This window comes from Meleagris gallopavo, chromosome 8, assembly GCF_905368555.1.
Source record: "Meleagris gallopavo chromosome 8, MGAL_WU_HG_1.1, whole genome shotgun sequence".
In the NCBI taxonomy this organism is placed as follows: domain Eukaryota; kingdom Metazoa; phylum Chordata; class Aves; order Galliformes; family Phasianidae; genus Meleagris; species Meleagris gallopavo.
The window spans coordinates 30,608,250-30,678,935 of NC_139411.1; the positions used below are offsets into that span (position 1 = coordinate 30,608,250).

The window sequence follows — 70,686 nt, forward strand, 5'->3', positions numbered from 1 at the left end:
TTACTACTTTCTCCTCACCTTCTGCATGTATCTATGAAATGGTTTTGACTGCTCAGGTTTTGGTTATAGAAATAGCATTTCATATTGGCAAAGGGCTCTTCCATGCCCAGTGTAATGTCAGGCCACAACCTGGAGTCCTGTGGGGATCTGCCACACTTGCGATCATTCTGTCAGCACTAGAAATGACAAATCAGGACCAAAGCAGGGAAAGGACTGCACTACTGTCAATTATCTTAAAAATACTGGTATGTGAAAATCATCAAAAAATGTTTGAATGATTGTGAATGGAGTACAGATTTAAAAGCTTTTGGCTTGTGCAGCTGCAGACTATGTGACCTATCAAGGATTTGATAGGAAGAAGTTGCCAAGGGAATTGTAAAGCATTGTTTGTCGCTGACTTCAGCTTTTATTGTTGTACTCTGATTACAGCTTTTCTTTGACTCTAAAAAGTACAGTTGTTAAATGCCAGCTTGAAACAAAGATGCATTTACATGCAAGAACTGAGTTCAAATGAATTCTGTTTTTGGAGATAGCACTGCTTTGAACTAGGAACAAAAAAAAAAAAAAAATTCTCTTATTACTATTTTGGAAAGCAACCAAAAATTTTAGAACAAGTTTAGTATGCGCTTAAAACAGAAGCATTCCCATTCTAATTGGTTAAATATCGCTACTGGAAATTGTTATGTGCCACTCAGACCATTGTGCCTCACGGCTTCAAAAGGTTTTGAGGCAGCACCTGAACCAAGAGGAGAAGTGCAGCAGAGGAATCTTCACGCGCCCAAACAATGAATTCTTTCCAAGGCAGACTGCAGCCAGTAGCACAGCTCTCTGTGAGACAGGTTGTGCCATCACCACTGCATTCCATACCACAGTGACTTATACACTGCCTGCCTCAGTTCCCCAGGGACAAAATGGCTGCAGCATCACTGCTCACGTTTCATAACCACTGCTGAAAACTCTGTCACGTGGCAGCAATCATAGAATCGTTGGAGTTGGAAGGGACTTTTAAAGGTCACCGGGTCCAACTCCCCTGCAATGAAAGTGGGCAGTGTGGGGCTCTGCTCAAATGGTGCTGCTGGCACGAGGCACAAGCAGCATGTCACATTCTATGTTGTCATAATTATTGTGCATATTTATTGTGCATAATTATTGTGCATATCCTTCCTCTTTCTGACTGTACTGTTGTTTTTTTTTTCTGAGTAGGAGACCACCGTGTTTATCTAATCACACGCCCGGCACCCCGCCTGCCTGCGGCCCACCTCCCCCTTAGGCGGGGACTACAACTCCCGCCGAGCGCTGCCGCGCACTACATATCCCAGGATGCTCCGCGGCGCCGCCGCGCCTATGGAGGCTGATCTGCGGTGCATGCGCACAGCAGGGCGGGGACCTCGGCGGTATCGCCGCGCAGTGCGGCGGGGGGGCGGGCGGCTGAGTTTCCTGAGCGGGGCGGGAAACGGAGGGGAAGGGAAGAAGCGAGTTCGAGCTGCCGCCGTCGTGACGGGCCGGGAGCGCGGCAGGAGGAGGCGAACGGGACCCGCGCGCGGCCCGGCTCCTCACGGAGCTCCCGGACTGCGCCGGCCTCCAGTAAGTGCTTGGAGCCGGGCGGAGGGCCGAGGTGGGGCCGCCCGAGGCCCGAGGGCGCGGCGGCAGCGGCGGCGGCGTTCTTCCTGCCGTGCGGGGCAGCCGCTGCCCTCCGTCTTTGCGCAGCGCTTCGTCTGCTCGCCTCGGGCTTCTCCCTTCTCCTTCTTTTATGATTATTATTTTTTTCGAATGTCATTTTTGTTTTTAACTTCCTGACGAAATCTTGGCTTTGGTGTGGGGGTCTGCGGGCGCTTCACCTCGAGGGGCTGTACAAAAGATACAAAAGGCGATGGCACCATCGCTGCGCTGAGCGTTTAGTGCTCAGTCACATCCCAAGCGCTAAGAAGATGATCTCATGACCCGCGTTTTATTTGATTTTTTGATTATTATTATTTTTTTTTTTTACCTCTCCCCTCTGCCTTCTCAAGTGTTACCAGGGCACAGCCTGCAGTGCTGGGCGTGGGCCGCTGTGAGGTGCGGAGCTGTGGTGGCTGTGGCAGCCCTCAGCCTGAGCGCTGCTGTGGCTGCACACGGGCTGTTGGAGGGAGCTGCAGGTTAGCAGCGTGCTGCTCAGCCACTTGGGCTGCTTGTTCCTCAAAGCAAAGGGTCTCTGAGTGGATAACTTGCCTATAAATTTGTGTTAAACTCTGTCACGTTCGCACTCTGTAGCACAGATGCCACTTTAAATGTGCGTTTGGCGTCTTATGAACTTAAGACTTAAATTCTGCAGATGCCTTGGGAGTAATTAACGCATAACCTGCACAAAAGGTGTTGTATTACTGCATAAAATATTTGCCAAGTGACTTCAAGAGAGCAGCGTTTTGTCTCTGGGGAGCAGGCTGTTATTTTGAGGCCTGTTTTTGAAAAGTCTTCTGTCTTAACTCTAGTGGTTTGTTGAGGGAGATTAAAAACGCTCTGACAGAATACTTTATATTCAAGTGGGGAAAAGTTCAGTTATACAACTTATTAGGCTGATCGTTAGGTAGAAAATGCTCTCATTTGACTGAGTAAAGCTGAGAATGAGACTGACATTTTTTTCTTCAGGTTGTTAAGACCTAGATTGCTTCGTGCTTCATCTTGCAAAGGCATTGTGCTTTTACAGAGGTTACCAGCCATTTATGTATATATGCAGAGATACATGTGGAATCCAGACTGCTGGATGCCATAAGCTTTTTGTTGCCTTCTGACACATTGCTTTACTTCACCAAGAAGGGGCCATTGTATCTGCAAAGGTGCATGTCCTGTTCTCTTCCCCTTCACCCAATCCTATATGTGATACTGGAAAACAGAACCGTATTTGATCACAGTTTGCCTCTATGAGGTGTTAGAATAGCTTTGCATTGTTGAATCCAGAAGGGTTTTTTGTCTTTTTTATTTTTTTCTCTTTATCCACTTCCTTTTTCTACACTTGACTGTGTTCATTATGATACAGCACAAACCCATCTTTACCATGATAGAGCTGTGGGGGATGTCTCTGGCTGGATGCTGTGCAACAAGGTACTCCTTCTGTTTGTCGTAACAGAAGACTGAATTTTTAAGGATTTTTTTTATTCTTTTGGTGTAAAAATAGTTATGAAATATAATAAAGGCTTGTGTCAGTTTATTTCACAACTGAGTTACGGTGAATCTTTCAGGTACACGCAGGAGTATGATCACCTATGGAAAGAATTCTTCCTCTGAGCTTAGTCATTGCTTCTTAGGATGTACCATGCTGGATACATTGAGAGGAAATCACTTCATTCCAGAAAGCGTTAACAGTGGGTTTGGAGCAGTGGATTTGCCTTTTAGGTTCCTGCAGTTTTGTCTCTACTTCTGGTTATTATTTTTACATGTTGATCAATTCACACAAGTAACAATGTGCATGACACTGTCAGGTTCCTAAAGCAGAGAAGCGTGGAAGTTCTGCTTTCCTGTTTGTCACATCCTTAAGCATTAGGGAGTGGGCTGGAGTCTCACTCAGCCTTGTCAGTGTTTGAAGGAGAGCCTTGTAATTCAGGGGTAAATAAGCCATGATGCTGCGGAAAGTATTAATTCAAGAGATTATACTGGGTTTTGTGCATTCTAACAGTTAATACTTGGCATGATATCACTGAGTACTGGGCTGCCAGAGACAGGTTTGCATAAAAAAAAGTAAGACTTGTTATGAATCTGGTGTCTGCAGTCACTCAGCGCTGCTATTTTGTTACTGTAGGAAAAATCAGTTCTGAGTTAGTAAAATATACAGATGAAATCTGTTTTCTTAAGCTGTTTCTGTGTTACATAACTGCAGCTGGCATAAGCTTCCATTGTGTGCATTTCAAAGATGGAAATCAAGAGGAAGATGTGTGGTAGGTGACTAACAGGGTATATTGCAGCGTTTAAGTGTTTTGGAAGAAGAGATGCTTACATACAAACTTGAGAGAAGACAAAAGAAGTGGTGTGTACGGGAAATAGAAGCACCTTAATGTGTTTTTTTTTTTTTCCTTTCTGTCACTTCTCCCCTGTAGTTGTCCTTTCTTAGGAGCAGTGACTGATAGAATGATAGAGAGATGTGCACAGTGGGGTGCAGAGATGTGTACATGCAGGGGAAAAAACCTGAATATGAGAAAAGGCCTTGATTTTTCCAAAGAGCTGTGACTTATTTCAAAAGACAAGTAAGTCCTATCAGCAGGAATAATAAAGGCTGACTGTATGTCAGAGGGTTAATGCAGAAGAGAGGAAGTGCAAAAGTCCGTTTTTATTGACTGTAACAGATTAGAAAAAAGCTTTAGGACGTTACTAAAATGTGACCTGATCTGTGCCTGCAATACAGCCTTCAGTGCAGGATTGGACAGAGTCCAAAATGCCAGGCCTGCAAAATTCTTAATCTATTTTAGTAGATTTAGAATTCCATCAGTGTCTTTATTACTAAATGGCCCTGGTTATTTGAGCTGACACCTATCACAGTAAATGGAGTCACTTCAAAATGCAGCAAGCCTGAAGCACTGGAAAGTGAGAGCATGTTAGAAGTGTGAAGTTCCCTAGCCTGTGGTGGTATGTGCTCCATTGTAGCCAGCTGTATGTCACTGCTAGTCTGAACAATGGCTTGTGATAGAAGAGAAAGCATCCTTCTTTGTGACAGTTGTTTTCTCCTGATAGTCAGGAGCAATGGAAAGGCTTCTTTGAAAATGCTTGTGGGGTTTGGAGCCAAGTAAGCCTTTGTGCGGCTGTACGGCTGTGTGAAAGGGCAGTCATTTGTTTCAGTGCCAGAGTAGGTGAATTTAGGTAACTGGATTTAGCATAGAACATTTTTACCAAGTGGAGTAAGTATTTCAGAACAAGAGATAAAACTATCTGTTCTTCGGTTTCGTTGAGTCTAAATGCAGCAAGACGTGGCAAGACGTACTGCTCACAGTGCTTTATAGAACTGCATAAGAAACAGAAACATCAAAATCCCTATGAGTTTATTTGACATAAAAATAATGTACATTCTCTTTAAAAAAAAAAAAAAGCATACTGAAGAGGTTAGAGAAACAAGTACTGTTTCAGTTTGGGTTTTGAAGTTATATGTGTTAATGTACAAAACGACTGATATTAGAGATAAGGCTGAACTATGTAGAAAAAAGAGTTCTACTCTTATACTGCTCTCTGAGGCTAGGACTTTGTACATCTGTAAGTCATAGGTCATTGTCTGATATGCAGTAGTCTAATTTTGAAACACTTAGATATGTATTTGTGTATGGCTCAATTTTATAAATAACACCTTCCTGTTAGTGCTAGGTAAAGCAGCAGGGTTTTGTTGCTGCTAAGGAAGGAAGCTTGGTTCATTGTCTCAGCACTGAGCAGCGTTTTCTCCCTCCAGGGACTTGCAGAAGCATCTAGAATGTGTAGGTGTTTCTTTAATCTTGGAGAAGGAACTTATTAAGCTTTCTGGGGCAGAACTGTATGAGCCACTTACTTTTAACAGATGTTATCTGAGTGAGTAGGGAGTTGCAGGTCTGGTAGACGTTTGTGGCATTTAACAGTTTAAACAGTTTTCAGGTTTGAACATATGCCTTTGCCTTGAAAATCTGAATAGTTTCAGGTATTTTATGTAGAAGAAAGGTGGTTCAATGGTGAGTCTGCTGTGCTGGGACTTGGGAAACAGGTTGAGCTCTATGTGTTGCCAAAAGCTCTCTGTGTGGCCTGGGACAAACTGCTGCTCTGTCCCTCCACGTTCAGCTGGAGCTGCAGAGCTGAGTGATGAGCACCAGGTGTTACAAGGTACAGCAATCAAGCTTTGAGTTGCATGGTGCTTTGGGCTTCCTTATGTTGGAAGTTAGAGGGTAGGTGAGTTCCCTGCTGGCTGTGAAGTCGAGGAAAAAAAATCTGGCAGAAAACCTTTTGGGTCAGTTAAAGGTAGAAAGCAGGTTGTTAAAGGCTGGAGGAGCACCGCGTTGTTTTGTGTATTAAAAGCGAAAGTGTAAAAGCAGTGCTTAAAAACCTGAATGAGCCAAATCTTTCTATTGTGATCCAAGGAACGATAGCAAAACTGTATTCTGCTCTCAACTCTCCTTTTATGTGGAAAATGCCATTAATTCTAGGTAAGCATTACATCTGAGTGGTTTAGCTATCAGTTTTGTTTATTAGTTATTGCTGGCACGGTAAGATGTCCTAAATTCCTTTTGATTTTATTGGCTTTTCAGGTGAAAGAAGATGAGAACAGATCAGCTTTTCCACCACACCACTGAGCTAAAAGTATTTTGGTTGAAAATCCTTCTGCTCAAAGTTAAAGATGGAATTGTCCTTGCTGTAAACTAAAAGTGCAGACTAGACAGCAATTATCAAGCTGTGCAAACACGAGTTTTTATTGCTGAGAGCCTACGCCCCCAGGAGCAGTCTCTGCACTGACAGAGATGTGATAAATTCATCAGTTTAATATGCAGTTATTTTGATGTGTACGAGTGCTTTGGTCCCCATCACATTTACATCCCTTGTCCAATAAAATGTTTGAACTTGTTCAGACTAGAGATTTAATTAAGCGTTCTTCTGTTAAGTGCTAGAACAGTTACACGCCAGGTTTGGTGTAAGGGAGCAGTCCTCCCAGCACTGCACTTCAAAGGACGTTGTTCAATTATTGGTTAGTTCTTTAGGAAAGCTTATGATACCAGATGGGAACTTCGGCTCTACTAATAATTCATCTGGCGAATTAATTTCTTTAGCTTGAAGACTTTGTGTTGCAGAGTTAGGTAGCAATGCTTAAAGGATGTTTCTGCTTCAGTAATGTTCCTGCTTAGTCACAACTTCAGGCTTCTGTTGTATTTTTCCTCGTTAACCTTTTTATTTCCTCACTCTTTAAACGAATTTCACTGTGAGTACACTGGCTTCTTCATTTCTACTGTCTAGTTTGTGTTGTTGCTCTGATTTTTTTTTTCTTTTTTGGGGGTGCAGGGGAACAGTGGAGGAGCAGCACTGCTTTGTGAGAGGTCCATTTATTCCCTCCTTGGGGGAAGGCAGTAAGTTGAAAACCAGCCTGTTGTCTGTTCGTGGTAAGTTCAGGATTTCCAGGCATGTTGTTGCACATAGACAGGATTTATGATTCTACTGGAGTATTTCCGTCTTGCTGTGCGTAGGTCATGGGGCAATGCTGCAAAATGCCAGGAGCCCAATGGCTTCCTGGTGCTGTTAGGATTACTCTGTAGGTGGAGTGTGGTTATTCTTTGCACGCTTTGTAATTCATGCTGCGAGAAACACCAGTGCCAACGCAGGCCAGCAGCCACACCATGAGCTGGTATTTATGACATGGCACGTACACTGGGTGAGGGAGAGAGTCAGCAACCAGCTGTGGGCTATGCCTGGTGCAAGGCATATTCTGTAAGCTGGCAGCTTGCTTCTTTCTTATTGAGAGTGGGATTTTCTTTAATTTGGTAGGGGGAAAAAAATAGACGAAAAGGAAGACAGTGACCTGAAAACCTTGCCATTCGATGGTTAGAGATCTGGCATGTGTTCTCTAAAGGAGCATTGGCTCACTTATATGAGGCAGACAAAGCCTTGTTTCTCACTGAAGAGCTCTCACTGAATTTGTTCTTACTGTAGAGCTCCAAGATGACTCCTCACCACTGTGAATCCTCATGTGACACTAATGGAATGCAATAAGTAAGGTTGGTTCTGGAGGAGACCTTCAAAGTGCTGGGCATTCTGACCTACGCAAAGCCTTGCACAATGAATGAATATTTAGTTGTCAGTATAATAAATAATAGCTGACTGACTAAAGGAAACATCAGAGCATTTTCCTTAGGACTCTGTTGTATGTGAGTATTAAAGCACATTATTGCTGTAGCATTTAAGTTGTAGATAATGTGGAGTACAACTACGGGCATTTGTCTTACTAAGGTAAGGAAAGGAGGGGGGGGAATAGTTGGTTTATTGTGATTTAACAAGGCTTGAAAAACAATAGATCAGATGTGTTTTAAAGATGGTGATGACTGAGTAAGGCTTAAGTGCATGATAATATTGCTCTTTTTCAGAGGTGATTCATCAGTGCAAGTAAGGCTGCTTCTGTATTGTGGCTTGGCTGGAAGTTGGGTTAGATGCTTGCTAGCAGAGGGCTCTATTGTTAGACATGCCTGATAGTTTGATCAGGGATAGGAGAGGCTTCTGATGGTTTTATTTGTTTGATTATTTTTATTTGTTTTTGTGTTTCTTCATGTATTTAAGAATTCTCTTGCAGATAAGTACCAGCCTTGTGCAGCTGCTTTTTTCCTTATTTTTGACCATTTTGGAGAAGGAATCCAAATGTAGTGATCAACATTTCCTGGAGACTTCCAGTTCTCATCTGCAGATCGCTGCTAATGGCTTCTTCAGCTTCTAGCAAATCAGTCATGTCATCAGTTTAACAGAAGGACTCAGTTTGCTGCCCTGTCTGGGACAGAAATGGAACAGAAACAGTGATGGATCTTTGGGAAATAAGGAAGCTTAGCATGTCATTTCAGAACAGTCAGTCCTAAATTATCATCAAAATAGTGCCCCAGTCATCTCTCTCTCTAGCTGCCAGGGTTTTGGTTTTATTTTACTTCATTTTTCTTGCACGTCTTGGGTACTTTTAAGAAAACTGTAAGGGGTCTGTGAGAGATGGGAGAGAAGTTGTCGCTGGGCTTAAGTTATCAACCCAGCGTTCTGCTTCCCTGCTGGAAAACATTTCAAGGGATGGACAATCAAAAGTTTAAACAACTGTACTGGAAGATTACATGGTTTTCCGAAGCTCTTGAGAGCTGGTTGTCTCAAGGTTTTCTCCCTCTTCCTCTTTATTGTCCTGTATGCATGTAAGAAGGAAAGCTCTCATTGCTGTGGTTTGCAGGGTATAAGTGGGACAATCTGAACTCATCCTTTACCCACGGGAGTCAATAAATGGAGTAAATGGTCAGTAAAAATGATGACCAGCTCGTGAGCTGCTGATTTACAGCAGGAAGCTGGTAGTAATTGCTGAGGCAGAAGCAAAGAGCTGGCAATGATTGAGCTGCCACTGGAACTGGAGGAAAGACAGGCAATTGCTGGAACTTTTCCCCTTCCCCTTCTGTTTATGCCTGCTTTGTGTAAATTAAGCACCGACTGTCAAAGGAAAGTTGAAATAATCGAAATACTACCTTGCATGCTGCTTTCTTCGTCTTATAAAGGCTTTGGACTTGAAAAGGTGGAGGAAGCCTTCAAACTGTAAAGGAGTTGAGCTCAGCAGGTGCTGGTGTGAAACTAAAAATAGCAAATAGTGTAGGAGAGTTTGAAAAGGCTGTTCCCAGCTGGTGGGGCAAGATGCTGGTGTGCCTTTCGGGGTTCTGGTCATATAACCCAGCTGCAGGCTGGGACAGAGTGCTCAGTAACTTTTAGTTGGAGGTGCCCAGGAGGCTTGAAAGCCTTCACCTGTGATATAAATATTAAGGAATGTTGGTACACAGAGGAAAAGAGTGGTGAGAGAGGAAATCCGAGAGAAGTTGGGCTGAGGTATGTACCTTCTTAAATTAGTACTCTGCTGCTGAAAAAAGGGATGTAAGGCTACAAAAATAAGCGAGACGTCCTGTTTGGATTATAGCACAGCCCTCGCTGTGAGGCTGAAAGAGCTGCTCCACTGAAATAACGTCACTAACAGTAAATGGTATCTGTTACATAATGTTGTATTATGTAGAGCAGTTTTAAGCTGGAGTTCTAAAGAACTATTAGGTTGGTTCTTCCAACCTGAGGCATTGGTATTAGTGATATTAGGAATGCAGTATTCTCCCTTCGTTGCTTTGCTGTCTGTCTGGAGCTGCCAGGCAGGGTGCTGCACTGAGGTTTTGTCATGTGTTGAGCTGCTTTATAACTGGAAGAAAGGCCTAAATTGATTGTTACGCGCATTATCAAATTATGGTTTGTTAATGAAAGCTGAATGGAATTGGTATTAATTGAGGGTGGATTCTTGCCAAGATATAACAGGATGGAAGCAGAGTTCTGCAGCTGGAGGATGACTGTGTGATTTTATGTTGGATTTCAATCTTATAACGAAGCTTAAGGCTTTCTAGCATCTGGTAGGTTTCAGAAATCCTATGAAGTGTAGCTTCAGCCTACTGCAGCAGGAAACCAGCCACTGACACATGCTTCTTATCAGCTTCTCTGAGAGCTTCAGCACTTGGTATTAAGCTGGACTTGGACAAAAACTACGTGTTTGTTGGGACAGCCTGGCACAATTTGGGAGAGCAGTGGTAAATAACAAGTTTTACATTTATTTAAATTAAAACTGTGATGCCAAGTTCTGCCAGTTTAGAAAACAGCAGCCCTAAAGCTTGCCCCTAGCTACTGCTGTTTGTATAGGGTTCATAGTGAGAAGGTGTGCCTCCAGTGTAAAGTGATCCCAAGAGCTGGTGGGGTTACGGTTAGGACAGAGTCTTGAGAGTGCCCAAGTGTCTGCTTTCACACTTGGTTACAAGCAGAGCTGTGTTACAGAGCTTGTCTGAGTTCTGTGGTGCTTGCGTTGCAAGGGCACCGTAAGAAAATTTAATCACCTTAGGAAATCTTGATCCTTTACTAGAGATCAAACCTGTGTCTCCGAAGTTTAAAACCACCATTGCACACCTTGTAGGTGGGCACCCCTTTGCCTCTTAAAGGGGAAAAGAACCAATCGGTCAGGTACTCAGAGCAGGCTTATACCCAAGTAACAGCCTTGCCACAGTGTAAAGAACACCTTGCATCTCCAGCAAGTGTGCAGACTTCATTGTATGCAAAAATGTATATGTCTTTAGAATTAAACAATTTAAAAAGAAATAAAAACAACTGGATTTTTTAAGTAGCCTCTCACTCTGATACTACAGTCTCTTCAGCTTTTTTTTTTTTTTTTTTGCAACCACTACTGAATGGAATTGGGAAGCTCTGGTCCCCAGTGGCAGCATTTCAGACTTGAATTGGCACCAGGAGGTGAATGTGGTGCTGGTGCAAAAAAGGTTTGTTACCTCACAGATGGAATAAATTGCCTTAAAACTGGTTAATTGAACAACTTTTTGTACGGTGTCAGGGTCGTGACAGCAAGAAGTTCTTTCTCAGTGGTTGGTGCAAAATTTGAATGGTACTCAAATATAAAAGGACAGTTGTAAATGCAAGCTTATGTCTGTGTATTTGTGTATCTGATACCCAGAAATAAGTACATGTTATGTCTACATCTGATTGCCAAACATGAGCACTTCAAAATGTACTTCCCAGTGTCTTGTGTTGTACTGTGGTGTATGAGGCAGACAGTTATCAGGTGTCTGCCTCCTTTTGTGCATATATATTTATTTAAATCAAGAAACTAAGCATGGAAATGGAGTGCAATTTTAATAAATATTAAACTTTGAAATTACACAGTGGAAGCTGAAAGTTCTTAGGAAAAGTCTCAAGTGCCTTTTATGCAGCAACTTAATATTTTTGAGGTGTGTTGTGTTGGTTTGGTTTGTTTGTTTTTAGCAAAATGCAAAGAAGAATTTGCATTTTTGTTTTGGTCCTGACCTAGCAAAGGTTGGCATCAGCCTGATTTTATTCTTTAAGTCAGATTTTGGTGTTTTTGGGGGTTTTTGTTTGTTTTTTAATGTAGAAGTTTGCTTCTAGTCTTGCAGGGCTGGCTTGCAAGGTAAAACAACTGTCCTTTAAGAGAAGGTAAAACCAAGAAAAGTGGAGCCTTAAAAGCTGAAGCAGGCAGAATGGGAATGGGTGGTCAGTAGTGCAGATTCTTTGGCAGCAAACAAAACCCCCCGAAAATGACAACCTGTGATGACCTTCCTGGTACCATGTGTATATTGAGACTTTTGCTTAGAGCTGGGAAATGTGTTCACGTTTTTGCTGCACACGTCGCTTTTACTGCTTGATGTACGAGGATGAGGAGCTGTCTGTTTGTACCATGAAATCCTTTTTTTAGGAATAAAGAGAAAATGTGATCAGTATTTCCAAAATCCACCTTGTTGGCCTTGCTTGAGCAAAATATATATTTAAAAAAAAAAAAAAAAGCATGTTGGATGGTGGTGCTGCTGACAAAGATCCTTGGTCACAGAGGGCAATGTCTATGACAAAAATATAAACCTAACATTACAGAATCACAAAATGGCCAACACAGTGGGTTGGAAGGGACCTCAAGGCTCATGAAGCTCCAACCCCCTGCCACATGCAGGGCCACCAACCTCCACATTTAATACCAGCCCAGGCTGCCCAGGGCCTCATCCAACCTGGCCTTGAACACCTCCAGGGATGGAGCATCCACAGCCCCTCTGGGCAGCTGTTCCAGCACCTCACCACTCTCTCTGTAAAGAACTTAACATTATCTCAATTTTTGCCCAACTGGTGATTATTCTTTATTGATGTAAAAACAAGCACTTCTACTTACTGCTTAGACATCCTGAGTATGTGCTTCAAGGAGGTAAGGACGAGCCATCTGGGAATTCAGTGGTAGTGGGAGGAAACAGCTACGCTTCACTTATTCTTCCGTAGAAATCTCTTTTGGGTGCCAGTTGAAACTGCTCGAAAAGTTGGAGTGGTCTTAAAGGCAGTTATGAGGAGCTTTGCTTTACTTCTCTACTTCTTGTTTTGCAGTGTGATGTTCTGGGTCAGAAATGCCTTATGTGGATCGTCAGAATCGCATTTGTGGTTTCTTAGACATTGAAGAAAATGAGAATAGCGGGAAGTTTCTGCGGCGGTACTTCATTCTGGACACGAGAGAAGACAGTCTGGTCTGGTACATGGATAACCCCCAGGTGAGGTGCTATAGTGATTAGGCCAAATGGGTCATTTTGATTTGTTTCCTTATGTAAATGTGTTAAAAAAGTTGAAAAAGTGCTTTATTGTTAGTTCTTTGTATGTGGAAACTTTAAGAAAGGAAAAAAAAAAAAAGATAAAACTACAGTTTTTCCATCTCTTTTAGAAAACACTTGAGGCAGCCTTTGAAGTATCTGGCATAATAGCTAAATGTCACTTCTTGTCCCTTCTGCCTGCCCTGATCAAAATACATAAGATGCCAGCATCTGTTGAGGAAGAAGTATTCTTTCCGGATTTCCTGGTTGGAGACCTGCAAGAATCCTTTTTTCCTCTAGTCAAATACATACACCTCTGAAACAATTAGAGCTTGTATTGTTTCTAGCAGTCTTTCTGTTTTTAGTTTATTACCAGATGTGTGTGTGTAACAAACCAGTGGTTTAGATCCTGTTGGAAGTGTGCATTGTGTATTGTCTGTAAAAACGTGTAGGATTTTCTTTGTTTGTGGCATTGAATGATTCGCTTTTTATCCGTAAACGCTGCACGTGAAGTGCGAATGGTTTAGTTTCACTTTGTAACATTGATTTGTTTCAGAATCTTCCCTCCGGGTCTCCGCCTGTTGGAGTCATTAAACTTACCTATATTTCAAAGGTAAGGTGATACGTAGGACACTTGTTGGTAGGTATTGGCGGGGTTTGAAGTAGAAGATAAATCACTGGGTGCGATAGTTTTCAAATAATAATGATCTTGAATCACAGAACAGTGAAACTTGTAGTAAACACTTAATTCTTATTCATTTACTTGCACAGGAAAACTAAACAGTCTCTATGCTTAAACTTACAGCAAATATTGCATTAACAAATAAGTGGAAAAAATCAACCTTTCTTTGCATGTAACTTTTTCCTTTTGTTCTTCTACTTCATCTTATCACCTACTTTTTTCTATCCTTGTAAGAGATATAACTACCCACATCGATCTCATGGGCACATCTTTGCAGACATTTCTGTACTCATCTCCTTCCTAATTTTTCCTTCCTACTGCTTTGACTGAAAGCTCACAATTATTGACTGAAGCCCTGAGCAGTAGGAAACACTTTTAAATTTTTAGTTCCGTTGAGATACAGAAGTTCAAAATGCAAATATAAGCATTGCATTTGGCAACTTCAGCATTTTGTCTGTGAGATTTTTCCCTTCTTCAGAAAGGTAAGGAATCCTAAAATTTAAGGAATAGGAGCATATGGCTTAAGCTGCTTTTTTGCCATAGGATGTACATCTTAAACTGAATATTACGTAATGTTTGTCTTTTTATCTGTATATCATCATAGCTATAATGAGATCTATAGCACATACTATGTTGCTCATCTTCAAATTCAGCCATTTACAAGAGAGTGTGGTGATGTTTGATGTATATTTTGTGTACTATTGTGATATTTAAAATGTTAATTTTTCTACTAGGTTAGCGATGCAACTAAGCTAAGGCCAAAGGCAGAGTTCTGTTTTGGTAAGTTCTTGTATGCAGCATGCATGCCAAGTAGGTTCTTCAGAAACTCGAAACAAAGATATGTTCTGCAATTCTATTACTAGATGCAGCTGGTAGTGTTGTTTTTAGAAATAGCTTGTGCTCACCATTTCCTCTTTAATGCGGGTGTGATGCTGGTTTCTTCATGATGTGTTTTTATGGCTTTTTCTTATTTCAGCTTAATGAGGACTAGGTAAGAGTTGTTTCTTCAGATGTGTGAAGTTTTTGAGACATTAATAAGCTAATTAAAAATGATGGCTGTTTTCAGAGATACAGCATGCCTGTCAGCTATGGAGGCAAGTCATCTAACTATTTTAATCTGTATTGCTCATAAAAGAGTACATTTAATGGATATTAAAACACCATAATGCTTGCCAACGCTCTTGGGTTAAATCTCAGCCTATGGTGCTTCAGTGAAGGAAATAATTTGCTTGGGGTACCTTCTAGGTTTCTTGATGCTTGAGCTTGTTTAAACTTGGATAAAGCTTTGGCAGCTCATAAAATCCCTTAGATTTTTTTTGTTATAATTTTTCTTATAACTAAGTCACTTGTCCAGAGCTTCACACGATTCCAGAATTTCATAGCAAGCTATTAGCACTCACAGAATGATACATAAAGATGGTCATTGGCCACTACTCTGTTCACAAGTAACCTTTCTTTATGACTGCATTCTCATAAGAGCTTTATCTCAGTTGAAGGTGCTGGAAATGCCTGCAGGGTTTTTGGCAGTTAGGTGCACCTTTGCCATAGGTATGTTACACAGGCCCAGAGGAGGCAGCTTTGCCACACTTTGTGCAGATTCACACAAGGCTAACACGTGGTGTGAACCATGCAGTGTATCGTTTCCTCCCTGGAGGGAGTTGCCTCCTTTGCACTGGGTTTCTCTAAGGTGCCTGTAATCGCCCTGCATGTAGAGCTGCAGGGATTCTGTATCTCATGTGTCAGTTCAGTGCCATCTACAGATTCCTCTCCATATTGACATGCAGAGATGTTTATCCTCATCAGCAGTGAAGTTACATTTAATGGTGGGCCAGCTCTAAGGAGCCTTAATTGTCCAGGTTGCTGACTTACAGCTTCTAATATTCTTGGCTTATTAAAGCGTCTTTGAAACTTCTAGGAGAGGGGAAAAAGAAGTCCTATTTATTGTCATTCTTTTAAATATTGAGAGAGTTTTCAACTCATTTTACATTCTGCATTTTGAATTGATATTTGCATGTAAGAATATTTGCTTTAAACCATCTACTTGTGGGGAAGTGGTGGAGGCAGTGTAGAAGTCTCTGTTTCTAGCATGTATGTTAGTGATGACTTGAACTGTGATGTTACAGGTAAAGCAGCAAATACCTTGCAGTTCTGGGAAAGCTCTCTTTGGAGGTTATCTTAATGCTCTTTCTATGTAAATTCTTAGTTTGTGAGGTCCCTACACTTTGACTCAGAAAGAAAGACTTTGTCCTTTTTGATAAAAGTCTGCTAAGTGGAAATATAGAATTGCTAGAGTTCTGCCTTCTTTGTCAAATCACTAAAATAAAATAAGTTTTGTGTTCTGATTCATTTAAGGGGGTGTGGTCCAGGCTATAATGTATTTAATAATCAATATTGATTTTTCCAGAAGTAATTAATAATCTGAGATTGTATTAATGAATTTATTGCAAAGGATGGCAGATGGTGGGCAGAGGATTGAAAGTCAAAACTGCAGAAGTTTCTGGGTATAAAACCTTGATGCTTGGGGAAATTGAGACTGGGAGAAGGAAGCAGAGCTATAAAAAAAATTCTTTCTAAAATCCAATACTTTCTTTTTAATAAAAAGTATTTAACAGATTATGTGTGCTGCAGTTTGTGTTGCAGCTGTTTTTTTTTGTTTGTTTGTTTGTTTTTAAAAAGGCAAGAAAGTAAGTCAATAGGTGTGTGTATATCTTACCATGATTTCCTAAGAAGAAATGCAACATTGAGCTTAATCACTTGAACTGGTTTATCTGTTTGAAATAGCTCTTACTGTGGTGTGAAGCTTGCTCTTAAATTTCAGTTTTGTTAACTTTTCGTATTGCTTTTTAACAGTTATGAATGCAGGGATGAGAAAATATTTTCTACAAGCCAATGATCAGCAAGACCTAGTAGAATGGGTAAATGTTCTGAACAAAGCTACCAAAATCACAGTAAGTGATTTCATTCCTATGTAGCCCTGTTTTCAAATGTCAGCTTTGTCAATGTGTCTCTGGCTTTTACGCTGGAGTGGCCATTTTATCTCTATAAACAAATGTTGGCTAATTTCCAAGACTTGAAGGAACCAAACAGAACTCCCTCCTAAACTTGAGTTCATTTTTGTTTGCCTTTTGCTTTGGGAATTGGACAAAAATATTACTTTAATAAAAACACATGATAGTCTCTAGTAAAGGTTTTAAATTACCATATGCCATCGTATTAATTGAAATATCTGGAAGATGCTTGCAGGCAAAGAAATGTAATCATGCATTTACCTGATGTCACAAGTTTTATAATTCGTAAAGTATTATTAAAATAATGAACAGACACATGATGCTGTGTTACAAAGGCTCTTACTTGATTTCAAGTAATATCTTTTCAAAGAAGTATTAAGCTATTAACTATGTTCTTAAAACTGATAAATTACTCTCCTGGTTTGTAGCAGGGCAGCTGGTTATCACATCATGGAAAACATCTGTGGATTACCTCAGTCTGTTAAGAGACAGAAGTTATGGTTTTGTTTCTGTCCATATTTGGGGAAGTGATGATATGAGCTGTTTTAAGAGCATGCCCTTACAAGAAAGGGTTCTGAGCAGAGCATGTATTTATTTTTTGCTGTTGGTAGCTTTCTCATATTTGGGGATTATCTAAGGATGTGATGTTTCTATGAGTTGTTTGAACACTTTTGATGTAGGCATTTGGACTTACGAAAACTTCACTATTACTAATAAATAAAATCAGAGTGAGAAGGCTTTGTGGTTTTCTGTTTTTCATGAAGAGGAGCAGGGGAAAGCTGTCCCAGGCTGACACTTGTGCTCTCAGGACTGCTCATATTTCTCTGCAGATTGAAACTAGGTGATCCTTCAAGTCCTCTCCAATCTAAGCCATTCTATGATTCTTTTTGTTTGTAAAACATGCAGGCCTGGGTGTACAGACTAGAATCACAGCAAACTATAAAGAGCTGTTGTTCTTGTCTAGATCCATTCAATTTCAAGTTTTGAATGTACCAAAGACTTGCATGAAAATTCACTGTGTAAAAAGAGAATCTGGGTATCACTTCTTCCTGAAGGAACTTGGCTGACCTGTATATTTATCTAGTTGCTAGTTCCACAGTCAGTGGGAAGTCTCCATTCAGCACTTATTACTGATTTGAGGAAATGTGAAAGGAAGTGGTAAGTAAAGAACAAGTTCTACAAATTAGACATCCTTCTTGAAGATCAAGTCTGGCAATTATGGCAAAGCTTGGAACTGATTTTTAGATTTCATTTCAACATGGTGGCATCATAATTGGCATTAGTCTTCTTCTGAGGACTGAAGAATAGCATTGCAACATATTTTCACTTAAACTATTTCTAGCCTTGTACAATTAGAAAACATTACTTAAATCCTGCTGAGTGCAAACTGACAGTATTTCTTAGGATTGGGTTTTTTTTTCTGTTTTCATACGAATTTTGTATTTAAAAAAACAAAAACAAACAAAGAAACAAAAACACTTAGCTATTGTGTTTGTATTTGAGGTACCAAAGCAGTCTGATCCTCTGTGTCAAATGGATAATGCAAACCGTCAAGCTGAAAGCCCAGGTGGAAAGAAGCAAGTGTCTTACAGGACAGAAATTGTCGGTGGTGTTCCTATCATTACACCTACCCAGGTAATACCTTTAGAAGAAGTTGGGTATTAATTTTTTTGAGTGTATCTGAAATGAGTTATGAGGGTTAATAGTGCTAAAGTTCTGTCATCTTAATGGGCAGGAAGAGTGGATTGAAAGGAGGTGATGTCAGTTGATTGTGCTATGCTACTAGAGGTAGTAAGGATGGCAGCAGTTTAAACTGTCATGAAGAATCTTAGGAAATGAGCTTGTGAAGCCAGAAAGTGAATTTCACTGAAAATATGTGAGGTAAAGGATTCCTTGAGAAGTAACCCTAGTTCTGCCTAGAAAATATTAGGTTCTAAGGTAACCATTTCCTCTTGAGTGGGAAGTAAGAGTTAATCTTGCACAAAAACATCACCTTGATGTACAGTAACATTTGGGATGGGGAGGGGGTGGAAGTTCTCACAGAAACATCAGGAGTTATTAGGACAACAATAAAAAAATAGAAAACATCCTTGCTGTTTAAATCCTGTCTTTGCCCAGACCCTGCTAATAGCATGGCAGTGTAGGTTCACCATTAGAAAAAAGAATGAGAATATGCTGAACTTCCCTCCTTTTTTTTTTTCTTTTCTAGAAAGAAGAAGTCAACGAGTGCAGCGAAGGAGGTGACAGGAGTTACCTGAAACGATCGCAAAGCCACCTTCCTTATTTTACTGCTAAACATCCCCCAGATAATGCTATTATCAAAGCTGGCTACTGTGTAAAACAAGGAGCAGTGGTAAGCATTTCAGATCAGCATGTTTCCTTAGTCGAGAACAAAGGTGAACAAAGGTAGTTCTACTTACCAAGTAGATAGATGTGAAGGAACAAAAAAATAGTTACCAGCAATTATAGCATTGCTGCCAGTATTAAGGATGATTAAAGGTAAACGGTGTCCTACTGTGGAGTATAATTTGTCTTAATTGTGTTCATGGTCTTCAGTGTTGTTGATGTTTTGGAGAGGAAAATTTGTTCACGCATAGGTTTTCGCATGATGGCTGGTGCATTCAACTAAAAATTCTGCTCTGCTGCAGTTATATTGAGATCCTTATTTTGTTTCCTAGAAGCATCTGAATTAGAAATCTGCTTTTTAAATCACTGAGGTGTTTAGAAAACACTATTTTAGTGTACTACAATTTTACTGTAGTTCAGAGGAGGAGTTGTACCACTTGTTAGACTGATTAATACAAGTGGAACTGTTCATGTGATGCTTTGCTAAATTGACTAAAAGCAAATAAATTCTTCAGATTAGGCAAGATATACATATTGTGAGTCCTCAGACTCATTTTATCTTGAATTATGAACCTTCTTGTAGCATTTCAGTTTTTCACTAAAAATTAACTAGAAGCATTTAACTTAATTAGTGTCTTCTTACATTTCTGCTACAATTTTAAGTGGAGGTTTTTGCACAAAAAAAACCCCAAAACTTCTAGAAGCTAGTATTTTCTATTATAAAATTTTTTCAGTGCTCTCCCCTGCCAAAAGGCAGTCTTGGAGAATGTATGTATATATTACTGTGTGTGTATTATTATATATGAAGTTATTTTTCTTTTGCAGATGAAGAACTGGAAAAGAAGATACTTTCAGTTGGATGAAAACACAATAGGATATTTTAAGTCTGAACTGGTAAGATTCTGATTGTTGCTTATCAACGATACTTCCAAGAAAATCCAAAATGCACTTGCATTTGAAAAATGTGTCATTCTACTCTTGAAACTTGTATCAGTGCCTTACAATAACTTTTCATGATTGGGAAGAAAAAAATGACTAGAGTGACTGTTAAATCAGACTTCAGCCTTCTTTTTAGGGTTCTGCCAGTACTGCACTGAAGAACAATGATAGGGTATATTCTGTAATCACCTTGATTTTGTTTTAATATCTTATGTCACTTCATTCTCACATATAGCTCATTCTTGAAACAGAAGATCATTATGTGGAGGGACATAACTAATCTTGTAGTTCTTGATCTGAACTTAAGATTATGGGGTGCTTATCATACAAATGGTGGGATCTTTCCCCATGGCACCCAAGACAGGGAAAGAATTCTGCTGTTCACAAGCAGTGCTGTTTGTTTCCTAAAAATAGTATTTTTACCTTTTTTCAGGAGAAGGAACCTCTCAGAGTTATACCACTTAAAGAGGTCCATAAAGTTCAGGAATGCAAACAAAGGTGAGGAGAGAAGAGCTGGTGCTTGGGACGTAGTATGCTGCATGTTGTGACTAGACTGCTTGTTGGAAACATGGAGGAACTTAAGTAGCTTCAGTTTACTATGCATTATGATGCTCTTCTTTGTAACAGGTAGTTTGTGTATGAAATTGATATTGGGAGTGCTGCATTATGCTGTGTTCCACACATACAGTATTTGACTACTGTTGTAGAATGCAAATACACTGGATGAGGGCAGAATAAAGGAATATCATACAGTCATGAGTCAGCAAAGCATAAGTACTGTCTGATTTGGGGCAACAATTCTAGTTGTCCCTTTTCTGCTTTTACAGTCTTCAGACCTTTGTCTTACTCAAGCACTCAAGCCAAACGACCAAAGTTTAGATGAGAACTCACTGTCTCCTTCAGTTTGCTTTCTACTGAGTGGCAATATAAGGAATGAATGGGCTCTGTAGCTGTGGAGATAGACTGTTTTTTTTTCTTTTAAGCAGGCTGCTGTTTAGGAATAATGTTTTGCCAAATCAAAACCAAAATATAAATATGAAGTCTAGGAGAGAAATCTGATGAAAACAGTATTTGAACTTAATATAATAGGAATTTGAATGTTCAGATTAAAAATACTGAGCAAGTATGCGTGTCACTAGTGAATAAAGAGTCTTAAGGCTAAGTTCAATATGAGTTGCTCTTTTTCTACTTGTTTTTTTTTTTTTTTTTAAGAAAAAAAATATAGGGTGATGAAGAATGCAGAGGTCTTTAGACAGCACATGCTTTGATTCTCTGCACATTTTAGAGTATTAAAGTGAGTTGGGAAAGTTGAACTTCCTGTTGAACTCTTTTCTTTCCTTTACAGTGATATAATGATGAGAGACAATCTCTTTGAAATTGTAACTACTTCTCGAACCTTTTATGTGCAGGTAATTTCTTTTAAACTTTGGGTGAAACAGATTGATGTTGTCAAAGCAAAGAAGCAGTGCCATTTGTCTTAGAAAGTTGGATTTAAATGTACTGTGATTTTCAGAGGGAACACAATTTTCATTATATTTCAGAAGGTGCATGTGAGAGATACTCAGAATAACAGCAAGTGTTGTTGGTATCTAAAGCAATACAGTAAAAGAACAGTAAATCCTAGTGTGATTTGGTTGGAATTTGGGTTTTCAAATTCCATAGTATCTAGTCAATATACTAAAACTTTTACTTTGAGGTACTGAGTTTTTATTCATAGTAATCAAGTTCTCAGATTGAAATTAGTTGCCACATGAAAATAGCACAGGAACACCCAGTTTTTGTATCTGAAAGTATTTTTGGCAGTATGTATCTGTATGCACGTTATTCACTGCATCTTTACCATGTTATTTTTTTAATGTTTGGTTTAGTGTAAATCTCGAAGGCTTGCATTGTCTAGCTGTGTGGGAGTGTGATGCTTGTAGTGCTATTTCTCCTGTTTCTGGAGGAGGAAATCATTTCCAGCTTTCTCTTGTAGGATCAGAATGGCCTGTATCATCTGATGCAGGTTTTGGAGCCAAATGCTGAGTTCTGAGCTGTCTCACAGCTGAACAGAATTGACATGTTACACATGCTTCTTGATGCTGTATGTGCTAGTTTTAGTCAAATGCAACCTAACAGAGGGAGCTTTAGCTGCTTCTTTGTCTCAAATATGTACGCCTTTGACACTCACTGTTAATCTGTCTCACCTTTATAAGATTCTTGTTCTGTGTAAATGTATAGCAGACTCTGAATATAGACTGCTTCTTATTTTGCTGTAGCTCTCCAGTAATTACCTCATAGAAGTAAAGTGACTGAAATGCAGAAGTTGTCATTGTGCAGAGTCCCCTGAGGGAGGTCAGCAGATCTCCTGTAAGAATTAATGTGGGTGGTTTAATTGTTTGTTTAAACTAAGGAAAAAAATGAATCTAGAATACGTAAATAATGTGTGTATTTATTTATACACTTGCTGCTTATTATTTTATAGAAACATATGTATATAATGGTAAATTCAAGGCAAAATTTTAAGAAGTGTCAGCTTTAAGAAATACAAGTCCACGTGGCTTTAAATAAGAGACTGTTAAAGTAGGATAAGGCTCTGATTTTTATGCAGATGGTCAGCACACTGGAAAAAGAGCTGATAGTTAAACCTAACTCGTGTTGTTTGATCCAGGCGGACAGCCCAGAAGACATGCACAGCTGGATAAAAGCAATTTCTGGGGCCATTGTAGCACAGCGAGGACCTGGAAGATCAGCAGCTTCCGTATGTTACTCTGAAACTTAAAGAAATGCAATTAGTTGGTGTTCACTTCTGCACATGAGGTTCTAGATTTTTTACTTTTGTCTGTCTTCCATTCTGTCCTGTAGTAATGTGGCATCTTTGCATGAAATTCCCTACAGATGGGCATAAGTTATTTTGTGTTTTTAATGAACACTTAGCTTAGTCTTATCTCTGTGTTGCTTTACGTGCATTGTACTGTCCTGAAGATGTAGGTAATGCAAGTGCTAACATAGAAGAATTCTTTGGAGTTCAGTTGGATCTTTTGTTGCTATGCTGCTATGAGTAAAATTGAACCTTCCTAATTCCTGCGAGGCATTTTTGATAGCTGAATTTTGCATTCCAGTGACCAAATCCTAATGTGCTTCTAACAACTCTAGCTGCTAGACTGTCACTGTCTGTTACTCGTAGTTGATTGTATATGCAGATACAGATTCACATTTAAAACACTTTCTGAAGAAATGTCTGCTCGCATGAATTAGATTTTGCTGTTGGAAACGTAGTGTGAACACCATCTAGCATTACTGAACTGAGGCACTGTGACAAATCTTCATGTTTGTGAAGCTGTGTGGATGCCAGCATTTCATCCATACTTGCATTTAAACTACGTCACAGCCAGATAGAACAAATGGAATACTTTACAGTTCAGATGCTGCAAGGTATGCTTCTTCACTTTCTGGCTATGGGATGTTTTGTAATAAGCTGAATATGTCATCACCCCCATAATCTGAAATCCAGTAACTTAAATCTGGCACCTGACTACATGTTTGCATCGATGTTTCTGTCAACTGAACCTAAGCTAAGTTATTTTTGCAGCTGAGAGCCGGGTTTAAATAATAACTTCCTATCGTAAATCTTACTTCTTTTGGGGGGCATGAAAATATGCAGATAACTTTTCTTTGTGTATGCTGGTTTGTTTCCTTCGTGGGGCTAACTGAGCAACCTCGCTGGTACTGTCTGCATCACTTTTCTTTTTCCCTCTCTTCTTTCCCCAAGTATAGGTTACTCTAATCTTAGCTTTGCACTGTGTTCCAGATGCGGCAGGCCAGAAGGCTGTCGAATCCTTGTATACAGAGGTATACATCAAGAACTGGTGAATGCAGCACGTATGTGGGCTCTCATGGAAACTTGCCTTCTTAACAGAGGGCTTAGAACTAGAGACTAATTTGCGCTATTAAGAAGCTAAAAATAATGCTACCTGTTACCATTACTGAAAACTAACTCATAAATTACATCATTCACTTACAGGTTTGCACTGTATTTTCTTGCCTTTAAAATAATTGGAATTGAAAAGTGACAAAAGCATTGACTTCAAACTAGACTATGTATTAAAACACAGCAAATTATGTAATACAATTTAGAAACGAAAGTACAAAAAACCAATTTGCATGAGAGTTCATGTTTCCATTTTACTTGAAATTTTTTTGAAACTGCGCAAAAGCAAAATTAAACTTCAGCTACCCACAAACTAATACAGATGCGTGCACACAAAAAATGCACGTCTTAACTCTAGCAATTGGAAGGATAATACTGCAGCCTGATCTGCATGGCTTGTAAGTGTCTGCATGAAATTTAGTTCAAACGTAGAAGCGTTATAATGTACGGTCGTTGTTCAAAGCAGTACAGCTTGAGAGTAACGTAGCAGCAAAGTCTTCTAAATGTGAAATTAGTCAGTGTGGGTAGTAAATCCAAGAATCCTTTGGCTGATATAATCAGAAAGTTTTGTGTAGAGATCTCGTCCTCAGTTCCCTCATTGCTGTCCTACGTGTTCACCTGTGAGTATTGTTAAAAAGAGGAGTAGTAACATACTGAATCATATGATCTCCTAAAGCAAATGTTTTTCTTAAAGTGAACTGTCAAGTCAGGTATGAAGAACAGCAGTGTAATTAATATGTAAAACTTTATTGAATTTGAGCACAAAATTGAAGTCCAAAGAAAGATGAACAGCTCCTTCATCCTGTAGTATTACATCCTATAGAAAAGAAATATGATGTTATTTGGCAGCATCCTTATGATTACCTTTATGAGTTGCTGTCATAGCATTCTGAAAGAAACTTTGGAAACTGCTATGAAAAAAATGATTTCGTTTAGGATATATATTTGCATCTTGGACACATCTGTGATAGTTTTTTTGCTAATAAAGTGCTTGAGAAGTGCCTTGATTTGTGTACACACGTGGGTTTGCCAATTTCTTTAGTTCCTGCACTAACACAGAAAATTTTCTGTGCATTTGCACAGAAAATTACATTGCAGAAGTGGCAGCAGCGGCAGCTCCTAATACATGTAGTGAAGTGTTTAGTGTATCACTGCACATAGTTCTGATCATATTATTTAACTTAACATCCTGTGCTGTTCCAGCCATTCCCAGGTCTTTAAGACATCCTTGCAGAACTGACAGATAGGATGCAGAATCTGAGACGTTGTCTTGTGGAGATAGAGCTGTAGGTCAGGAAGGCTGTCATCATGTCGTGATGTAAAGGGATACCTAGCCCCTGGCTACACAGAAGTTGCTGTGATGATGGCTTGCTTGATTCCACAGTGCTCATGGACACAGAGGCTTTATTTTCTTAAAGTCTGTTCATTGTAGATCACCAATATGGATAGATACAGCCATAAAAGCTGTTGTAGTTATTGCCTGGATATGAGTAGTGTGTTGTGTTTAGTAGATAGTAAAAGTATAGCCAATCCCAAACGATTCCAGCTTCTCTCGGATAAATTGTCCCTCAGTTCTTTTGTTTCATCCTTACTAGTGGTACCTTCAGGGGCCACCTGCACTGCTCAAAGATTTCCCAGGTCAAAGGCTGAGCCTCCAGGCCTTTGGGGCTTTTCTCCTATCAGCGTTAAGCAGCCATTTTTTGGTCAGTATTTTCTCACTATAGTTAAATTGCATCTGTTACTGCTCCCGTCACCTAGGACGTCTAAAAGTGCACTCTGTGTCTTAGATTTCTAAGTAGTACCTACGTGGGCTGGTAATTTGTTTCTTTCAGGAAGTAAATGTTAGGTTATTTTCTACAGTGTCAGTCTCATAAAGCGGTATGTAAAGGTCAACAGAATGGCAGGTAACAGTTATTAACACAAGAAAGTAATTCGACAGCTGAAAGGAATAAGATTTTTTTTCTGGGGCCATTAACTGTGGAGCTTTTATGTGGTCTTGATAGCAAAGGAGAGTTGCCATTTCTCTTTGGTCCCCAAAATAAACTAAGGAGATCGATCCTTGTGAGAAGAGGGAAGAGTGTCATAGAATCATAGAATGGCCTGGGTTGAAAAGGACCACAATGCTCATCTAGTTCCAACCCCCTGCCATGTGCAGGGTCACCAACCACCAGACCAGGCAGCCCAGAGCCACATCCAGCCTGGCTTTGAATGCCTCCAGGGATGGGGCACCCACAGCCTCCTTGGGCAACCTGTAAAATGGGTGCTGCTTCAGGATTTAGGATGCAAGTGCCTGTTGTAGTAAATGTTACAATAAATTTATTTCTGAAAGATGTCATTTTCAATAGCTTTGAAGGTGCACGTCTTCAGAAGGTTATATAAGTCTTAATAAAATGAGAAGCTTCAGTTTGCTGGACTACATTATAAAGTGTAAGGAGCTGCTGCGCTTGATTTGAGAAATGTAATTTCTTCAAATGAAGAAATGGATGTTGCTGTCACACACTGCTGTAGGCTCACATTTAATACACTGCCTTGGGAAAGCACTTGCCTCCTCCTGCTATGGCTGATGCTTTGCTTTGTGTATTTCCTGTCTTGATTATTTTTTTTTTCTGAGAGTGAAATCTGAAACTGCATCTTTATCATGTGCTGTGAGTGACTTGATTTGACACGTGCTCTTCTTTTCCAGGAGCATACCGAGTCTTCTTCCGAACCCAACCATGCTCTCCGTTCTGCCCTCCCAGCCCCAGCCACCTCACATTCCACAGCCACTCACAACAGCCCTCTGGTCCCAAACCCTCACGCCAAATACCCTGCCTTGGAGAAGCGAGGATTTCACGAATCTTTTACCAAGGCCAAGCCAGGGAGCTACAAGATCCAGGCTGTCGCTCCAAGAGAATCAGCTGCCAAAGTGACTGAACAGGGCCTCTCGGAACCCCAAAGCAAAAATGGCACTCAGGAACAGGATCCTGGCCTTGTGGATCTGGATGATGCAAGCCTTCCAGTTAGCGATGTGTAATGATGGAAGTGTTTGGAGAATGATCCATTTGTTCGGTCCTCTAATTTCCTTGCTCAGACTTTTAACCAAAGAAAATTACAGGAAATAAGAACAAAAATAAAAAGCAAACACTGATTTATATATATATATGTATGTGTGTTTATGTGCACATATGTGTATATATATGTTTGTATATTGCCTTTCAGCCGAGGGTCAAAAATGGACCTCATGCATTTTCTCAAAGCCTGATAGTAAATCACCAGGGAGGGGCCAAACTGCACAATTTACAATGAAGTAAACAAAAGACAAAACCAAAAATGTACTTTTGCAGGTTAGCAAGGTACCAGCAACTTTTCATTCCTAATCTGGCAAACTAAATTTACAATTAATGCTGTGCTGTGAAAACCTTATTGCCAAAATATGTGATTACTTAACTTCATTCTGAACTACGGTAAGATTTTATGCATATGTGAGAATTGTTTCTCTCCATGGCTTTCAGATAGCAAGAAATGCACAAAATGTTTCTTCTGTTCTTTAGGATCAATAGTGTCAACTGAATTGTTATCAGAGTAAGAATTCTGGGCTCCCTTGGAATTCTAGTTATGGTGCTGAAAAATTTCCACTAAAATAATATTTTGAATAGTCTATTTTTGATGCACTCCTAAAGGTGGGTTATAACTTTTTGCACATTTGGATTTTAATGGACTGCATGTAATGTTATAGAGTGGGGGAGGAGGGAAATTGGACTTCTGAATTTGGACACTTTGGACCTTTTGAACTAAGTAGGGTTTATATTGTGTTACATGAGGCTTTGCAGTAATTATTTTTATTAAATGTCTAAACGTATCGTTTGATTACTGTTTTGAGGACGGTTTTCTTATCAGTGCTTTGTGAACAGTTGTTTCTGTGTTGGATCAGTGGAAGACCTCCTCGTTTAGTTTTGTCCTTTCTGGTACTGAACTGTTCACAGTCATGCAATTGTGGCCTATAACTTTTGGTGCACTAATAATCTTAAGTGCCTGTGTTTTTTCTCACATTGTTGAAACACTTTCACGTTAGGTATGTACACAAACCATTCTCAATGGCTTGGAACCTTGGGTTGAGAGTTGTTCTGAAAAGTGTTGTTTGAAACGGCTGTTTAAAAATAGAAAACTTATGCTAGGGATACCAGGCTTCTGGTATTGCATCTACTAGCTGTGCAATAGATGTTTTTGGGAAAGAGAAAATGACTATTTGTCGTTTGTGTACACTGTGTTACGGGGCTTCGGTGGTGCAAAGGGGAGGAACCTTTACATTTCAAGCATTGCATTAGATTGAGTGTGTACTGCTCATCGTTCCTGAACAACTGTTCTAATCAAAACCCCACAGATATGTCATGCTGCTGCTTACTGTGATTCAGATAGTCAGCTTCGTGTTACTTTTTTGTCTACTCTGACCTAAGATACATATCATACCAGTCCATCTTCTCTCTGACTTCCAAACTGACTTCCTGCCTGAGAGATACAGATGGCTTTACCGTGATAACTTGTTGATCCAAGGATGGAATAGAGTGAAATACAGTCTAATTTCAGAACCTTAAGTTATGTCAGCACCTTCATTTTTTTTTATCCATAAGCTAACTAACCACAGTCTTAAGGCAGTGGTGTTTGTATATTACTGGTTTTCTTTGACTCTTTAGATACATGTGAAAACTAGCACAGAATTGGAAGCTTCTGTAAGTGTCTAAACTAGTATTGTAGGTTTTAACTTCTTTAAAGACAAAACAATAGCTCTTCAAAGGCTTATTTTTTCACAAGTACATTCGGTGTGGAAGGCACTTTGCATTAAAATACTTTTACTGTAGTCTAACATCTGAAATCACTTGCTCTGGTACAGCTTTCACACTGCATGTTCATTTTACTATATTTTGGTATTGGCAATTTTACACATCGGGTGGAGGTAAAGCAGCTCCATTATGGATCTTTTAAAAAGAGGGGGAGGGAGGGGGGGCAACAGAAAGAACTACTGATGTAGCTCAGTAGAGTAGGGAAATATTTGTGGTTGGTAACTGTCAGGGTCTCCTATTTATCAGTACTTTTATAAATCTATGAAAATTGTTAAATTATTTTAGAAACAGTGCTGTAAATATGTCACATTTAAATTGTCAATAAATCACTTTGGGTAACTTAAAGTAACAGCTGGCTCTGTTTTCTTGCAGTGCATTGAATATTTTTGTGGTGTTTTCGGTGTTTCACAGGAGGAACTGTGTCTGTGACACCTGGAAGCAGCTCGCTGTGCAGCAGCAGGCTTTCATCACACCAGAGTGACTGCACTGTAATGTGGTACAGTGAATCAGGGTCTCAGCAACATGCAAGCTTCAGATAAAGAAGTGTAATTGAATACAATATTTTACATAGATGGTACATAGTTAAACAAATCCAGTTAGATTGTGACGTCTTCTGACAGAAGTAATGCATCTTAGTTTTTCTTCAGAGACCATTGTGACTTGAGCTGTGGTCACTGAAATAAGTGAGGTGTCTTGCTGTGTTGTGCATCTGTTTGTTTGTTAAGAGTTTGCTACTGTCTCTCCTTTATTGGAGAGGAGACTGAATAATTCTTCACAGCTATACCTTTCCTGAAGTTTCTTGCTGCAGTACTGACTGCTAAACCTGCAATTCAGCTGCTCCTAAGGCAGCTGCCAAACGTAGTGGTCCAGGAGATAGTTCAGTAAGTGGATTTGTCTGTGTTCCTTCAGAGATAGGATGCCAGCACCACCTGGAGGCCGCACTCAGGCTTTACAATGGAGTTGCTCTGTGCGATGAGTATAGTGATGCTTTCTGTCATAGAATCACAGAATGGCCTGAGTTAAAAAGGACCACAGTGACCATCTGGTTTCAACTCCCTGCTCTGTGCAGGGTCCCCAACCAGCAGCCCAGGCTGCCCAGAGCCACATCCAGCCTGGCCTCGAATGCCTCCAGGGATGGGGCATCCACAGCCTCCTTGGGCAACCTGTTCCACTGCTTCAGTGCTGTCAGCTGCTTTTAGCCTTGTAATTCCCACCTGTGCTTTGGAGCACAGCCTGTGCAGCTGTCTGATGTCAGTGAGTGACTGCAGCACTTTGGGAATGTTCCACTGAAGGTAATGAGGGCTGCTCTGGGAATTGTGTTCCAAATGGAACAATTGCTTTTTTGCTTTAGCTTTGCTGTGCTGCCTAAGAAAGCAACTGGAACTCGTTGGTGAAGGTAATGAATGGAGCAGCAGTGATAGACTGCTCTTCAAAGTGGTACCTTTGACTTTTTAATTAAGGGCTTTGCATTTGAAACGTCCATCAGCACTGTAATTCTGCATATCTGTGTGTGCAATGTGAGCACACCTGTCAAGAATCCAAACCACTCTGCTGCACTGCATTCCTGCTGCTAACCCAGCCATCAGCAAAAACCCCAGCACTGGAACCAAGGTGCTCTTTTGGGAGAGCAGGAGATGTAAGATGCTACAGGTGAGTCTCCAAAGTGCACTTTTCTCAGATGCTGAGCCCCTACTGATAGATGTCCCTGGCTTTGGATCGTTGTTTTGGATGGAAGCATTACAGCAAGGGGGAGCAGCAGCCGTGGCTGGGTTTGTATTGCCCTTTGAGTGCTGGGCACTTCTACACAGAGGGGTAACTAGCAAATCTGTCAGCAAACCAAGATATTAAACCACCCAAACCTATTGGTTAGTCCAAAAAGTGGGGCGTTTATGTTTGTGTGTCCATGTGAAACCTATAAAATTAATAGAATAAAAGCTAAAACTTGTAATACTCCACACACAGCCTTTCAGCTAGGAACACGGGTAGTGGGGTGGCTGAGGCAGGACTTGGGGATCTTGAAGGTCTTTTGCAGCCTTCATGTTCTATGGTTCTACAATCCTTTCTGGTTCCATGGCTGGCAGCAGGAGGCCTTCAACATTCCCCAATAAGCTGAAAGCAAACCCTTGTTCCTGCTGCAGATCCCGAGTGATGCCATGCCAGCAGTACCAGCACTGAGAGGGGAGGAATAAGGAGCTGTCAAGCTGTAATCCTGTCGGTCCTGCAGCAGCTGAGGCTTCAAAGAGCCATTGTGAGTTATCTGGCATAGGCGATGCCATGCATGATGCCTGGGTGGGGCAGGCAGAGGAATGCACTGCAGGAGCAGATCAGAGCTGATATACGGTCGCTCTGCACTTGAATTTCTTACATATTTGTGCTGATAAGTGCTCATCTCACGGCCTTGTCTTCATTTCCAATTGGGAGTTGGTCCAAACTAGCCAATAAGTAACGGATGCATAAATAACTGGGAGAAATGTTGCTGTAATACCTATGCTATGTATCATAGAATCAGAATATCCCATTTTGGAAGAGTCTCGTAAAGGATCACTGACTCCAACTCCTATATGTATGTGATTTCTCAAAGAAAAATCAATGTGTGTATATTTTCAAACAGTTCTTTATCATTTTTAGCATTACAGCCACTTTAGTGATGCAAGCCAGGTTTTCAAGGCCAGGTTGGATGGGGCCCTGGGCAGCCTGGTCTAGTATTAAATATGGAGGTTGGTGGCCCTGTCTGTGCCACAGGGATTGGAGCTTCATGACCCTTGAGGTCCCTTCCAACCCGGGCCATTCTGTGATTTTTGCTCTGCCTTGTGGCATATTATTAGTTTCCGTCGCTTCTGCAATAACTCCTCCTCTCGTTGCCACGTAGGGAGCGCGGGAGGCAGCAGCTGTGAGAGGCTCTGATTGCAGCGCTGCAGACGGTGCTTTCGTGCCCTCGGGTAACCGGGCAGCCCGGTAAGCATCGTGTCCCCGCATCCCTCCTTATTTTATGGTCTGAGCGGTGGCGTTTGTAATACGAGGGTATAAACACGGGGGCCAGGAGCACAGAGCCATGAAGGCTGGAAAAGACCTCTCAGACCCCTAAGTCCGACCCCTCCGTGCCCGCCGGCCGCGTCGCACAACCCTCACTCCCAAGGCATTCCGTGCCCGCTCTTTCCACACAGAATCCTTCCCTAGCACCCAACCTGCACCCGTCCGCCCCCCAATCCACCAAACCCCAACCGGAGGGGTCTCAACACCCCTGGGCCGTGCTCTTGGCCGCCCCGCCTCCCGTCCCGCCCTCGCTCCGCCGCTTAAATCCCGCTCCGCCGCCTCCCTCCGCCGCCACCGTCGCGATGCTGCCGCCGTGGTGCCGGAGCGCCGTGCTGCTCTCCCTGCTGCCCGCCCTGCTGCTCGCCGCCCCTCCGCCGCCCGCCTGCCCCGAACGCTGCGATCGCTCCCGCTGCCCCTCGCTGCCCTCCTCCTGCCCCGGCGGTCCCGTGTTGGACGCGTGCGGCTGCTGCCGCGTCTGCGGGGCGGAGGAAGGAGAGCCGTGCGGGAACGGCGAGGGCGGCCCGCCTTGCGGAGAGGGGCTGCGGTGTTCGGTGCCGCCCGGCGGAGGGGTGCCGGCATCGGGCACGGTGAGGAAGCGGGCGGCCGTCGGGCGTTGCGTGTGCGCCAGCTCCGAGCCCGTGTGCGGCAGCGACGCCGTGACCTACGCCAGCCCCTGTCAGCTGCGGGCCGCCAGCCGCCGTGCCGAGAGGCTCCGGCAGCCGCCCATCATCGCCATCCAGCGCGGAGCCTGCGGGCAGGGTAAGGGGTGAGAGTGCGCGGAGCGGGGGGGAGGACCTTGGCTCGGGTCGGGGTTGGAGCGCGGTGAGAAAGCGGAGCAAGAATGCAGCGCTCCGAGGCTGCCAAGTGTCAGGGGGAAAGAATCCGCCGTCCCGCTCGGAAAATGGGCCGCTGTGCCCTGCTTTCCTTTGCCCCAAAAAGGGGTGCCGTGGGGGGCGGTCCCTGCGGGCACCCGAGGTCAGAGGACGAGACATTGAGCACCTGTGGGTGTCCCTGTGTGTCGCAGGGCAGTTGGACCAAATGGCCTTTAAAGGGCCCTTCCAACTCCAAGGATGCTATGAAATACTGAGTGCGCTTTCATCTGAGCGCTGTGTCCGTGCAGTGCCATGGGAAATCGAGCCAGGAATGCAGCCGCCGTTAGAGCTGGGCACAGCCAGTGGCTGCAGCAGGGCTGCGGGGTCCTCCTGCGCCCGATTTAGCAGAGCGGTTCTCATTAATAATGGGATTGTTGGAGAGGAGGGAACGTGGAGCTGAGCAGCGCTGAGGCTGACTTCAGTGCTTCTAGAGGACGGCCCAGAAGCAGCAGCATCTCCAGCAGCAACAAGTGGCGTGGTTTTCCTTCAGCATTGCTGCTGCGTGTTATTATGTACCGCTGGGGCTTTGCTCTCGCTTTGCTGGGTGCAGGGATAAGCACGGGATGAGCCTGTAGGATGTCTTCCTAACACTGATCGGATTAAATCTGTTAAGCTACAGCTGCGCCTTCGGTTCGGAGCCATTCGATAAATACGTCCTCATTAATTAACAGGAGTTAAGGGCTATTTCTGAGTGGCAGAAAGGTTTAAGCAGCCGGTTTCCCGTAGGACTGAGTCTCTGAGTATGGGTTGAGCCAATTGTACACTTTGTTTAGCAGCAGGTTGTAATCTTTTCTCCACCTTTCCCCCCCCCTCCCCAGCAGGACACGGAGAAGGGCCCGGTCCTGCTGTACAGCTCCAACTCCCGGTGTCTCCATCCATACCGCCCATTTTCCATCCCTCTGCTCCCCCTCTGTGTAAGGGCTGCATTGTGTTCCTGGAAACATTGCTGGCATTTAATGCCCGATACAATCACGGCTTTCACGCTACGGTTTCCTGACCTGCACTGTAACATAATGCCTCGTGATATTGTTGTCCTCCCTCCTGCCTCCTTCCAATTCTCAATTAATGAAACTGATAGTGTTGCCTTACGCCTTGTTCTGCACAATGTGGGCAGATTTTGGGCTGTGAGTTCTGGACATTCCCTCTGTGCTGTATGAAGGATGCTGGGGGAGACCTGACCCAGCCCAGCTCCTGGCTGCCTGCTGTAGAAGCATTGCTGTAGGGATTGCAGCTCTTGTTCACAGAATCACAGAATGGCTTGGGTTGGAAGAGACCTCGAGGATCGTCATCTCCAACCTCCCTGCTGCATGCAGGGCCGCCAACCTCCCCATTTAATACTAGACCCGGCTGCCCAGAGCCCCATCCAACCTGGCCTTGAACACCTCCTCTTGCTCTGTCATTAGGGACAAAAGGAAGGTGCTGGAGAATGAGCAGCAGTACGTGGTTATTCCCAGCGCTTAGCAAAGTTGTTTCATATGTAAAGGACCTAAAATAAATGAGAGCAGGCTGCAGTGCTCTGCTTCCCGGGGGTAGAAAGCAATGCTTCATGTGAAGCTCCGAAGAGTTGTTGATTTTTAGTTTTATTTCGAATCCCATTTTCCACAGTGGAGTTATCTTTGATAAAATATTTCTATCTGTTCATAGTGACGGGTGGAGATTTAGAGCTGATGTAAGGAAAACCTGGCACTGCTGTGCTGAGCTGTGGGTGCCCGTTCCTGGAGGTGCCCGAGGCTGTGGATGGGCTCTGGGCAGCCTGAGTTATGCGGCATTGAGCCACAGTAGGGGTTGGAGCCCAGTGATTAACTTTAAGGTCCCTTCCAACCCAAGCTATTCTGTGATTCTATGGTTTGGATGTTCCTTCCACTTGAAGAGTGGACTTGGTAGTGATAGGTTGATGGTTGGGATTGATCTTAAAGGTCTTATCCAAAAATCTCTTATAGTGAAGTTGGTGAGGCACTGGAACAGGTTGCCCAGAGATGTGATTGATTCCCCATCCTGGAGACTTCCAAAGCCAGACTGCATCAGGCCCTGGGCAACCTGATGGAGCTGTGATGTCTCTGTTCATTGCAGGGGAGTTGGACCAGATGGCCCTCAGAGGTCCCTTGGAACTCTAAAGATTCTATGATTGTGTGATTCTGTGTCCTGCTCAGACTGCACACAGATGAACCCACATTCTTCTTCTTCTGACCCTTTAACCAGAGGAACAGAAAAAAGTTCCTCGTTGATGGTCTCAGTTCCCAACTTTCCTCGGACTGTTTGTGACTCACATCATTAGAATTGTCATTAATTGATCCCTTAACAACAGAACAAGATTAGAATGAAAACCACACAGCAAAGAATGGGAAAAAGTAGGAGCTGCCTAAATTCTGTCTGCGGTGCTGGTTGGGCCAAGTGCTCTGGCAGCGTTGTGATGTGCAGTGATGAGTAATCAGGGCAGGAAGGGAGACTCAGCATTCTGGGGAGGTCAGGAAAGAAGCCAGAGATGTATCAAGAGGAGAACAGATACTGTTCTTGTGAATCAGGCTCCCAGCTGTTTCCCTAAAGATGACCATGGACACTCGTGCTGGAGAAATGTCCTGAGTTTTGCAGGTTGCTCAGCACGTGTGAAATGAGCTGGGCTGGGAAGGGGCTGTGTGCACCAAGGCTCCTGCCCCAGGAGTGGCTTTGGGCCCCTCCATCTGCTCACTGCTCACATCTGGGTGGTCCTAAGGCCTCGTCCTCTGCTCCGCTTCTGCAGCAGGAGGATGGGAGGGAGGGGGAAGCAGCCGAGCGCAGTGGAAATAAATAGCCACGTATTTCCAGAAGAGAAGCAATTCCCCAGTGAGGGATGAAAAACTACTCCAGAGCTGAGTGCTGTGTTCTGTGAGGGGGGGCTGGGAGTGATGGGAGCTGTGGTCTCACTTTCTCCCTCTCCCGTGTGCAGATTTCCTTCCCAGGAGCTGGGAGGAACTCTGACTTCAAACAGGAGTGTGGACTTGGAACGAGGAAGGGTTCCATGCTTTCATCTTCTGGGTTTTGAGATGTAAAGGTACCTGAGGAGTGCTAAAAGCTGTGAGTAAGCAGGAGCCCATTAAGGAGACTGGATGGGATGGGGCTGTGGGTCCCCAGCAGTCGGAGGAAAGAATCTGCTGTCCAAGAAATAGGAGAAGCTGGAAAATATTTTTCAAATGTGAGTTAATGTGAGCTGAGAGCAAAAGAAAACGGCACTACAAATAGACACCGGGGTGCTGTGGAATGTGACTTCTGTGCTAAATCGGAGTCATTCCTTGCTCTCATGCCATGCTGGGCCCCAGGAGCCATGGATGAGCACCAGTGGGTGTGCAGTCAGAATGTAGGGAATGCAGTGAGAATCGGTTCTGCCTCCTGGATGCAGGTCACTGTGATTCCCAGCTTGCTCCAGAGAGCAGAACGGAACTAAAATCTCACACTCAGCCACTCTGGTCTGAGGGGCTGTAGTGGGATCATTGATTGTGGGCAGGTTGAAGACATTAGCCTCACATTTGTAGCAGGAGATTTATGTCTTAGCTTCTAAGATGGGACACAAGTCGCTAATGATGTTACTTTAAAGTGTCAATGATAAGGATGGTCTCAGCTACCATTTAGTGCCTGGAGACAAATCATACAAGCACAGAATTGCTAACGCTGGAAAAGACCTTAAAGATCATCAAGTCCAACCGCAGTCCAAACTGACTCTTGGAACAGTTCCTGGATCAGATTTGCAGACTTTGCAGTAAAAGCATTGGTTGTACAGAGCTACAATAGTAAGAATGAAAAATCGCCCTGTGCTCCTGATAGCAGTTGGGTTTGCACTGATTTTTACTGACAAATAACCAGTGGGTGGAGCAGGGGAAGATAGAGAGCTTTGCTCAGGGTCACCACTGAGCAGGAGCGGAGCTGAGAGCAGATGGAGCCGTTCTGAGTCCCTGCTGGTTTTTCTGCTGCTCCGTTTTCCATGACCTTTCTTTTCCATGAGTATTTCTGCTGTCTGGGGGAAGGTCTGCAAGCAGCATTGATGGATGCCAGCCTGCTCCTGCAGAAAGTGATCTTGGAGAAGGCAAACGTGGTGGGACCAAGCACTGGAGTTTGGGGAGGGACAAGAAAACCAACCAAGTCTCACCATTCCACCCCAGAATGCAGCCCTCAGGACCCTCATACTTCACATCTGTGTTGGGAAAGAGAGAATTGTGTACATGCAGAGCATAGCTGAGCCTTGTTTTGTTCTGCTCCCAAAAGGGCTCTTAAGACGCATTGAAAGTATTGGTGGAGGTGGTGGGACTTGTTTGATGTGTAGATGTTTTATGGCCTTTGTGATGGAGACATGCTGGATTTATGTGTTATACAATTAGGAAACCCAGGCTTAGGGAGGTATGTAGGTTTTATGGCTGCTTGGGGTTTTTTGTCTGTGGGTTGAGTCTTTTTCTGCTGTCACTATGGGAAGAGTCCTGCTGCTGCCAAGTGGTGACACCAGTGCCTCTGGCTGGAGAGCCTGCATCTAACGAAGGGTTTTTAAGGCTTCTCGTTGGAGAAGATGTAGTTTAAAACACATCCAACAAAACACAACAGAAATTTGTTTTATTCTCTCGTGTCTTCTTATCCTGGCTTCTACAAGCAGAAAGCAATTAAGCAATTGTCTCATCTCTGGGCGCTCATCTCGAACGTTTCTCACGTACTCAGAATGAGACTTTGAAGCTTTGATAACCAGGAGGGGATGCTCAGCACCGGGCAGCTGTCGGGTGCCGGCGGGGTTACCGGGATTACCGGCTCGTTGTTGCCTCATTGAGCTGAGTGGGGCTCCGTCCCTGCCATGAGCTGAGCTCCAGGGACCGACCGCTGGAAAAAGCAGCGGAGAAGCAATTCCTGACTCATCTGCTGTATTTTCAGCCTTCGGCAGAGGAGAGAATGCCACGGCCGCCTTAACCCGTTGCCTGAAATACTCTTTTCATCTGCCGGCAGGAAATAAGGCAGACTCTTTTCCATAGCCTGACTTATATTCCTTAGTTTCCAGCTCAGACAAGACTTCTGTTAATGCTGTTTTGGAGCTTGGCACTTTTTTTTTTTTTTTCCGCTCATCCTGAATTACTGTGTTTTTGGTTTTTTATTATTATTATTATTTACTTTTCATTTATTTGAATTAAAAAAAAAAGTTTTTTTTTTTTTTTTTTTACCCTTTCCAATGCTGTGGCATCTGTGAGCTTTTGAGACGGGGCACAGCCAAGCAGCACCAAGCATTGCTGTCCCCATCACTTGTCCTTACTGTGTGGCAGTGCTCAGGGACAGCGTGTTCCTGCAGCAGCTTGGCAGGAGCTGGGCTCGCTTGCACTTTGTTTACAGAGAGATGCTGCTTCCTCTTGTGTTGGATGAGGCCGCTGGAGCCTTCCCATGCTTCTATCCCCACCAGCTTTTGGTTGTGTATTTCTGCTAATACAGTTGAGAGAGTTGTGGATGCATTACGTTTTTTCAAGTGCTTCATTCTGAGGTTGCTCCCACGGGGCTGCAGCCACGGGTGCCCCACTGCCTGCTTTGTCCACGCTGTGTCGAGAGGAATCATCTCGAGCCACATATAAAATGCAGTGTATAGTTAATGTGTGTAAGTAAGAAAGCTTACTTTTAACATATTTTTCAAGCAAAATACTAAAAAAGGGCATCCACTCGTGCAGTGGATGCACACAGCCTGGCTATTGCTCCTCCTGAGGAATGTTCCAACTGTTTGACATCTCTCTAGCAATTCAGCTGTTGCTTTTTGCAATACAGCATTCTCCCTGACTCGTATATTGTTCTGCCTTCAGGCCAAGTGTTCCTGGCTGGCCCAAATTTTTAGGTTTACATCTGAAGTTGTATAGGAATTCCTGACAAGAAATCTGAGTGCATTACCTCGAGGGGGTTCTTTATTTCATCACTGAATGATAGAATGGTCGGAGTTAGAAGGGACCCTTCAAGGCCATTTGGCTCAACTCCCTGCAGTGAACAGGGGCAGCCACAGCTCCATCAGGTGCTCAGAGCCCAGAGCAGCCTGGTACAAGTTGCATTCATGCCAAAAAGCAACTTCACTTCCCATTCTCACCTCGGTCTTGTCGTGGTTCTGGCTGCAGGAGATGTGTTGAGTGAATGCTGGGTTTGTTCACATTACTGTTTGGTAGAGTCAGGTGCTTGAAATTGCCCTCATTTAGTGCTATGAAAATATTGTTGTTGTTGTTGGGGATGTCACAGAGATATAGACTTTCTTCTCAGAAATCAGTGACGTTTTGTTTCTTTCTCCTTTGATTATGCAGGAAAAATAATACTGATGTAATGGTGGTTTTATTACCGTGGTTCTGTGGTTTAGACCTCTCAAACTTCCCTCCTCTGATCTCAGAGCTGTTCCTGAGCAGATCGCCTGCAATACGTAGTGTTGTTTCTAATTTCCCTACTATTTTCATTGCGTAATATCCTTTCTTGGCGTCTTACACAACTTACCCTTGAATAGGAAGCAGAATATTCAGGCTTGCATTTTTATGTTAAGCAGTGGCAGCAGGATCATCCATCATCCTGTACATCACTTTTTCCTTCTGTCTCTCCAGCAGTGCTGATAGTGCCCTTCTCAGTGTGAGCAAAGCACATTTCCTCTACTTTCTATATCCATAGCAGTGCCAGAAGTTTAATGTTTTCCTATATGGTATTAGTGGGAGTTGTGCAGACACTGGTGGCTGGAGAGTTGTTGGGAGGGTGGAAGTTTTCCAAGTCAAACTTCACAGTCTTGTGGTTTGTGTCAGTAGTCACCGGTTCTGCCATCCCCATGAGTGCTTGAGCTCTGTTGGGGCCATAGGGAAACCAAGGCTTTGCTTTTGGATCCCTGGACCCCAAGATCTCAATACTCAGGGTGCTATCGGTGGGTTTGGTGGATGAGGTGCTGGTCATAGGAATGTTTGGCTTGGAAGGGGCCTTAACAGTCATCAGTTCTAACCCTCTGCCATAGGTAAGGACACCTCCCACCAGACCAGGTTGCCCAAAGCCCCATCCAACCTGGCCTCGAACATGCAGGCCTCCCACTGCTCAGGCCTGGCATGAAGCAAGCCCAAAGGACGCTTTAATTTGGGTCCCCAGGAAAGTTGGAGCGTAGTGCTTGTCCATTGAAGCACCTTTAAGGGTGAAATGGGAGGAGGTGCTCCGCCCTCCCTGCAGCCTGCACAGGAGCATCCTTTGTAGCAGTCTTTGCAATATACGTGTTGTTCCTGGTAGTTGTCTAGATGACTTGTTTCATGGGAAGTTTATTAATCTTTAGGGGAATTAAGGTTTTAAAGAAATTAAAGTCTTCATTCCAAGCTGAATCTGAGCTTTTTGACTTAAAAAAGAATGTGAAAATATCTGGGTTGATTACAGCCAGGGGTTTGTGCAAGGCAGAAGAAACTGGCTGGTGGTTGCCCGTGGATGAGTTGTGTCATGGACAAGTGTGAAACTTTGAGATTTTCTCATAGCTGTTAGGCTACTGATGAGTTTCAGCTCTGGGTGATGGGTTCCCCTTGAAAACTCAGGAAAACTGAATGGGGAGAAGATCCATTGCTACGACTTAATATGCAGAGTCTCTTGAGACGTGGATCCACCTGTGTGAGCAGATGCAGCTATCACAGCTGAAGGGGAGAGGTGACATCTGCTAGATCTCTATCTCCAAAGCATCTTTTCAGCTTAGCTCCAAATATTACCGAAAGCAGCATGTATCAGCATTAAAGCATCATTGCTACTGTGAAAGGAAAACCTAGATCTTAGCATGCTTTTTGGCACTTCTGTGTGAAACCACGTTATTTCAGTTGTTTACAGCCTCATGTGCTTTTTTCCATGACTTGGGGTTCAGCCTTTCCTTTCAGCAGTTTGTTTACTGATATTAGTGCCATTAATGGCAGTTGGCAGAGGTTTTTCCTTTTTGCTCAGGGGCTGGCAGCCAGCACACCTTTTGAAGTCCTTGAAAATGTAGTTGCCTTGGGAATTTTTCATGCTGTAACCTATTTATGTTTTCTTAGGCAGTTTTTGGTCATTAAGTGAATGCACAACAATCATCTTATTAATGGCATTAATGATAGTTTCTTAACCACGCTTGTGGGCATTTGGGGCATTGTGCAATAGTTCAATAAAAACGATACAAAACAAGTAATCACAGCATATAAATAAGCAGAGATCTGAACATTGAAGCCTGAAGATATTTGGGAACTAGAGCTTTATTCAAGCCCAACTCTTGATATTTAAAAAGAAACATCCAACCAACCTACCAAAAAACCCATAAAGCAATAAAGTGAGTCTACTAGGAACATAACTGCAGAAGGGTTTGGTTTAGAATACAAAAGAAAGATATACAAAACTGTGGAAGAACGGTAGCTTGGATTTAACAGTGGTTATCCCAAAGAAGTGAGTTTTAAGAGAGAAATCTACATTTTAGGGAACAGTTGAAATAGGGAATGAAAGGGAAGATTTAGACTGAATATAAGGAAGAAGTTGTTGACAATAAGTGTGGTAAGGCAATGGCATAGGCTGCCCAGAGAGGTTCTGGTGCCCATCCCTGCAGACTCCCAGGGTCAGGGGATGTGTTGGGGTTACTTCTGAGCTCCTTATGGAGCTGTGGGTGTCCCTGTTCACTGCAGGGGTGGTTGGACCAGATGGCCTTTAAGGATCCCTTCCAACTCACACCACTCTGATTTTCTGACCTGCCCCGTAAGTCAGAATGCAGAGGATGTTGAATGCAACCTGTTCCACTTTTCAAACAGCCTCTTCTGCTAAACCCAGAGCTTATCAGCAGAGCTAACAAATGCATGCGTTAGGGAGAAGAGAAACACATCTCCTGCAGAAGTCCTGAAGTTCTCTGCTTTTTCCTCTGGTGGCTGCTGATGGTTGCATGCTACCACGTGGTTGTTGAGAAATGAGCATCTGTTGGTGTTAGGTTGGCAGTGCTGGAATTTGCAGGGCAGTTTGGGCTCCCCTGTAGGAGCTGGTGCCTGCTGGTGGTTCAAATCCAAGATAAAATTGGGCCTGGAGGTTGTTCTTGGAGGAAAGGGAACTGCACCTCTCAGCTCATTGCTCAGTAATGGCAAAGAGCATTAAGTGTGTACGTAATGGTAAACTGGATGCACACAGGTGTCCATTTTGGTCTGCTTTTATCCCCCCATGGCACTATTCCACAGATACACAAGAGTTTTTCAACACGTTAATTCTTGTACTATTTCTTGTAGATTTTATGTTCTTTGCATGATGCTGAAGACCAGTTCTGAGGGATTTTTCCTGCTAGTGTTCCTCAATGAATCCATCTGAATAGTACTTTGACTTTTGTTTACTTGCTTAAAAAAGGTGTGTTTTCCATTTAAGTGGGCGCTCAGTCAAGAGCTGTTGCAAAACCGTGTTACACAATGCAAGAATTCCTAATACATAAGCAAAGGACAGGCGTGGTGAGCTGGTGTAAGCTTTTTAGGTCAGTATGCCATGAATCAGTATTTATTACCTAACTTTTTCGCAGTCCGAAATTCTGACCTTCTCACTCAATTCGTCTGGGACGGCCCACACTGGTTTCTATGCAGAAGAGCATCGCTGCTCAGATCTTGGCCATTGCAGCTCCAGGCTCAAAGTGATGGAGTATTAGCAGTCTCACCATGCACGACTCTTCTCAAATAGCTAAATGCTGAAAGAAAAATAGGTTGAAAGCATTAAAAAAAAAAAAAAAAAAAAAGCTGTGTTCCCTGTGCAGCTCCCCTCCCCAGCCCCCCCCCATCTGCGGCAGCTCTCTTTCCCAAGGGCAGGATGTGACCTTTAAATGCCTGCAGCATTGCAACGAGAAGGCAAAATGATTTTGGAAGCCGTGATCAAAAAGCGTATTGATGGATACGGCCGTGCCCCGTGGCGTTTTATCCCCACGTCACGTTAATCCAGTCTGATAATCTGTCTGAGTTTCTGTTTGATGGGAGCGAATGGATTCAAGCTCATTCAGCATGGTTCTCATTCCCCTACAGCCTCCCGAAACTCCAGTTTCCATTGCCAGCTTTATGATGCGGTTCTCCGGGCGTTTCTAATAAAGAGAAATGTAAATCCTGTGGTGGGTAAGGTGTAGGCTAATCAGATTGCTAATCCTTCTGCCTTTCTGGTGCTAAATCCAAGGATCACCTCTTAAGCACGAGTCAGACGATGCTTTAGAGGAAAATAGGTGGGAGCACCGCTTTTCTGATCGGTGTTCTTGGATCGTTGAGCAGATTAACGTGTCCGAACTGTTAGTAGATGAGGTGGCTGCTGCTGTTGCTCGTTGATTGCATTAGAAGCAATTGAGGTGCTTCAGAGGGTGCGAATGGGCAGGTAGTGGTGAGTGGTTGGGTTGGGTTGAGCATCGTGCAGTGCCTGAGGGCAATAAATGGCAGCTGGTGTTACTGAGTCAGCTGAAACCTGGTTTTCACCCTGAAGCAAACCAGTATCTTGGTTAAGAGCACCAATGATTCGTTCCCAAGTTATTCCTCTGAAACTGAATTTTTCTTTTCTATCACCTAAGTAAAAATGTTCAGATTTATCTGGTTTGGTATCAACAGATAATGCAAGTGGTTTGGATATGGATAACAGGATGGTTTCAGAGCACAGTCCCATGTCTCCCAGGGTTCTGCAAATAAATCCTCCTGTTAAGCTGTCACGAGCACCTGCAGCATCCCCAAGCTGCTTACTGCTTTAATCTGCAGATTTAGGAGCCAAATGGCAGGGATGGACGGTGCAGCATGGCACGTAATGCTCATCTGGAAGTCACACAGATCACCTTTGTGCTTTATGTGTATCACAGAAAATGAGAGTGCTGATGACAACAGGGGATGTTCTTTCTTGCTTCTATGGAAATGTGATATTTGGTGCTCCTTAGGGTGTCAGATTGCTGGGTTGCTCCCGGTTTAACATAAGTTCTCTCCCTGAACTGTGAGAAAGGGGAGATGCATCAGACCAGTGTGGTTTTTTCCAGAGTTTTTTAGACATCTGATGGTGCAGACAGGTTTTCTGTTGGCTACAATAGGAGCTCAGCATCCAGTTGCTTTTGGAAATCCCAGTGACGTTTCTTGAATACTCGGTGACTATGGGCTTTTGTGTTCCAATACTGCCCAGGAATGCAAAGCTTTGTGGTCCCATTGTTTTCATGTGCGTATCTATTTTTATAGCTTTAGGGGTGGTTCCGTAGCTCTAAAGTCCATGGGATCTGCTCCTCCATGTGGCTGGTGGACTGAGGGCAACGCATGGAGCTTCTGTGTCTTTGTGCTTGGGAAGGGCTGGGCTTTGAGACTCACTGGGAGGCAACACAAACCTTGTACCCACCTTAACGTTTCCCAGCTTTAGGCTTAGATAGGGATTAGGGCCTTATCACCTATGAGCTGGAGCAGGGGCTGCTCCATGCAGGGTGCTGCAGCCCGCAGACACCGGTTCAGCAGATCTGCAGCCCCACGGCCCAGCTGCGTGCACTGGAAATGAGAAGTTTGCATGGGGCTTTCTGTTGTAACAGCAGAGCTTGCTGTGCAAAAACCCAGAAGGGAAACTGCAGAGCAAGGCTTGTGCTGCAATTGACTTGTAAGGAAGGCAGAGAGACCCACACAGTGCTTTCAATTCAGGTGTTTTGCAATGATCCTTCTCCCGTCACTTGAAGAACTCATGACATGTGTTCTGTTTCTATTTCAGGCCAAGAACATCCTAATAGCCTGCGGCACAAGTACAACTTTATAGCAGATGTGGTGGAGAAGATCGCTCCTGCTGTGGTTCACATCGAGTTATTCCGCAAGTAAACACCATGCCCAGCTTGACTTTGTATTCCTGCAGGCAGCTGACTGTGAGACAGCAGCAAAGAGGGTTCTGAGCTGACAGATGTGTCATGCTGAAGAATTAGAAATAACTTAAGAGTCCTGGCAAAAAAAAAAAAAAAAGTATAAAAAATCCCACTACAGTTTAAACTAATGCATGTGCATTGCATTATTAATGACAGAAAGTAACAGCAGATACTTTAAAGCATTAAAAATCTACCGTGTTCTTTTTGGCTGTGCACTGTTTGTGGTCCTGCAAGCTTTTGCAGAGATAAATGTTTGTTATTCCCTGTGTCTTTCAGACTTCCTTACTCCAAGAGGGAGATCCCTGTTGCCAGTGGCTCGGGCTTCATCGTCTCGGAGGATGGGCTGATAGTGACCAACGCACACGTGGTCACCAACAAGAACAGGGTGAAGGTGGAGCTGAAGAACGGGGAAACATACGAAGCTAAAATTAAAGACGTTGATGAGAAAGCTGACATTGCACTAATTAAAATAGATGCTCAGGTGAGTGAAGGCAGTGAGCAAGACACATTTTATCCCTCTTAGTTTCAGAAAAGAGGTTGTCCTGTTGCTAATTCATAGGAAAGAGCAGTGGTTTGGTGTTGAGTTTTGACAAATCTTGAAGCAAACGCGGTGGGCGTGCATTTCTTCAGCCACAACCTTGGCTTTGGTAGTGGTTTATCTTAGGACCTCTCTGTGTCATGCAAACAAGCACCTGGCACTTCAGTGTGCATCCTCAAAACAAGCAGCAGAAGCAGCACAGCTCGCTGGCTGATCTGCACGTGCTTTGCCAGTGCAGCTCTCCTGCTCTGAGAGGAGATGTGGGAGGATTCCCCTGTGGTTGGCAGAGATGGGAAGGTAGTTTTAAGAAGATAGGTTTGTGCCTCTGAAGGACGGCACCACACAGATGTAGATAGCAAAATGCAGAACTAGGAAATATCTTAAACATTCAAATTAAAGCCAACGTGGAAGGATGTTCTTCCCCTGCAGGTGGTTTTTTAGAAAGGTTGGAATGGAACTTCCCTCCCACAGTCTTCAGCAGTGTCAGACTTGTGGCTCTCAGTGCTGTTCTGCCTCCTGCAATAGCAGAACAGTTGTCACGTGGTTGTGCATATGGAGTGCACGGGGAATCTTGTGTAGAAACACTTCTGCATAGCACAGATGCATGTGATGGCTTGAGGTGCTGCTCGTATTGGTTTCCCTTCTTTGGGCTTCTAGTTAATGACCTCCAAAGCCGACGGGCAGTCATCTGTTGTTTGAAACACGTGACTCAGAACCACGTAGACCTTGCGGGGTTGTTTTAGTTCAGAGCTATTCCCCAGCGAGGCAGAAGTGTTTGTTCCAGAGTTTGTGGCTAAATGAGACGCCTGGTGCAGAACTCTTGGATGACCCAAGGGTTGCTCCCTCGCCACCTTTGTTGTTTAAAGGCTCTGTCAGGTTTTTCTTATTTAAAAGCTTCTTATCAACAACGTGGCCAAAAAAAATTATCCTCAAAATATTTTCCTGCTTTGCTGAGGATTAAAGAAGTAATATGAAAGCGAGTTGCAGAGAAGGGAGTAGCTGTAACTCGGAGATAGAGGGGGAGGAGGCACTGAGCTGATGCAACACATTGTTTTGAGGCCATGAGGAGGGAGCAGGCATTGAGTTTTGTGTTATCTGACACCCTGAAAAAATCGCTCCAAAACTTCCCTGGCACTGCAATGCCCGATGGAAGAGCCTGAGTACATTTATTAAAAACTAATAGGCCTCACTTGTGCAAACAGTGAGCACTTAAGGACCCAGGGAAGCTTCTGCGGAGCAGCAGTGGGCGCAGCCCCAAGGAGAGCTGGGCGCCCGCAGCCTGGAGAGTGGTTGGAAAAAAGGGAAGGCAGGCAGATTTCATGCCGATAGCGGAAAGCGCTGCTAAGCAGGACTGGAAATGGTGATTCTGGTTGGGCTTCGAGGTGACAGATACTCATCTGTTTTTCTTTCTTTTTTCTTTTTTTTTTTCTTTCTTAAAGAATTCTGCAGGTACGTAACGAAGTGATGATCACAGTCTTATTCCATCACTTGAGCTTTTGGACATAAGTGTGTCCTTCCTTTGAGAATGGCACATCAGGTCATTCTGCACGTGTTTATCATTCCAAGGTATAATCCTCTTCCAGTGTTCAGCCACAGAACAGACAAAAATAGATGATTCTGATCTGACAAGCAGTGTCTTTTAGAGGTATTATTTATACAGAATTCTCTGAATACAGCGTGCTGAGGATACAAGATGGTGTTTTTGGCTTGATGTATTGGCTTCTGAAGCAGCCAACATAGCGCATGCTTCAGATTGTGAGCATTGCAACCCAGCTCACTCATGCATGTTTGTAGATTCTCTTGGGGAACATTTTTTGTCTTGGAACCACCCAACACTACCTCAGCAGGAGATTTCTTGATGTGTTGGGGAGGGATCGACATGTTAACATTGCTATCTGTGATGGAAAGGATCGTTTGGAAGAGCTGATGCCTGGAGGCTGAGCTCCTGCAGAAGGAAGCGAGTGGGCTCTGCTGCCTTATTTGTGTGATGGCAACTGGGCACACCCATTTGGGCAGCAGGACTCTGCTCTAAATTGGTCAAAATATAACTTGACAGCCATAGTTTGTTGTGTGCTTGGCAAGCATCCTATCCGTTGTATGACTCCACCTGGTGTGCTGCTCCCCCGTTGGCCTGGGGGTTCTGAATTATTTGATGACTGAGGAAGTCAATGTGACAGTACAAATAACCCATTACAAGTCTAGATACAGCATGAAAGCCACCCCCAACAATTTTTGTGAAGTGAGAGGCGAAGTCTTTTTTGAACATATTATTTGAAAGTGACATCAAAGATGTCATTTTATTTTTTCTATTTTTTCTGTGGCATGTTAAGGCAGGATCAGAAGGCTGAAGAATGCCTCTGTGGTCAGGAACTGAGCTGGGCCTGAAGTATGAGTTGAGACTGTTAGCTGGTGTTCCTAAAGCTGTTAAGATTTTGCAGCAGCTTGCACTGTATTTTCCTTTAAGCTGTGAACATCTGGCCAAGGACATCTCTAAAAGTAATTTGGTTTTGTTCAGTGGAGTAGGGAGTTAAAGAGGATGGTGAAATCCAGGCACCAGCAAGAGTAAACAGTTTCCCTGATGAAATTCTCATTTAAAAACATACCAAAGTCAGTGAAGAACTGGAATACTGGGATTGGTCTTCCAATTCTCAAAGAGATTTATTTTCACACTCTGTAAAAAGAGAAGTGGTATCCCTGGAGGTACCCACAGTCAGGTTGGATGGGTCTGGAGGCAGACATCTCATGGCAGGGGTGGACTGGAGCTCAATGATCTTTAAGGTCCCTTTTTACCAAAGCCATCCTATGATTTCTTGTGTCCATTGAAAACCACAGCAATTTGCTGAAGTCTTGAAAGTAGGAAGCATGTTGGGGACAGCTGCATTAAACCTGCAGGTGATGTGGCTTACAGTTGTGGGAACTATCCTTCCAAATGGGGACCTGTTTCACCCTGCAGATTTGCCTCCACCCATGGGTTGGTCCCTATGAATGGCTCTTTTGGGGCATATCTTTGTTCTGCAAAATTAAAAACCAGTCGTGAGGCATTCGCCACTGACTGCCAAGGTATGAAAGCTTTCATTTCTCAGTGCAAGCAGATCTACGTGCTTCTATATTCCTAGAAAGGGTTTGGCACCCAAGCAATACAGCAGCGGGTTGGTGTTGCACCTCTGCTTTGTGGTCATGTTTCAGCTCTTTGCTCGTGCTTCTTTCCAACACTGTACTAACAGCCACTCGGTTCAGTGCTCTTAAGTCAACAGGACCTCCTGCCCTCACTGCTTTGGTGGTTTCGTGAGGCAATGCAGGCTCTGTATGGCTGTGGTCAGAGGGGATTTGCCTCTCTCCCTGTGTGTACACACTGCAGGAAGCTGGGAAGCAAGTGTTCCTGTTTACGTATCAGTATTCTAATAGCTCGCATTTTTAGAAACCAAACTACTTGAATTCCAGATGTCAGTGGCTTTTCTCCAATTTGTTTTGACTTGGAAATCTGTCACTGGATATTGCATTGCTTCCTCTTGAGTCTCCCTCAAGGAAGCCCTCATCTTTGTTGCAGAAGCATTTGGGACCTGTGGAAATGGGACAGCATGGGAAAGGCTTGGGTGTGAGCTCCATGTGCTCCTTGGGTTGGGTGCCAGCACGGGGGTGGTTGTCTGCCCTGTGCCCCTCTCTTACCCCTGAATTAGCTTCTTTTACTATTATTTCTATCTTAAGAGCAGAGGATGTTGTCATGTGCTTCCCTCCCCACATGTTGAAAACTGCCTTTGCAAGGGGCAGAGCTTTCATCCTTACTACGTTTTATTTCAAGGGAGAGCAGCAGTGCCTTGCCAGGCCATTGAAGTCCCAGAGACATGGCAAGATAGCGTTTGCCCTTTTTTTCCTGCAAGCTTCCCATGCTCCATATTTAGATAAAGAAACTCAGTTTTGTTTTTCTAACTGTCGATGAAATACTTTTGGAGACTTGTAATGTGTTCAGTTGGGGTTTTTCGTTTTCTTTGGCATTTGGTCAAATAGCTCCAAGATCGTAGATGACACTCTACATTTTCATAAGCTCAAGGCCTGTGTTTTTGTTTTGTCATAGCGTATTCTGGAAGTTAAATAGTTCTGTTAATGAGAGCAGAATACAGTTCCCAGTGAAGCCGCATGCTTTGCCAGGGTTGCTTACAGTTGAATTAGAGCACCACAACAAACATCTGCTTCTTTTCTACCTAAACGTGGAAAGCGTGAAGGCAATCTGTCACTCCTTAGCAGAAATAGAGCCCAGAACATTTGTCTCCTTTTCACTGCTTTTGAACTGTGAACTGTTCACATCCCTGATGCAAGGAGATGGTTGTGCAGAGATGGGATTTGCTTTTGTTCAGTGCCAATGTAGAGGTGGATTCACACGTTTTGTGGATGGAAGGCTTCCAACTAAACACTCACTGATGACTGACACTACTGGTGGCTGTCCTCTGCCCAAATCCAGCTCTGCTGCTGTCCCTGGTGAACATTTGGCTGTGTTTTGCTCTTCAGCACATGCAATGGCTGCATTTTGGTGCTGGATGAAGCCACATCTCGTGGGAGTTCTGTTTACCCAAGGCTTGAGTCAAAACCCTATATTAAAATGTGTGGAGCACTTCGGGATGAGAGAGGCTTAAAATATTAGCGCTAATTAATGGCTCCCTCTCCGGCTGGGTGTAAACAGTGAGTCATGTGCCACTTATGGGTTTGCATGTTTAGTCCTATTTCTGTGCGCTTGCAGATTTGCCTGGTTGAGTCAATGCTGATCAGCAGGCGCCTGAGGGTTAATCTAATGAAAGATGGAGGGAGAGCAAGCAAGTTATGTGTTGCCCAAGGTCATGGAATGAGTCACTGGGAAAGCTGGGTTTAGGTGCTGGGTGCTTCTGGCTCTGTGTTCGTGCACTGCAGGGCATGCTGGTTGGCCTATGTTTTTAATTAACTGCTGTTGCAAATCCGTAGCTGAGTGAAGGCAATTATGACTTGCAGCTGCATCATGCTGTTAAGGAGCAAGCTCACGAATTTAAAACCATTGGAATATATGTTATATAGATGTAGATATATTCGTCGTAACCAGTTCTCCCTGATGTGTACTTATAGAAGTGCTGATGGGAATATTTACATGCAGTGCTGTTATTTTTGCAGAGAGCATGATAAGATGATGTTTGGAAGGACAACAGGTAATGGCTTCCAGTTGTGCCAGGGGAGGTTCGGGTTGGATATTAGGAAAAATCTCTTATCAGAAAGAGCAGTGATGCAGTGGCACAGCTGCACAGGGAGCAGTGGGGTCACCATCCCTGGAGGTGTTCCAGAGCTGTGGGGATGTGGCACTGAGGGACGTGGGCAGTGGGCATGGTGGGGATGGTTGGGGTTGGGCTTGGAGATCTGAGAAGTCTTTTCCAGCCTTCATGATTCTGTGATTCTGTGAAAACCTGTGTGAGTCCCTCTGTCTTTCCTTTAGCATGGAGACTCCTGGGTCCTGTAGCTCTTTATGAAGTGTGCTCAGCATCCTCCTTGTTCTTTCGGCGTGCTGGCATGGGGCTATGAAACAGGAAATAATTCTGTTGCATTGGTGAACACAGTACGGCAAACCAACTGCGTTAAAAACACTTGCAGTTAACTTGGCATAATGCATTTTTACATTAGGCGACGTCGCCTTTAGAAACATGCTGCATAGAGGGCACATTTTCCACAGCTGAATGTCACAACGTGCAGAGCAGGGCAGTTTTTGCAGTAGATTTTTGCTGCTAGCAGACGAAAGGTTAGCCCCAACTCTTTCCAGAAGGCGTGCTGAATCACACAGATGGCCCACGCCAATCCGTGCAGCGCTGGGCTTTGAACTGAGGCCTGACTAGTATAGGCACAGGCTTGAAAACTCAGCACAATAAGAAATAATTGTGTTAGTCAGAGACTGCTCCGTGTTTTGCCTTTCTGCTGCCAAACGCGACTTTGGCTTTCTGACTGTTTTTGTAACTGAGAAAGATTGTATAAATCTTAACTCTGCGTGCGAGCAATCTGGTGTCTCTGTTAATGACAGAGAAGATTTTTTTTCATAGTCCCTTGTCTGTTTCGTTTACTGATTAAATGCCCTCCTTCTTTACAAAGCATCTGCTTTCTGTGCATTGGCCACTTGTCTTTTTTTGTTTCCAAAGCAGTGCCAGAAAGAGATACACTTCTTGATCAACAGCATCTTGAAAACACGTGCTACGTCAGCTTAATAGCATCTGGAGGCAAGGAAGGGCCAGGGTGCTCCCTCTGTGCAAACAATACCCATATGGAGCTGTGTGCTTCCAGCACAGCTCGTGCTGCTGCTGTCCTGTGCTAGGGGAGTCAGGGCTGTGCTCTGAGGTTATGAACTGCTCAGCACAGCTGACCTGGGATGGTGCTGCTTGGTTGCAAATTTGGGATTGCTCTCTCTCTTCTTTATTGCATTGCCTGTTCTGTTGCTCTCCCCAGTGATTCTGTTTAACAAGCAGCTGGCTAATTATTTCTTGTCATCTCGAGACCGAGAGATGGAGTTTCTGTAGAGCATCTGATCTTTTCTGGGGTTTGGCAATGGGCTTTATTAAAACAGTATGTTCATCTGAGCATAGTGGTGCTGGCGGAGTTGTAACGCAGTTGGATAAAAGATGTTCAGAATGAAGCTGGTTGAATCTTGCAGCTGTAACTCCTGTCTTTGTGGCAGCACATAGTGACACAACTGCTGTCTCCTGTTTTTACTTTTGGACACTGCATCTCCTCAGACACTTGACATGAAACCAGAGGTGACAAATACAAAGCGATGTGCGTTTGGTTCAGTTTTGCTCAGTGGATTTTTGTCCCTGTGGGTGATTTATTGGTACAGTCTTTAAAGCTGCTGATGACAAAAATTGACTGACGAGCTAGCTCTTGTTTTCCAAATCAAACACGTAATATTTTCTCTCTTTTGTCAAAGTGTAGCTGTGATTCAGCTTTTATCAACTTCTAAAGCAAAGTTATCACTAACTTGGGCGACGTACAAATACTAAATGCTGCCTTGCCTTCTTGCTCTGTAAGCATACAGTCTGCTTTTATAATCCCCTCTACTTTAGGCATGTAAGTTGCATGCTTTGGGACAAACACGGGCTAAAAAGGCAACCTGCTGGCTTCCAGTAAGAGATCAATGGCAGCAAGAGCGATTATTAAGCCAATTTTTATCTTCATTTTAGGGACAAAGCTCAGGAATACCTTAAAGATACCTTTAATATTAAAACTGTATATGTTACCCATTTCTTGGAAACTGGTTTAAGTTAATCCATAGATGGGGCATCCACTGCATCTAGAATGAGTCACCTATTTTGGAAGTTTGTATTAATGCCTTTTTTTTTTTTTTTTTTTTTTTTTTTTTTTTTTTGGAGGCTGAGATTGTTGTGCAAAGGAAAGGATTTTTCAGTTGGATGGGCGTGGAGAAAACCTATCTTTAAGTTAGGTTTACCAAGCAAAAGATCTGTCTTGGGAGATTTGTTTTCATTTAGGGTTTAGTACCTCTCTAATACTGCAAGATGCTTAAACTGAAGCCTCAAGTGATGCACGTCCTAATCCACTGATAATGATGGAAACGATCTGGTGCCGTGGTTAAGTACCTGGAAATGATCGGGATCATTTAGACAAAGGGTTAAACATAAAAGAGTTAAAAACATGTAACATCGTTGAAAGAGTGTAGGCTGACTTTTAAAAACACGAAGCAAACCCAAGGCACGTTGTGCAGGCGGATGATACATCAGTGCAAAGCATTTCTTTGAAACACGTTCAGAATGGCCTTAATTACTCTGTGAGCAGGAGGCCTGGGGGACTTCCCTGCCATTATCAGTAGGTCTCTGGGGACGTTACTGGTCTTGTTTGAACCACCTGCTGTCCATCCTCTTCAGATGTCCTGGAGAAACGATGCTGAGTTTATCCCCTGAATTGACAAGGGTGTTGGGTCCAACCATTGCTTTTTAATTTCTTTCTTTTTTAATTGCTGTAATTGCTGTGTTGATGCTGGGTTTAGGAATGTTTTCTGTCTCAGGGGGAAAATGTTTAATTGTGCGATAGTTTATGTTTAGAGATAAGATCTTGAAAGGAAAGAACGGCATCCCTTACTGTCATAAAAAGAAAAATACTCGGAAGTCCTTAAATCCTCACATCTTCAGAAGACACCTAGATACGTGGGAGGCAATCCAGTTGTCTGCTGAACAATAGATGAAACGTTAGCTCGTGTCTTATGGGAATGTGAAATGCTTTTAACTACACACGTGTTTGTTTGATACACTCTGGCTGTTGCTTTCATGACTCCCTTTAGAATTCACTCTTAAGGAATATATTATTTTTACATCAACAGCTGTTGGCTAATTACTTCAAGAAGCTGTTGGGAACAACTCTTTCCTGGTATCACCAAATGTTTGCTTTGTACAGCAGTAGACAAATATTCCTTTGGTCTTCATTTGTTTTTGATTTAATGGGTACCTGTTGTGGAAAAAGCATCCTTCCAGTGTTGTTTTTTTTTCTTCTACTCCATTAAAGAACAGTTCTGTTCTACCTGCATAGCAATGTCCTAACGACGTATGAAGTTTCTTTTTTTCTTAATTTATTTCCATTCGTAGGGTAAATTGCCAGTCCTTCTGCTTGGTCAGTCTGGAGACTTGAGGCCAGGAGAGTTTGTGGTTGCCATTGGAAGTCCATTTTCGCTCCAAAACACGGTGACAACAGGGATTGTCAGCACCACACAGCGCGGAGGGAAGGAGCTGGGGCTCCGCAACTCCGATATGGACTACATTCAGACGGATGCCATCATCAATGTAGGTCCTGCCTTGAGCCTCGGCCCGTTGGGCTCTCAGATTTCTGGAATAGTTGCTTTGAAAGTTCCTCCAGTAATGCAGTTCATAAGTACAGTGAGCATGGCTGGCTTTTCTTTCATCCTCGCAAATGTGGACATCTGCAGTGCAGCAGTGCCTGATTGTTATTAAACCAAACCCCAAAGGTACCACACCAAGTCCAATGGCTGCCTTCCCTTCAGCTTCTTACAGCTTGCAAGGGAGGAGGCAGCATTCTCTGCTGAACAAGTATCTTCTCAAAATCTGTCATGCTCTCTAGAAAGAAGCCACACTTAGCTTAAGAACTCAAGTTTGTTTCTGCATTAAGGCGAAACAATAGTTTTTGTCTACTGTTGGCCTTGTAGGGGATCTTTTCTTGCAGCTCCCAAGTCTTCTATGCTGCTAGTGCATTACTATTAAAACTAATGAGAAGCCCCAGCTTCCTTAGGTTACCCTGCAAGAGAAGGAGGATTGAAGTGTTTGCAAAAAAGGGGGGTGTTAAGTGCATGTTAAACAATAGTTTGGATTTGTAAGTTGCTTATCTTTAATAGCTAATGGAAAAAATTGCTACGAAAACATTTCAAAAAATTTCTTGAACATTTTGCTCACTATGAATTAAAAGGTGGATATTAAATATGCTCTTTCCACGTTTGTTTGCAGTATGGAAACTCCGGAGGACCCTTAGTAAACCTGGTAAGAGTTTTTGTTGGCTTAGTGTGAAACCTGTCACTTTCTGGTCTGAAAACAAAAACAAGTGCACCACAAGTGTGATTCAGAGCTTTTGATATTTGCCCGACTACACAAAATTCACATGGCTCTTACTAATCACTTGTCTGTGTTTTTGTTGTCAGATCACAAACTACACCACGATTTCAATATTTAGGTGTTTACACTTTGCATAGTTTGGGGTATTTGTAATGCCCAAGTAATTTGCGTGTACTTTGCAAGAAAAGTAGGAAGAGCATTTTAAATGTGAGGTGTTTGCACTTGGTGCAAAACCAGCTGGCCGTGCAGGAGCTCTGTCAGCCCCAGATGGGGAGAAAACGCTTTTCAGAGGTTCTGTGTTGGAAACTTGGCAACTTTTTTCTACTCGACTTGCAAAAAAACTGCAGCACTAGTAAGCTGCCATTTAAAAATTGTGGTTGGATAGTTAGCTCTTTCAATCCAGAGCCTTTTTCTGTCTCAGCCCCAGCACGTCAGTGCTTGCTAATGGGAAACCCACTGGCTCTGCTGGTACACCTCTGCTTGGGATGAAATCCTCTTTTGGCATGGAATGCTTTTCCGCGTGAGAGCTTTTCCAGGAGCCACGCTGCTGGGAAGAGCTTTTGGTTTTCAAAAACTTGCTGAATACTTTTCATATCAGTAGGTGAGTCAGAGAAATGGGACGAAATTGTGGTTAGAATTGATTGTCTTCAGAGTCTTTTCCAACCTGAGCAATTCTATGATTCTATGAAAGGGAACTTCAGAAGACTGAAGACCAGCTACAGAATTGTTTTGCACCTTTGTCTTTGTGATTGCTCAGAAGAAATAATGCCTTTCACTTTGACATGTAGATTTCACCTTTGCTAACAATGATTTCTAATTTCCCCAGGATGGTGAAGTCATTGGAATTAACACACTAAAAGTTACGGCTGGGATCTCATTTGCTATTCCATCTGATAAAATCAAGAAATTCCTAACTGAATCCCATGACAGACAAGCTAAAGGTAATGTACTTCACTGCTGTTAAAGAGATAGATGTAATACTGGTGATCCAACAGAGAGCCAACAGCCCCCAAGGCTCTCTTTTTGATAAAGTAATTGATAAAGACCTGTTTTACTTCTTGTAGGAAAAGCTATAACCAAAAAGAAATACATTGGCATACGAATGATGTCACTAACTCCTAGGTAAGTAAAAGTAGAAAAATAGTTTTTATCCTGCTGAACTGAGGTCATTTCATATGGGTTTGGATCAAGCTAACAATCTACAGGAAGGGGCAGAAGAGTGCTGGTGCCAAGTCTCCCAGTTTCTGCTGCCTTCTCTTGCTGCATCTATTACACAGTTGGACTCTCCTATGGGCTCTTGTATGAACTGTTGTCCAGCAACTCCCTGCCTTTTGATTTTTTCCCTTAGCACTTCAGAAAAGAAGATGCAGCAATTGTTAATTTGTGCTGGGGCTCAACTGCTATTGCTGCCATCTATCCTGCACTGTCATCGTGGTCGAGGATCATAGCAGCTCCATGCATAGCTTCATTTGTATGGAATGATTTTGACTAAGATACCTTAATGTGAAATGAAGCTTTTGTGTAGACTTGCTTTTTCAAACTCAAACCAGAAAAAAGCAAGTTATGTTAATAGGAATGGTCAACAAACACTTTGTGTGTGCTAGGCTACAGTATATGGAATGCTATTACTTTCTGTAGTAGAACAAGCAAGCAGTTTGCATTTCAGTATGCCTAAGGATCAGCAGTGTGACAAAGCACTGAAAACTGAAGGGTTTTTTTAGGTGTTCTGAATCTTCTAGGACTAAAGTCCAAGTTTTTAAAAAAGCTGGTCTTTTCTGCTGACAGAAATAAGCAGTAAAGGCCATTTGCATGGAAAAGTGTAATAACTCTTGATATACTTTTAAGGGTTAAAATGAATTGTGAGGTGTCACATCAAAATGTGTGTGTAAAATATCCCAGCTGGTAAATGTTAACTGAATAAAAATCCATGGTTTTCTCCCCCATGTTGGCACAATATTCTTATGGACGCTTCTTCATTTTCCAGCAAAGCTAGAGAGCTGAAAGATCGCCATAAAGACTTTCCTGACGTTGTCTCTGGGGCCTATGTTATTGATGTAATTCCAGAAACACCAGCTGAAGCGTAAGTTGGAGTGCTTTTTTCTCAAAACCACTGCCACTGTCTGAAGGAATGTTCCGTGCTTAGCTGGCTATCCTGGTTAAGCTAAATGAACAGAATTGTGACCATCTGATAGCTATTAGGTTGTCAGCTTGAAATCAGTTTGTGGTTTTTGTTTGTTCCCTGATCAGCAATAATGTACATGTGCCAGCACGCTGCTGCAAAGCCCTGTCAGAGTTCCCAGCTGAAAGGGCAAGGAGTCAGAGAGCATGATAGCTCACTGTTCTTTTTTCTCAGCCATCAATTCCAAGACCTCTGCTGTACCAATGCCAGGGCTGAGTAGGAGCTGATGGCTCCTGCAGCCCTGCAGGTCACTGCTGTGTGAGGGCAAGGGGGGAGATTTTGCTCCTGCCTTGCAAGGATGTGGCTGACTTATCCCAGGCACTTCTGTGCTTGCTAATGGCAAACCCAATGGCTCTCCTGGTGCACCTCTGTTTGGGGTGAGATCCTCTTTTGGCATGGAACATTCCTCTCCGTGAAGCCTTTCCAGGAGCCACACTGCTGGGAAGAGCTTTTGGGTTTGGCCAGCTGATATTTTCCTCAGTGTTACTCAGCACTGCTCAGAACCTCAAAGGCTGCTCGGTGCCATCCTTCACGGGGTGCCTTGCTGAAGGCTTCCAGTCAGTGGGACTGGGCTGGCTGGCTCATGCTGGCAGCACCCACCATCTGGAGTCTGGTTAATATGAAATCGCTCAGTAATCTGGAGCAGGAAATAGGAAACATTGTCCATTTTCTGAAACTGGAGGTCGTTTAAGAAAGACATAAATTTGTGGCAGCAGAGAAGCAAATGTAGCACCGAAGGTGTGGGCAGAAAGCTGCTCGGTGCCACTGTATTTTATCACAAGAGGATGGTTGGATGATCCCTGTTTTGTCAATACAAGATGCAACATTAGCTGTCTAGCTTTTTTTTTTTAATTATTGCTGCTTTGTGTAGAGAATTCCTCTTAGCAATGTTGATTATGCAGGATACCAGTGCTTGTCTATAATGTGAACCAAAACTTCTGCTGGCTGTTTGCTCCATTATGAATAACACGTACCAACTGCCCTGATGCGCAGGTCCAAATTGAAGGTGCAAAAAAAAACATTGCAGCAATAACAATAGTTAGCAGAAGGTGAGAGTAGGATGTTAGGTTGAAAACAATGAGGTAGCAAAGCCTTGTAATTTGAAGGCAAACTCGAGACGCTCCACTTGGACAGATGTTCAGGGGAATCTGCAGCAGCTTACATGGGATTTGAGTCAAGAGCCTACCGGCGTGAGGCACTCAGGGGTGGATTTTCTGGGGAAAATGCTGAAAGTCACAGCTAAAAGTAGGCAACCAGATTTGTTAGCAGGCTGACAACGTTGGCCAAGGCATCCTGCTTACAAGAGGCTCTCATGTAAGGCATTTTCTGCGGGCGGAAGAGGCCTATGACTGGTCTGTGGTTTTGCGAAAACGGATTATGCTGAAGGGCTGAATCATGTCTGATCTGGTTTCTTGGTTAATATTTCCGTGAGTTGGAGCCAGATTGTTGTGCAAGACCAGGCAAGAAGACACTGTGGTTGATGGTATCCCTCAGCACCCCGATTGTTGGTTCCTGTAGCAGTCTGGGCAGCCCTGGGCAGAGGAGCCACGCTGGGCCGGTCCCATTTGGTTGGTGTCTGTCTGGTGGTTGGGTCTGGCTTCTATAGGCACTCAGGCACTTCTGGTGACTGAGCTAGATCTGTGTATGTTTAAAATATGAAGGTAGGATGAATGGCTGCCAAGCGGTGTGCACCGCTACATAAATTGTTTGCTTTTTGGGGGCCTGCTGTGCCTCTGTCCAACTGCTGTCAGGTGGGAAATTGGAAATATCCAGTGCCTTTTGGTTTTGCTCAAAAGTACAGCGAGGATAATGAAATGACCGTAATAGTAATTCGTTGTTCCTTTGTCTTTTCAGTGGTGGCCTGAAGGACAATGATGTGATTATAAGCATCAATGGACAGTCGATAACTTCAGCCTCTGATGTCAGTGACATTATTAAAAAGGACAGTACTTTGAACATGGTTGTTCGCAGGGGTAACGAAGATGTTATGTTAACAGTAATTCCTGAAGAAATTGATCCCTAACCAGAAACATGAGCTGGATTTCATGTTTTCTTTTAACAGCATTGGACTGCTTATATTCTCTCTGTGCTGGTACAGGAAACGTTAGACTTCTGACCAACGTTCTGCTTCTTCAGCGGATTAGTATTGGCCAACAGAATAACTTCTAATAGGTTTAAGGTGCAAAGATCCGTGTAATTTCACATACTCCAGACGATAATTTTTCCTTCTGTATTATATATGCAATGTATTCTTTACTGGCTATTACATTCCCCGCTTAACAAATCGACATTTGCTTCCCTGTGTTGAATAGATTTACCATTATTTCCACTAAGATTTAAACAAAACCCACGCACGCAGTGTGTGCTGTGGTATTCAGGTATTTATAGGTTAGCTGTGTTTTAACTGGAAATGCCATTGTAAAGGAGTAGTTGGTTTAAAGTAAAACACAACTGGGTAAAAAGTTTGGTTTATAAACACAGATATCCCAACCGAAATAACCCCTTGAGAGCAGGATTTTAATATTATGATATTTTCCTAGTGTTATTAAAAGACTTCAACAGTACTTTTTGTGAGTGATTCATTTCGCATCTCCCTATGGAGCGTTCTGTCTTTGAACAGCACATCTGCCTTAAAGGATGTTCTCGTTTTAATCATCATAAAGCAAAATGCTTCTTGGTATGTGTTTCATGTTGGCTCTCTAATGTTGCCTGTCTTCCATATGTTAGCTTGTTTTCCTTATTTGGTTTTCATTATGACTCGAACGCTGCCTGAAACAGCGTTTGCCTATTGCATTAATTGTACTCACAGAGCATCTCTCAGATGGTGGATGTCTGTAAGCTTTGTAGATCTGGCTGCCCTGAGACACTTAAAAACAAGCTCCTCTGTTAACAGTCTGATTGCTGGTGTGTGTTTGCTAAGAACTGGTTTTGAGTAGGGTACCGGGCACTATTCTAACATAAAAACTAAATCTGTATTTTTGGATGCCCTTGAGGCCTGAGAGGTGAAAGGGGTAATCTTGCTGTCAAGGTGATCAGTTAAATTAAATCATGGCATAATTACTCGTGGGTAAACAACGGGATAAGCAGCTTTTCCTTTCCCTGTTGAAATACGCATTTCAGAGAATAAATGTGAGGTCAGCCTACAATTTTCAGTGACTGCCATTCCTAAACATTCTCTTCTTTTTTTAAAACTACTTCTTAATGAAACTCTTCAGCTTTGTTGCTGGTAAATTCCACAGGCCAGTACCTGCCCAGGCTCACCTGAATTACAGTGGGCAGTTGCATGGAGTTCGCTCACTGTGGAAAAATGCACATGCCCAAAGCCTGCAGCACTTCCTAGCATCTCTGATACAAAGTAGAACACCTTGCAGAGCTGTTTTTTTTTGTTGTTTTTCTTTTTTTTTTCCAAATATGTTTGCAGTGGATGTTCGTTTTATCGACGTCGATTAATGTTTGAGATTTCTGTTGAAGTCATGTATTTTGCAGACGTTCTGTAGTGTGCCGTGTAGTCACAAATAACTCTCAGCAAAAGCAAGTTAAAAACTCCCACCTACCTTCCCCACTCCACTAGCCAGTCTAAAACTCCAAAGCCCTGAAGCTGGGAAGTTATTTCAAACAAGTTATCAGCCTTTTTTTATTTCAAAGCAAGTGTTTGCATCGTTTACAAAGTGGGTTGATTCTCTGTTCCTAGTGGTGGTGTTCTCTCAATAGGAATCCCCTCTGTTGCTGTCCTTAGCATGGTTTCTACCTCCCTACCATCAGTTTGCTGCTGATGTCCTTGCACTGAGCACGAGCGCAGTGCATCCTTAGGCCTGTGCTTTGCACACTGTTGTGAGGCACAAATTTAACTCAGGGCAAACAGATCTAACTTCTGTAAGTGGTTTTCGTGCATCTCGGATTAATGACAGGCTTCTCCACGTTTCTAGCTGGTGTTCTCGAGGCCACAGCTCCATCTAGTGGGATGCCAGCTGGTCTCATGCAGCTGGTTGTTTTTCTATAGAACCATAGAATAATTAAGGTTGGAAAAGACCACTAATATCATCTAGTCCAACCATCCATCCCCACCATGCCCACCAACCATACCTCAGTGCCACATCTACCTGTTTCTTGAACACATCCAAGGATGGTGACTCCACCATCTCCCTGGGCAGCCTGTGCCAATGCATTACTTTTGTTATACGTTTATTTTTTACTATACATTTATTTTTTATACTTGCCTGCGATCCCCAGCAAGACACGCACATCCTCACAAAGGTTTAGAATTCCCTCTTGTGTTCAGCCACATTTGTAGCTTAAGGTTCCTTAAAAAACATCTGTGAGTGGTTTATAAATATTTAAATAAGATTATTGATAAAGAGAGACAACAAAATGGCATTTGTCCTTCATAAATTCAGGTGTATTGTTGGGTTGTAGAGTGGAAAGTTTTCTTTCTTTGCTGTTTCCACACAGTTCTTTCCAAAGTGCAATTGAAAATACTTTGTATGGAGTAACTCTGGCACAGTTTGCATAAATACAGATTTCCTGGAAATTTCAGCAAGTGTTGGACAGTAAATGAGGGAAATCAGGCCTCCTGGCTGTGGAATGTCTGAATGGAAAGCGGAGCTCCTGAATCTCTAATGCTGAGTACATTGCTACGTGTGGCTGCAGTCAGATGTCGTTCAGTGCAGCAAAGTCACTTCTTCCATAAGGGAGATGTCTGCAGAGCTGTTTAAAAGAAAAAATAATGACTAACAATTGTCTGGATTCAGTGGCTGATACACTGAGCTCCTGTGTTTTCTATACCAGAAGATATTTTTTTACAATGCCTATTCTTTTTTATGTTAAGGGAGAGGAGAATGCTTTTAAAAGTATCTTTTTGTTTTACTAGAGGTCTGTCACTGTGAGCAGTGCATGAAATCGTGTGCTTGTTCTTATTACAAGAAAATACAGGTGATTAAAACTGCAGTTGTCATCGGTCAAGTAGTACCCACCAGTTCAGAGCAGTGGTTTTTGGAGGCATAATCACCTCCAGGGGAGGCCCAGGTTGGATGGTAGGAAAAATTTCTTCTCAGAAAGAGTGGTGATGCAGTGGCACAGCTGCCCATGGAGTGGTGGGGTCACCATCCCTGGAGATGCTCCGGAACCATGGGGATGTGGCACTGAGGGACGTGGGCAGTGGGCATGGTGGGTTGGGTTGGGCTGGACTTGGGGATTTGAGAGGTCTTTTCTAGTCTGAAAGATTCTGTGATTCTGTGATAATGTGAAGGCTGGTGTCATCGTTTTTCAGTAGTCATGGCACAGTAGCATCTGTCGTCTTAAACTCTCTCCTCAAGTAGGTAATAACTCGGAATTGATTAGAGAGAAAATGAGGTCAGGGCTAAAGAACTGCTGTCGAATCAATTGGATTTCACGAAGAATTAACTTTACTAGCTCAGAAGTACTGCTTAATATGCTGGAGAACAAAATCACGTGTTCCCTTTGTTGCTTCTCTGCTTGGCATTTGTGCAGGGAGAGCGCAGTGATTGTCAGAATGTTTGCAGTGTGGAGGTGTGAGGGACGCAGAGTGCATTGCACAGGCATGCTGCTGCTGCTGCTCTGTGCTTCGCTGGATGCCAGCAGTGGCAATCGCTGCTCTCTATGAACATGCCAGAAAGACACTGCTTGCATTAATTACCACCTTCCCATGGTGTATTTTGATGTATCAAAAAGGGAATGCACCTGCCTCAGCTGCTGGGATTAGAGCACAGCAATGGCAGCTGCTTCTTTAGTTGTGCTCCAATGGGCATGGCTCCAATGGGCAGCTCCAATGGAAGACAACATTAGGCAGAATTATTTTTTTTTCAAAGCAGGTTGTGAGATGAGTGATTATGGAAACACCTAAATTACTTCGTATCAGGGTTGTTTTTTTTTTTGGTTGTTTGTTTGTTTTTGAGCACAAACACATAAAACTACGTGTCCTGAATAATTAGGGACTGTATTACTAATAAAACCAGACCCATCTCCCTTCTCTTCCTCCCTTCCAGCTTTTTCGCTTTAGTTCACATTCAATGCTTTCTTTTTCCCTAAGCTTTATACTTACAACTACTATTTAAAGCAAGCAGTGAATCTGATCCTGTACTGCTGTTTTTGTAAAATGCTCCTTTGCTTTCTTTCAAAGCCCTCTCACATGCAGAGTTTAGGCCCCGTGATTTAGGACTAATTCAACTCATTCATCCTCTTCTGAGCTCCAAGGTAACCTCGTATGCTTTTCAGCTGGCAACTTATGCAGGCCTTGCCCAAGAAGCAAAGTTTTCCACCGTGCTGTTTTAAGGATATTCTGTGGCTGAGAGCAGACATGGAGTTGCTGCATTTCTTCTGTCTCCCATCTCTGAGGTATGGCTGCTTCCTGAGTTAGCACAGCCCCTGCTTCCCCACCAGCAGAACTGAGGTGGTGGTACAGATCACATCTCTGCAGAGGACATTTTTACTGTGAGGTGGTGTTACTGATGAAATACGGATGGTAATGGCTAACAGTCTTCATGTCTTGCACCCTTGTGGGTGCTGTGGTTTAGGCTGTGGGGTCTTGCTCCATCCCCATTTCCCAAAGAGCCCAAAAGCTCTTTGGGAAGAGGAGAAGCAGTCCATGGGTCTGGCTCTGCAGCTGCGGTCCCACAGAATAAATAGGGGTTTATGGGCATCTCTTTTCAGGTGAGTCCACGAGGGGGCGAATCGAAGCCAAAAATTCCAATGCTGTAGTTGGGTATGGGGGAAAGATCAAGCTTAAGATAGGGAGAGAAGATGGGAAAAGCAGATCTACGTGGAAGTGGGTACACTTGAGCAATGAGAACTGAAAGTTTTCATCAGCAGAGTCGACTTGAAGTTTTGAGTGGCTGAGCATCTCTGACAAGAGATTTTTATCTCGTGTAATTTCATGTGTCCAGCAAGGAAGGAGAGTGGAAAGTCTGGACTGGAAACAGGAAGTTACAGGATGCTGTGACTGGTTTGAAGTCCCAAACCTCTGGGGTCCCTCTGCTCCCCTCCCACTCTCCCTCCCCCCCCCCCCCCCCATTCTACCCTTCCTAGAGCAGGGTGCCCAGGGCCGCATCCAGGTAGGTTTGGATATTTCCAAGGAGGAGATCCCACAACCTCTCTGGACCCTGTATCAGGACTCCAGCACTGGCACAGTACAGCAGTGTTGCCCAGTGTCTAGACAGAACCAGTCACTTGTAACTGTAACTTGTGCCCGTAAAGGACAACACTGTACTGAAGCTATGATGCACACCTTATTTCTTTTTTACAACCTATTTATTTATTCTCAACTAAAGAGTTTTGTTTTTTTTTTTCTTTTAATTTGTTTAAAGGAAAAGCATTTCACAAGAGAAAGGAGGAGTGCAGTGCAGAAGGAATTGCTCTGTTGGGCTTTATTCCAACCCTGTAAGCACTGAAGGCCATTGCAAGCAATGCCACCACATGCAAGGGCTTTCTCTACTCAATTTGCTTTACTGTCTGCAGAGCAGAGGAGAATGTTTTTAGCTAGGGGTATTCCTGCAACCACAGATAATGTCTTCCTGGCATACAGGGGTAGAGATGGGTTGCATCATCTGTGTGCAGCAGTTTCTTTGAACTTGAATCAGCCCCTCCTAAGTTGTCCACAATTTTTTGACTCCCATCACCTGGGAGTTCATTCTTGTTTGGATATTGAATAATCTTTTAGGCTGTTAATGAATGACTTTGCTATGTTACCTATGTATTATTGGCATGGACATCATACATTGTCTGCTTCCTCTTCTCAGCAGCCTATTACGTATTTGAAAGCTCCCCTTTGGACTTCCATCCTCTGGAGATTAACTTTAATTGTTTTTCAGCTCAGGTCAGATTTCCTAACATGGCTTCATTGCCATTGGGTTCTTTCCAATTGATCCAAATCCCTTTTGAAGTCAATGCCCAGCCTGGCTGGTGGGCCCCACTTTGCAGCTGCACGGACAGAATAGAGCCACATGCTGTGGTCCAGCTGCACCTCTCAGGGATGGCTCATCAGAGACCAACCATCTATTAATCTGTAAGTAACAGTGTGGAGTGATGTTATATAGGATGTTATATAGAATAATATTTCAAAGAATAACTTCCAAAGAAGGTTGGAGAAGACCTCTCAGATCCCCAAGCCCAACCCACCCCTACCATGCCTACTGACCATGGCCCTCAGTGCCATATCTCCATGGTTCCTGCCTGAACACTGCCAGGGATGGCTATTCTGTCACCTCCCTAGGCAGCCCGTGCCAACACAAATTACAGTAGTTGTTTATCTTATCACAATCTGAATGACACAAGATCCAGATGTTATTGTAAGGAAATCTTTAACTATCATATAACCATCAAAAGAGTATAAAAGATAGTATTAAACACTTGGCTAATTGTAAATTCCCTTTTTGAAGAGTCAAGCATGAATGATAATGCTCAAATATGTTAATTGGCCGTGGAAACCCCTTTGATCAAGGTTACAACAGTGTGTTATATTATGCTAATTATGCTACTGTTACTACTACAACTTGAAACTTGCTCTCATTAAAGATAAACAATTCCAGCGATCTACCAAACATTCCTACTTACCAAAATGAGGAACCTTTTGAACAAGAATAGCATCTTTGTGAAGAGGTTAACTTTCGGATATCAGGGCATCTGCATTATAATCTGGTTTGTGGCAATTCACTGTCTTTAGTTTTCTCAGCAGGAAGAGATGATGTGGATGGAACATGTTGGGCTGAGATATCAGGAGATCTGCCTCTGCCAGCCCATCAGGAGGAGGCTTCTAAAAAGCTCTTTGGACAATCTGGTTTATCCAAGAAATTTTGTGCTTCCTTGTCCCCTGCCTGCTCCCCCACTGTGCCTCCAGTGTCTTTGGCACAAAACAGGACAGCAGAGGCACTGTAATGCTGTTAGCAACCAAGAGCATGTCATTATGGCTCTCGTTACTGGGTGGACTTCAACTCTGGAACATGTGCTTTTGTCTTTTAGCACTGATTGCGTGCATTCAGGGCTGGCTCTGTAATGTGGCCAAGGCAGTGGAAATGGACATGAGTGGGCAGTCTCACCTGAGTCAATAGAACTTTTGTACCTTTATTGCAACATTTAAAAGAGAAGCAGAGCCTTTTATTGCACGTAAGGTTGAGCAGTATGGGTGTAACTGGGGGAAGGAGCTGTAAATGGGCAAAGGGTTACTGGTACAGCCCTCCTCCATTTTGGAGCATGTTCAAACTTCAAACTATATCAGCATGCAGTGTCTTGACTTACCGCTGATACAGTGCAACTGCATGCAGTGGGGGAAATGTTCTGCAGAATGTTTCTGATGGAGTACTGTAGTACTTATTTCTTTTTCAGTGCTTTTTGTTAGTTCAGTAAGACCCTGTATTACTGTTCTTAGCTCTGGCTCTTGGTTTGAAACTACACCAATGTGACTGCACAGTAGGGTGGCAGCTAGAAAGTGCACAATGGAATACATCAATGGCTACTGTATTTTTCCTTTTTTAAAGGACGACTCTTGCATCCTTATGAGATGCATGACAGAGTAGATTCATTGTACTTCAGTATTCACACGAATAAGTGAATGCCAAAGGCTTTTGCATGACTGAAGTTCTCAGGACAGAAATACAGGTCCTATAGAGAAAAAGATGCATTAGAATCTTGCCAAATACAACTTGCACATACGAGGTATAATCCTTTTAGGGTATTTTAAACACTTCTGTTGATCTGCACTGTCCTTGTACCATGCTTGAGTTTGCTATCAATCTAATAAAACTGAATGTTAGTGAAAACCATAGAAAGATATTTTAATCACTTCCTCCATCACCTTTCCTTCCCTTCTGCTTTTTTATTAGGCAAGATGGAGTGATACATTGCTCTTAATCTAATTGAGGATAGAGCTGCAAGGTGTAAAGTCTGAAAGCTGAAGCCTTTTCGTCAGACTTAGGCCATTTGGTGTGAATCAGCTGATGAACTTGGCTGGCCTGTCATTGGCCGTATGTTATGCTACAGCTGCCTTTAAAGCTCTCTTCTTCAAAATAATGCTTGACTATTAATTATGTGAAGGCAAGCACACCATGGAGCTATCTGGGCAGATTTCATTGCTTACTCGGCCTACCCAAGGTCATTCCTGTGTTTTCTCTTCATATTAAAGAACAAAACCTACTGTTTGGCATTGCTATGGTTATGCTCCAGTTAAGCTGGGCTTTGTAGGAGGCTATTGCATAGGCTGGATTGGCCTTTGGAAGTTTTCCAGTGTGGATTTTGAGATATGGTGCCCTCAGAATGCACCCTCTTTGTAAAGTATGAATGGAAGGCTTCACTTGAGCTAAAAACATTTCAGCAAACATCTTCATAATGGATTTGGGAAAGTACTGAAGGCTTGATTTTGAAGAGAGATAGGCAAACAGTTAGCTGTGCTAAATATTTCCAAAGCTTTCAAGAGACTATTCATGGCAGAAAAGTTATGCAAGTAGCTTAAACACTTGCAGAGTTTCATTGTCAATTCTGATGTTTAATTTTAACAACCTATCTTGACTCCCACTTAAACTGGTGCAATATATGATGCAGCAACATATAACTAAAATTGACTTTATCTAGCGTGGCAAAGTTCACTAACATCTTTTCCTTGTGTCCAGATTTTTTTATAATGTATAGTAATGAGGGGGAAAGGTGGGGGGAACAAGATGGGTGTGTTTCTACCATTCAGTAAGTCCAATACTCCTGTTACCTCATAGAGGATCACATGTATGGCACTCCTCAAATGATGAAAAACACAGTTCTGCATTGATATACAATCTGCCCATTTAGCTGGGAAAAAAAATAGAAAAAAAAATTGAATGTACTGTACTTTGCACTCTATCTTGCCATTGATAGTACAGGGAAAATAAAAGATAGGTACAGCTCAGAAAGCAGGGTCATGTGACTGGAAACATGAGGACTTTTTTTTTTAATTAACTGTAAATATTTTCTTTTGTGCATATTTAACTATTAAAAATATACTTTGCTAAGTCAAAATGCCACAGGAAATAAAACCAAACATTTGGGGAAACGTTTAGGGGGGGTTGGACTCAATGATCTTCCAACCCTTACAGTTCTGCTGTGATACTATTGTGACACACAGCTTTGATTTGTTCTTTAAAACAGAGCTATGTTACTGTTACATTATTTCATTATCATTCTTCTGTTAAGATAAAACTCTGCAGATCGCCAAGAATTTCACAGCAGGGGATATGATTTGGCTTCAGTGACACAAACGTATGAGACCAGTGCACTGAATAGCATTAGCTGTGAGCAGCCTCCTCAGTGGCACATTTCAATCAATTCTTACTATGAATGATTCTTACTATGAATTCTTACTATGAATTCTTACTATGTTAGATGTGTGGATTTTGTGTGTTGGCAAGGAGTTGTGTTTTGGCTCAGCCTTAGTGCAGCAGGCAAATTCCCTTATGGAACTTCCCATTACCTTCAATAATATAGCTGGATTGTCTGTGGAATTATCTGGTACCCCTCTGTTTGCATGGATGGAAGGGCTTGCTTCCTTGGCAGAAATCTGGTGGCCTTGCTGAAATTCAACACATGCAAGGATGGAAGCCTTCCTTGTTCTCCCTGCAGAGCTTGTTGGACGTGTTTAAATGCTGGAGGTCTTTCAGATGAGAATATCCCAAACCAGTAATCTTGACTTTTCCATTATGATTCTTTGTTTCATTTGCTTTTTAACCTCTGAAATAAGATTAAATTCCTGCAAGAGACTCTTCTGGGAAGAGAGATGTGTGCTGTACCAGCCAGCAAGTAGAAAAGCTTAGGAATCATCTTGTACAACTTGAGCTGATCATTAAAATGAGCACTCACTATCTTAGGAAATCAAAACCTTTAATCCTGTTGGATTCTTTATGATTAAAAGCATTAAGTAAACACAATGCTTTTTTTCCACGTAGAGCTACAAGTGTTTCTCTGCAGAAGTATATAATTGAGACAGAGAGATGATAAAGACAAGGGGCTGAAATTCACTGTGACAGGGAACAAAAAGGAATTCTTACTCTATTAGCAATTGATTTTCAAATAACACATTAAAAATAAGAATTAGTCACATTTTTTTGTATCCAATATAATTTCTTTTTAAGCAACCCAGTTAATCTATCTTTGCATTTTTACGGTTTAGTCACACGATAATTTTTTAGATGATGAGAAAGGGAGGTACATAGGATGAAGAGGAAGTCCTTAATAAAGGTGTATTGCAGTGAGATAACTCACTTTGAAAGCTTTTGTGAAGTTCACAAGGCATGGAAGGTCTTTGGAATTACATTATTGTTATGTTGTGAGAACAAGAAAAAAAACGTAGGGTAGTTAAAAATACACAGAAACAGTCATCAAAGGAGTTGGAATGGCTACTATCATTTAGACAAAATGATGTAAGTGGCTAATTTTAGCTTTCTCTAGAAGGACTTTGGTGTTCAGTTTTTATAAGCTGAAATGTAGCATAAATGTTGAGCAATACTTTGTAAGTGAGCTGGTGCTGGGAATTTCTGTGACATTACTAACTGGTTGGTTTCTTTCTTCTGAATACTGAAAGATCACTACATCTGAAAAAGGAAGTAATAAATGTGTGTTAGTTCCCTATCTGCTTTCCTGATACAGGCAGAAAGAACGAGTTCAGAATGGAAAGCAGCATTCAAGAAATGGGATATTGCAGCAAACTCTCAGTTTGAAAGATCTGTAGCTTTCCCAGATGGTTTGCTGGATGTGAGAACCTACCCAGCCAGGCACTATCCAAATGTTAGACTTAGAGCCCAGATAGATTTACTTCATCTGTATACTGCTCTTTCTAAGAACTCTGATATTTTATTTTGCTGCTTTTGTAGACTAATAGCTAACATTTTTTTTTCTCATGTTATAGGGTCAAAGTAAAGCAGGCTAAGAACGAAAACCTGAGGAATACTGAATTTAAGTGCATAAAAAATACAACATTTTGTCTTTAATCCAAGTGCAAGTACTCTGAGGCCATTTGCTTTAGCAAACAGCTGAACTCCAATATAAGATGTCCTGAGTCATCAGGTTGGTTTTCTCAGGCAAACTCCTTTAGGTTTTGCATGCTTGGCATTTTTGTTCTGTGATAGCACACACTCGATCTCACGTATTCTGTCTCAGTGTTGCATGGCCAAAAGCTGAGCTCTGCTGTCAGAACAGCAGCTAATTGCTGATATGTTATCAAGACTGCAGTGCAATACGCTGGGTGTTTTATAGTCTTTACGGTATTTTATTTTACATCAAACTTCCTCCTGCTGTGATTTCAATATGTACAGTAGAAAGGAGGAAAAAACTCCAGATCTTTTTTTTTTTTTTAACAGAGGATGCTGGCATTTCAGCAGGCGTAAATCAAAATTAACTGTTATCAAACCTAAATGCTTTATGTTGAAATGGAATTTACCATACTTCATGCTCATTGCTTCTTGCCATCCCACCAGGCATCACTGAGAAGAGTCCAGTTCTGTCTTTATTCCACCCCGCCATTCTTTATACAAATGAATGAGATCCCTCTGAGCTTTCTCTTTCCAGACTGCGCAGTCTCAAATATCTCACTCTCTCCCTGTAAGAGAGATGTTTCATCCTTCAGATGCTCCTTATTCATTTTAATATCTTCAGGAGACTCCCTCCACTATGTCCATATCTCTTACAAGCTGGCTAACCCAAGACTGGAATCAGTACCCCAGGTGGGTTTCACTGCATTGGGCTTATATGGATTTTGGTAGCAGGGGGGCACAGAGTAGCCCTCTATCAGGAGAGAGCCCAGAAGCTGCCCCATGTCATGGTCATTTCTCAGGAATTTAGAGGAAGGAATAAGACCCTGTAGCCCCTTCCCAAACACAATGTGTGATCACTCCACTGAGCACGTGGTGTTGTTTTTGCTTTTGTCAGGAGCAGCAGAGCTGTGAATAGCAATGTTCATGCTTACATTTCTTTATCAATACATGAATACAATCAGTCGTGTTTATCATTGTGCTCCAACTGTTTGCTCTTCTCAGTGGCTGCTTTGATAATTCCTGATTCTGTTTCTGGACCCTGCCCTTTTGTCTTTTCTTCCTTTCTTCTAGCACTGTGAACCTTGCAGAAAGAAGACTTGTTATTTCCTTTTGTTTCTACACTCAAGACTTGTTTTGCTGCTGGAGGAAAGCTGGAATATACCATCAGGAATCATGAATTGTTTCAGCTGTTGTGGTTTATTTGCTGTTTGTACCATAG

The 70,686-nt window shown here is 42.8% G+C and overlaps 2 protein-coding genes across 6 annotated transcripts; both read left to right on the forward strand.

Moving 5' to 3' along the window:
* The first annotated feature begins 1,377 nt into the window (after positions 1 to 1,377).
* PLEKHA1 (pleckstrin homology domain containing A1) lies at positions 1,378 to 28,841 on the forward strand. Of its 5 annotated transcripts, none has more exons than XM_085229221.1 (13): positions 1,378 to 1,584; positions 12,598 to 12,758; positions 13,351 to 13,407; positions 14,211 to 14,256; positions 16,327 to 16,424; positions 17,988 to 18,119; positions 18,694 to 18,837; positions 19,656 to 19,724; positions 20,203 to 20,267; positions 21,115 to 21,178; positions 22,420 to 22,509; positions 23,526 to 23,600; positions 26,363 to 28,841. In XM_085229221.1, exons 2-13 carry the CDS (start codon positions 12,618 to 12,620, stop codon positions 26,690 to 26,692), a joined length of 1,311 nt encoding a protein of 436 aa, XP_085085347.1. In that variant the 5' UTR covers positions 1,378 to 1,584; positions 12,598 to 12,617; the 3' UTR covers positions 26,693 to 28,841. The 5 variants fall into 5 exon arrangements, with proteins under 5 accessions (XP_085085347.1, XP_085085344.1, XP_085085346.1 ...); XM_085229218.1 differs by having other exon boundaries at positions 23,560 to 23,630; XM_085229219.1 differs by having other exon boundaries at positions 1,381 to 1,584; positions 23,560 to 23,600.
* A 2,954-nt stretch (positions 28,842 to 31,795) lies between these two features.
* On the forward strand, positions 31,796 to 59,033 carry HTRA1 (HtrA serine peptidase 1). The gene is made up of 9 exons (XM_085229260.1): positions 31,796 to 32,288; positions 44,045 to 44,144; positions 44,466 to 44,670; positions 53,316 to 53,510; positions 54,186 to 54,218; positions 55,117 to 55,231; positions 55,355 to 55,412; positions 56,275 to 56,370; positions 58,324 to 59,033. The coding sequence occupies exons 1-9, from the start codon at positions 31,832 to 31,834 to the stop codon at positions 58,490 to 58,492; spliced, it is 1,428 nt and encodes a 475-aa protein (XP_085085386.1). The 5' UTR covers positions 31,796 to 31,831; the 3' UTR covers positions 58,493 to 59,033.
* The last annotated feature ends 11,653 nt before the right edge of the window (positions 59,034 to 70,686 follow it).

Coding starts and splice junctions, on each gene's coding strand:
- PLEKHA1 (XM_085229221.1), top strand. CDS start 12,618: ATGCCTTATGTGGATCGTCAGAATCGCATTTGTGGTTTCTTAGACATT. Junction 12,759..13,350: donor GGTACATGGATAACCCCCAG/GTGAGGTGCTAT, acceptor GATTTGTTTCAG/AATCTTCCCTCCGGGTCTCC. Junction 18,120..18,693: donor CTATCATTACACCTACCCAG/GTAATACCTTTA, acceptor TTTCTTTTCTAG/AAAGAAGAAGTCAACGAGTG.
- HTRA1 (XM_085229260.1), top strand. CDS start 31,832: ATGCTGCCGCCGTGGTGCCGGAGCGCCGTGCTGCTCTCCCTGCTGCCC. Junction 44,145..44,465: donor CACATCGAGTTATTCCGCAA/GTAAACACCATG, acceptor TGTGTCTTTCAG/ACTTCCTTACTCCAAGAGGG. Junction 55,413..56,274: donor ATGATGTCACTAACTCCTAG/GTAAGTAAAAGT, acceptor TTCATTTTCCAG/CAAAGCTAGAGAGCTGAAAG.